Below are 70,091 nucleotides of genomic sequence, written 5' to 3' on the forward strand. Positions count from 1 at the left end.
AGAGCGATTCAGGGGATGTCTCTTGTTCGACCACTGTTGACCACTTCACAACATTGGTGCCCTCTGTGGAACAGCATAACCGGATATATACGCGGATTATATGGTTACAGCATATATATGCGGATTATATACAGAGCGGGCACGCTCATGTGTTGTATAAGAGCTGCGCATTCTCTGTTGAACGCGTCATCGAATGCGTAAAGGCAGCCATGGCACACACTGAACACTTCACGTAGTATTGTGTTATCTTGATCCGTAGCCAGCAGTTTGTGCGGTTTCCGTGGTGCTTTCTTCTGCGCACATTGACGTTTTCAACCACCTTGTATATTTAGACCTTTGAACTTTTCTAATAACACTTTTCAGCTGAGTTCTTTCTACAACAACAACAAGAAGTCGACAACAATTCCAGAATGGCGCTACAAGCAGGTTCAAGAGGAGCGGAAGCTTGACGACGCCTGGAAGGCCAAGTTCTACCCCGTCGTAAAACACTGGCTGGATGAGATTGAATTGCCAGTGTAGTCATGTCTCGTAATAAAAATGAGGCGGAAGACAGTTGAAGTCGACGCAAAAAAAAAGAAGCGATTTATTTACAGAAGGCAGTGTGGTTCGCGAGAAAAAAACAACACAAAAGAACTTTTAAAAAAAATACGAGAATACACGTTTGTGATTTAGCACAGAGCTAAGTGAAATGCCGCAGTATCGCACATTGTAAATACGCTATGGCCGATGGTTCCCTGTGTAAAGTCCATGGAATTCTCTTTTCAGTAGCCTGCGCTTTGACTTAGCAGGTTGGCGTAGAACTCCGTGAAGGATTTGACAACAGTGGCCCTGAAAGAAAAAGAAAAGTAAAACTAAACCAAGATAGTCGCGCACGTTACACCAGCCGATAACGTAGTCACGCAAGATGCCGCGAATTCACGCTTGGCTGCCCAACGCTAACGCGAAAGTGGCGAAACAAATTTTAACGCAACACTGAAAAATGTGGCGTGTTTTATACATGACCTATATGTGCGTTGTGATATAGCGGGGAAGAAGCGGACGGCTCAACACGCACTAGACGGTTGAGAAATCGTGTCTGTTTTTTTTTTTTCTCGTAAAACAAGGGCGTGTTCAAGGAACTTTTTCTTCTTTACTTTATTTTTTGCGGGTACTGCGTTATAGACCAGTGCTGTGCCTCAAGCACAATAACAGTTTAGATAATCGCCCGTTGATATGCTTGATTATATATTTAGGCAGCCAATCGAGGTGCGTCTTTACGCTCTAAGTTTCTCTACGCGAGCTGGTACCTTGTGAATATCGATAAGCCAAGCGGGTTGCTGATACATATGTCATTGCGGACTTAAAACAGGTATTCAAGGCCTCATTCCTGATATCTTGGCTTAATGTGTGCGAAAAAGGTTTCATTAGAATATCCATTGTCGAATATTGATGAAGTCAGCAAGGTGGCCTACGCTGACCCCGTGTTTGCATACCTGCACCTTGTCGTACAAGTAGAAAGGCTGTCTTACTCTTGTGCTGAAGGACTTGTATTAGCATAAGAGCCCACGGAACCAAAAAAAAAAAAAAATCTACTTGGAGTGTACACAGTCGTAAAGCGCATGCATTAACAGGTGCCACGATTTTTCATAGTTTAGATGTCCGAGTCCTTTGAACGGCTTTTTTTTTTTTTTTTTTTTTTTTTACGAGCTGAAGGTATGCAAAGCGTAATCGACAATCTCTTGTTTAGGGAGTCGTCCTACCCGGACAACCTTTGTACAGCGACGTATCTAGGGAGTGAACGTACAATTTACGACGTCCTGGTATGCAGCAGCCATGACCTGCTTTGAAGGAGAGCCATAATGGAGACGCCGAGACATCAAGCGGCCATGTGTACGCACAGCGACATTAGACTTCAAGCTCGGTACTCGTAGGAGCAGAGAAGCGATGGGCTACCGAGTTTTGTCATTGCCTTTTAAGCGAGGTGTGCTTTTGTGCCTCACTAACCAGGGCTCATAAGAGTTAGCATCGAGCTCCACAGTTGCAGAAGTATACTGCCCACCTTGTGACAGCTGCGGGACTTCATCGACCATCGAGTAATAAGACGCACAGAAGTATTTTCGTCCGTTGTTTTAAAAACGCGCTACCGCGGCACGAATCAAACCGACTTTCGTGAATGAAAGTTTTAGTTTGCCTACGGCACCCTAAGACGACGTCATTTAAAGGAAGCCGGCATGCGGCCAACTTCAGCGTCCTGATGATGGCGGCCTAAGGACTACTACTGTCCCTGCGATATGCCTGTGCGGATGAGCGCAGAAATGCAATTGCAAGGGTCAGTAAAGAAAGCTTTAAAGTTCTGTTTGGTTGGGAAGCAAAGTTGTGCGATCCACTCGCCGCGTTTAAATTAAATTGGAGATTATAAGGGCGGTCGGTCCTCGTGTACAGTGAGCTGTCTCGCGGTCTGGTACTTTTCTTCGAAAAACGTGGACAACGGGAGTTTGCTACAACCGACTCATATGCATTACCTAAACATGACAGGTCCGGAGTTTAGCGGTGCTTTCCAGTTGAGCGTGGCCGCCTTCTTGTTCCGGTTGTTTTCATGCGTGATGGCAGAGCACTGCGGAATCACGTGAGTTCCCGGGCCGCCCAAGAATTCGCCGATCACCTCGCGCGTCTGCGGGTTGAAGCCCTGCACGATGAAGCCCTTGAAGGACGGGCCGCTCGTCGTCACTGTCACTGCGTAGGGAAAAAAAATTGAAATCCAAAACCGAAGTTAGTCTCAGATGTCCATGACCAGGTCTCAGGCGTGAGGTGTCACGTAAATGCTTTTCGAAAATGTTGGCCGCGAGCCTTGCTGGGGAGTGTCCCCCGAGATCCGACCAGTGTTCGCGAGCCGTTCTTTGGGATCTCATTAATCATGTGGCAGCAAATAGGTGTAGCCTCGGCGAAGAAGCGAAGCACCGGCGTAGCTTGACGTCAATACAGAATTAGGAGTCTTGTTCACACATTACGTTCATTTTGTCTCTCTCCTAACAAAAACAAAGCTTACGTTTTATATCGGTAAAAGCTTTCCGAACTGCATACTTGCGTTGCTCTCGAGTTGAGCAGAACGGAGCTGCCGTCATTACCCTAACCTGCATCACGCAGAGCTGTATGCATTTATTCGATGCAGTTTGTTAATTTTTTTACTACGTATGCCTTGCAGAAAATCCCCTGATAAAAATGAAAGCAAGTTGTTGCATAATATTTACTTTTCAGTGCACATACGTTCCCATTGAATGCCTTGTAAATTCGTCTGTTTGAGGGAGGAGCTTCGTGCTGCGAAGGCCCATATTGTGCTCGGTCGTAGTTTAGCGTAATTTGGTAACTGCTGTGTTAAAACGACCCTGCAACAGCTGTTGTTGATGGAGATATCTTTTTCCTTGCTTCTTCTTCGCTTTCTTTTCTTTCGTTTCTTCTTTGAAAGCGCGCTGGATTAGGTCCAGACCAGCAACGCGTGTAACAAGGCGATACGGTCACGGAGTCATACGCAACCACGCGGCGCCCTATTTACGCTCTGGTGCACTGGTGCGCCTGCAGTCGGGCTTTGCCCTCCCACTCAAGGGAACGACTTCAGTGATGCAATTAGGCGCTTCCTGTTGCAGATGTACTTACGAAAAGTTTTGAGGGGCGGGAGACGCCTGCCGAAGAGAGAGTCGGAGAATAAAGGATCGCATGCGACATCTAGCTGTAGCTGTGAGGGTAGGATCAGACATGAATATAAATACTGTTTTGGTGCATCAGTGCTTCGGAATGGGCGGGACTGTAGAGCGTCTTATCTCGTTTCGCCAAGTTTCCAGACTTCACAGCCAGTTATGAAACCCTTGTTAGCAGTTATGTAGATAGTGGCCATATACCCGATTGGCCACTCTCTGGAATACCATTTTCAGTCAGCGAAAGTGTATGTGATGAAAGACACACGGCACAAGCATCGTCAGGGTTATTTTTACGCCACATATAGGGCCCTATAACGTAAAACTATTCCAATATGCTTTTATTCCAATCTCCTGACGTCGAATTTGCGTAACCGCCGACGAAAACATCGGGCGGTGACCCGCAGGGTTGTCTGAAGAGACCAATTAAACGCCCTTCTCATTTATAGGAGGCAGCTTTTGTTTGCTTTAAAAACAAATAACGTTGCCTACATTGAGGGGCTTGTCTTATATAATTTGCTGACAAGAGGCGAGGAGTACGCTCAAGTGGAGAGGGATTCGATGGGGCCGAGCCAGTGCGCTGAAAATCGATAAACGGATGAAGAGGGTTGTGCAGGCGTCTGTGATTGGTCCGCTTTCCCTTACTTAGCTTGCGGTGGCTGGTCGAAAATCGCGGCGGCATGCAACGGAAGGTTAAGAATGCTGCTAGAACGGATCCTCAGCAAAGAAGAGTTGTCAGAGCAGAGGTTGTAAACGTGCCGAAAGTGCTAGAAAACGTTGCACGGCCGCGCAAGAAGTTCTATTGTATGCAAATAAACCCATGCTCTGCGGCAAGTGCGAGTAGCCAGTGCCTGAGCGATCGGCGGCATCCATCTTTTATTCCTTTCGGAATGGGGAAGCCTGCAGCTGTTCAGAAAAAAAGAAATCAGTTTTGTTCGGCATATTAATGCATCTTTAACGCGTACACGTCACTCTGAAGCGGTGAGTTTTCGCGGTTTTGTGACGTCGCGTGACAGGCAGGCGAAGTGGGTGCAGCCCTAAAGCTTTTGACCAGTAGCCAAGGTCTAATGGCGAAAAGGTGTCGAATCAGAAATGAGTATTTTTCTTTCGTTCGGTCCAATCATGCATAATCAGTGTGTAACGTCATATCAGATGGGGAGCTACACTCTTAGGCAAAGTTACACCCCTTGGGGTGTATCTATGCCACACAGCAATTATCGTCATCTGCCTTGCTTGCGTTTCCTTTCTTCAAAAGGCCGCGCCCGCTACTTTCCTGTCGGGAATGATATGTCATGCTGATAACGCTCATGCCGTTCGTTACTGGAAAGTACCGGGCTCGCCGCTTAAAAGAAAGGTAATGCGGACAAGACAGATGACGGTTATTGTTGTGTGGCAAAAGGGTGTAATTTCGCTTAAGAGTCTATCGCATGACAGACAGACGACGTGGGTGGTCCAAAAAATGTGTTTGAGCAATCGCGGAGGGCTGATTGCAGAATTGGAATAGAAAAGTTTGGAATAGCTTTACGTTATAGCGCCCATAGTTCTCCCTGTATTGGCAGGATGCGCGTCGCCGAAGTGGGGTGTTGCGCTATACTTTAGATCATGCATAAGTGACATTAAATCTGAAAATGAGTGATCGCAATTACGGCCTTCCCGAGATAATATTGGGAGGAATTTATAAGGTGCTAGCAGCTTGTTTCTTTATATAAAACAGAGGGGCTTCAAGCATATCTTGAAAGATCGCTTAAAAAGATTTTCTGTCCTTTTTTTTTCACAGTTGCGCACACATTTAGTGTGTTGTTTACTGGCGCAAGGTCCAAGTGTGGCCAAAGAACGCCAGAACGGTCGCGTACGCATTCAGTAAAATAAAGTAACACGCCCCTCTAGCGGGCAAGTTTAATAAGTACAGCCCATGTTAAACGTTTGAGGCCACTGCACGTGAGACCGTATGTGTCGTTGGACAACGCCAAGTTCCAGGCCTCTGGCTCCTTTTCATTGCTTCATAACCTCCATGGCTTGAGAGGGAAAGCATTGCTATTAATTCCTGCGAGCTTTCGAGCTCCAGGTACGTCAGAAGATCCTGCTACAGGGCACAACGGAGCGGATTCACAGCGGCTTCGAAGCTTTTGACAAAGGCTGTACGTCTTACAAAATCTTGAAAAGCTCAAGCTACGACGCGAAAAAAGAAACTAAAATCCGCTGAGCCAGTTTCGCGTAAGTTTGCGAGGCTGTGCGCGAGTACACGAGTTTTAATGCATTCCGATCGCTTAACGGAGGCGAGTGGGGCGCGGCGCTTCGTACCAGTGACGATGTCGCCGGGGTTGTAGTGCGCCTTCGACTGCACCACGGCGTACGGGGTGGTGGGATTTGGCAGTGCCGCTGTGGTTCCGTGCCGGGGCATGAAGGAGTCGCAGGCGCCCACCGGTGCCCCGTCGGGGAACGCCCGCGCCACTGCGGCCACCAGGAGCACGACGAGGAGCAGCGCCGCCATCTTCATCTTGCCGCACCCTGTGTGCACGCGCCCGCTCTGCGAGAAAAGCGAGACTCGGTGAGGTCACGAACGGGGCGCAAATCGCTATCTCCGCGCGAGAGCGCACAACCGTTCGCTTTGCCGTCACAAACTAGGCAGCTCAATTATCCTTTAGCCAAGGAGCGTTGTCCATCTGGGCACGTTTGGTTCCCTCGATGACCATATCAACGGTTCACTATCATGAATGTAGTTGCGCGAATACGTACGTACCCTCGCTGCGTGAGCGTTGAGGACCCAGCTAGCGGCTGCCTCAACTTTGCAGATGAGTGCCTCTTCACTTCTGTTTAAATCAAAATACGCATCAAGCCTAAAACAATCACCGTAACACTTAAGCAAGCGAGGTGTTGGGCACACGCAAATGCACCAAATTTCAACGAAATGTACATTGAATTTATTCTTCACTACTTTGAGTTGACTTTCTGATGCACACAGGGTGTGACGTGGCTTTCTTGCTCAACCTTCGACGTCTTTAGGTCACTCAGTACTTTGTGTCAGTTCAGCGACTGAGCGAAGGCAGAGAGCGTACGTTAGAACGTTCCTTATTCGACGTACGTGTAATAAGGAAATTTTCATGGTTTCCCTTCAATCTCCATTCTTGGTTTTCTTGCCTGCTGATATTTCATATGCATGCCTTCTATTGTATATATATATATATATATATATATATATATATATATATATATATATATATATATATAATGCGAAATATACAATGCCATTGCCTCATAAAGTTTGAGAGGTAGATAGTGAAAGCTTTGCAGGGGAAAAGCGGAGAGTTGGACAGTTAACGAGCTTGAGTCCTACACCCACTTTTTATACACATGCGCGCGTTCTTTCTTGGAGTCTTATCTGCCTTTCGGTTTAGCTAACGAGTGCTTTAGATAGGCTGCAATCTCTCTTTTACCGTTAACTTAATGCTTTCTTTGGGAAACACCGTGCCTTTCTGCGCTTGATTTGTTTTCATTAGCTTACCCCTAAGAGTGCCGTCTAGCAACCCCATGAGAAACTAACTAATAACTGGAGGCAATAAAAAAAATACATATCGTGCTGTTTGGGAAGAAAAGGGAAACATTGGGAGGGAAAAAAGCTGTAATAAATGAAGAAATAGTGAGAAGCGCCGATAGGACCAAAAGAAATGATCGTTTGTTTTGATGTCCCCCATCAAGTTGCACCATTGTCTTTTTCGAATACAGACTGGGTGAAATTAGCCTAAATGTACGCAAGTTAGATCTGTGTAAAAGGCTGATGACTCCGCGTTTCCATGACAGCGTTAAACTTGCATAGCACCGGTATTCATCCCTCGTCCTAACAGCATTGATATTCGAGGGGACGAAGTTTACGAGTGCTGCGATGAATTTAGTCGCTCCTGCTGTTACAGCCCACGAGCTTTAAAGTATAAAATTTCTGTAACGCGTACCGAATAGACTCCAAAAGCAATGAGGCAACAATGAAGCCCGGGTGCTCACAAAGAAATAACGGTATCGCATGTTTTGTTCACTTATTTTGAGTCACGAAGCGAACACCAGTTTATCGTACTACGGCTAAAGGCAGTAACACGCTGAACAAAGAAGCTGAAGCAATGAAGACAACGCATTCATAATCGGCCGGCAACAGTATGATGGAAACACACTGACAGCTGACACAGCTGTTAATATGATCCCACGAAACACTCACTGACGTGCCCTTCCTTCCTTTATATATATATATTTATAAAGCCATTACGTTGCTTCTCTGTAAGGAAATTGATAGTTGTTGGCAAAATTCGACGCCGCTTGAGGTATACATTCTCAGAGATGTACAGAACGCAGCAATTGTTTCGGCCTCAACGCGGGCATGCGAGCCTGCTCAAGCGAATGACCCAGACGAGATAAAATTTGTCGCCTCCCGCTGAGAGGATCACGTTCCTTCGAGGAAAAGCATCGCATCGAGGTTCGCGTTTGCACGCGTTATCTGCCATCTGCGGCAGTCTCCCTACCGTCTTGTCGAGGCACGCTCGAGCGCAGAACGTGCGCGACCTGGCCTGGTATTTTCCGAGAACCCTTTCGAAATTACTCTTCCTCGCCAGATTTAGAACGGATTAGAACGACCCGCATGCGGCTCGCGCTCCCATAACTAACTACTCGGTGACGTCATTACGGAAGTATCCCGTTGCACAAGTGCGGAACTCATCGTCAGATATTCCGGGGTGTTTAGCTGCAACTTTGTTCGCAAGCCGTGGGTTTTCGGCTTCCGCAGAGTTCGCTTACAGTTGGTCACCAAGTCGGGCAGCTTCTGCGCGCCTGGTTCAGCTTCACGACGTAAGAAGCTTGCAGCATACTATATTGGACGACTATTAAATTCTCTGAGCTGCAGTTTTAATTCAGACAATGTTGTCGCTTATTGTAACACCGCAATATCATTATGGGTGTGTAAGCCTAAATTTGATCTCTCTTTAAGTTCAAGCCAGTTAAGCCAGTTAATAAGTTCAAGCCAGTTACTGCAGCGATAGCACTGCAGACGAGGCGATGCGTTTGAGAAACCAAGAATGTTTCTCGCCTTAAAGTTATGCGACCATTCTCAGATAATACGTATGCCTCCTCTGAACGTAAGCTCTCTGCTCATACAACTTTGACGTCGACCCATGATTTCTACGAGTATCCTGGCCTGCATCCTTTCTACGAACATGCTGGCCTATATGGCCTACGTCATGTATTCGTTGGTGCTCTTTCCTCACCGTCACTGCTTTAACCCTCTTTCTCTTTTCCTTTCCTGAGCACGGTGCAGCAGGCTATAGGAGTCTACGTCAAAGCAGCATCTGTGTCTTCAATAAATATATCCATGAATCCTGCACTACCCTTTCCTACACGGACCAGTCCTGAATCAACTGCAATATTTCTGCAAAATATCGGATTACTGCAAAACACCGCTAAATATTTCAAATATTATTGGGCCTGTGAGTTGACGAACTTGTTGCCACAGCGGTCTTAATGAGACCTGTTACGCGTAAAAGAGCTCAGAATATGGCCGCTCAGTTGGAAACGTGCAGCTAGATAGAGTTTGTTGAGGAGGTTTGGCTTTAGGTGCGAAAAATGAAAATTCGTCAGGTGCATACCGTATGACTTTGTAGAAGTGGGGAGGTGCCCATATGTATATTACGCAATCGTAGGAATGAGACAATGTATTCTGAAGAGTATAGTCAAACTACACTGACGCACTTCGCTTCGGGCAAGCTGATTCTCGGATAAATCCGGACTCAGTATATAAGTAGGTTAACGGCTCGTTCACGAGTAGTGGCGTTCCGCCATTGATGAAGTGTATGATTAGTTAGCAGCTTATTAATGGCTCAGTTTGCTTTTGAAGGACACCGAAATGGTTCCATTTGTAGTATTCTGCTCCAGCAAGTATGGATGGGGATTTTTCGTCACGTGATGAAACGGTAGTAGAATAAAACATTGCGCAATAATTGGTGCACCGCATCGTCCACGATGTTAGGCACTGCACAATGTGCCCGTTAATCGGCTACCAAAAGAACTCTCGTTGTACGCACAAGAGTGGTGGGCGCACGTCTGCGAGACGTTGTTATGGCACTACTAAGCGTGGCGAGATTGTTTTGTCCAAAGCACAGGCATCGGCGGCGAGTGCTGGATACATTATGCCTAGTCAGAGACTGAGGGAAGAAGTCAATGTAGTGGAAGTGCAGTTAGTCAGAAAGACGAAAGAAGATTCCAGCAGTACGGACGCAGGGTGAAGCTCTGGTTTTTGCTCATGGTTTTCAAATGGTGCTCGTGCTTTTCATCTGTACCCATGCTCATGCTTTTCCAATGCCGTAAACAGCTAATAGTCTCATATTACGCGCCCAGAAGGTCGGGCGTCAAGAGCATGTCGTATTGTTTTACCTGCTCGAGGGTAACCAGGCGCCTGCGATAAGGTGGAAATGTTGCGCTTTTCTCGCCTCTGGTCCTTCTGCAGCACGATGGGAATGCGCGCCCTCACAGACTACATGCGATGGTGGAGAAAGCTGATGCTGTTCGATCTCAGCGTGGTCCGCATCTGTTGTAACGAAATGACTTAGAGAGAAGCGGTTTTCGTTTGTGCATACTTTTTAAGCAACTCTCGGTCATATGAAGATTTGTAATGATAATAGACAAAAAACAGCGATGCACTTATCACATATATATAAGTATGTTCAGCTCCGGCGGCAACAGTGTGCTGTGTTGATATACACGTGTTGTATGAGTGGGAAACTATGTTGAACAGAGATATATAACGTTAACCCTTTCTCAATGAAAATGCAGATAAACTATAGCCGGCCGTTCTCGTTTTTAAATGTGCCCAGTTTTCAATACTTCGAATATATAAGTGCCCACAGAAGCACTAAGGATTTGTCATAGTCACAACTCGATTTTAGCTGGGCTTCTTATTCTTTGCGGGCTATTCCTGGCTCTCTCAGCTGCTTTTTCACTGGGATTGAGAAAGTTGCTAATTATTGACTTCTAAAGCTCGATCAAAACTTTCGAACAGAGAGAACGCAAGTACCACATGCGTGAAAAATCTGCCTATGAATCGTTCGATATTGACACGACTATGATGTTTTCGCTTGGCTGAAACCATACCAAACATGACGTAGCGTAAAGGCTAATATTAAATATTTCCTGATACAGGTACCACTTTCTTGTATTGTTGACCAACATAAAAAATTAGCGAGCGCACTCTTTCTAACTAATAATATTGTGCGTACGAATATGCACTATCAAAACCCAGGCACGAAGTTTCTAAGTCAGTGCTCATAAGGCTCGGGTGTAACTACAACTTAGCAAACGCATTAGACCTATTCGCAAATTTGAAACGGTTCGCTTACTCCCACCATCCGACGCGAGCGCAGATGCGACAATATTTACTGGTTTCGACCGGAACGCCGGCGGAGAAATCACTCACATAAATCTAGGTCATTTATAACCGGACTAGTTCTCTTCAATCCGACCGAAAACAAGATAAACCCCGTCGTGGTTTCGTTCCGTGTCCCGTTAGCAGAAACGCGCAACAAAGTTTCCATCCCCTTGCTGAAAAAATACGCTATGTCCTTTGAGTGAAACCGATCTCCCCATCGTGAAAAGAAACGTTCTCTCAGAATACCTGCCGAGAAAAGAGCGCCGACGCCTCTCAGCGCATCACCCCCCGTATAGCTAGCATACTCACGCGCCGGCAAGTCCGATCCCGCTGGTCTCTCGTTGACGGCGTCCGATGCGCGAATGACCCGCCAGAGCCGAAACGTCCCTCCTCCTTCCAGAGGCACTGTTGTTCCACATGTGCCGGCCGCGAAGGGAAGGGACTGGTCGGGCCACTTCTACTCCATGTGCGTGTGTGCGTATATGTGTGTGTGCGTGCGCCTCCCCCCTTGCGTGCCCGACGGAGTCCGGATAGTGTGTACGCGCGTAAAGTCACACTTTCATCGCTGTACAAATCTTTGTCTTCCTCCTCCTCCTCCTCTTCGCCTTCTCCTCCCTGCTTTCCAAATCCAAGTAGGTTGCAGGCATCGCCTGCTTTCGCGCCCTTGTGAGCGGAGCGGTTATAAGACCGTTATCGGCGTACGGAGAAAACTACCACTCCTGGGGGCGCTGTTGTTCTCGCGTTTGCTGCACCTGTCTGTAAATAGTTATCCGTCGCTAGCAACGTTCGTGCACCCGAAACACTTTCGGTAGGTCAGGAGATGAAAAAGCGAGAAGTTTCTTGCACCCCAAACTTGATGCAAACACGAAGAACAAGGAAACGCCTCCGCACCCGACGTGTACTGTTATCTTCAGGAAGATCCATACTGAGGCATACGCATAGGAATGTGCGGTATGCAAGGCCACAGAAACCTTCACTTGACACTCCAGCTCACTAAACCGTTAACGTTATTATTTATTTATTTATTTATTTATTTATTTATTTATTTATTTATTTATCTTTCTCAATTGTTCTGACGTTTTTTGTTCCTTTTAACTAAAACGCAAAAATTATATCATCCCCGTCTGACTTCAATTGCGGTCCTTACTTTTTCCAATTCTTTATTTCGTTTATTGAGCTTTAAAAGTTGTCTGCGCCACTCGATTCTTCGACAATAGTCTTTAGTGGGTATGCACCATGGTTTGGATCATCATCGTCATCGTCAAGCAATTGGATTGGTCACAAAAAATATCTGCAGCAAATAAGTGTTTGCTGCATTTTGCACGTATGTTCACGCGACATGAGCGTCGGAAGTGAAGATGTATTTGTTTCACCGCAACCACTGTGGTGAAATAGTAACTAGGTAAAACGACGAAATAGGTGAAATAATATGAGGCATGGCAAAAGGAGGGGACGAATAATCACAAAAACAAAAATAAATGGCTTTAAGCGCAGCCATAGGGAAGTATCACAGTGGGACCCCACAGTGAAACACCACATACACAATAGAGCGATACTCTAAATGCAATTCGAACAATTTATCACGAAAATCTCAGAAAAAAATAATGAAATCTAACAAATGTCAAACGGCATTTTCGCCACGTGTTAGGCGCTTAAGAAATGCAGAACAATCCACACACCTGGAAGAGATAATCACTTGCTCGGGCTTTTTTTTTTTTACGTGTTTCTCGCATAAGTGTACACTGAAGGCTTATAACATTAATTAAAGGTATATCCCTGTGCTTAAACATGCTTGCAGTCTAGTGGAGGAGACTTGTGTCACTCATCTGTCACAACAACGGAGCTTTCCTGGCTCTACGCGTTGTTTAATGCACTGCCTGGCTTCTGTGTAGCGCTATAAATGTATTCACGCGTCAGAGTTAGGCGCGTACATTTGCTGCGAGTCAGTGAGCACATTGATTTCAGTGGAGATTTTTTCGTATGACGGAATCCACTGCTGTTTAAGAAAGAACGAGGTATTACGAAAAATGAGGACTCGGGGTGATCAACATTGAACGAAGTGAGGGAAGCTTACTTAGCCTGGGCCATCTAGGTTGTCGCGAACGTTTACAAAGGTGAACATCGGCCTGTTCAGGTCAGCCATGCATAGTTGCTGCGTTGACGTGCAATCTAAAGTGAAACACCCGCTGCTGATGTAATTTCACACTGTAATTTGTAATTTCACTTTAATGTCGTGCAAAGATAAGCGGAAACATTGCCCCCAATTCCAGTTCCACATAAACCAAATAAATCATTCAATCAGTTAAAGCATCCTGCAGATACCGGCAATCGGTATCGATCTGTTACCGGTTCGTAACCACGCGGAATGCATTTCCGACGAATTTTCGACGTTCCGTCCCTCGATGTCGACGTGTCTGCTTCGCCGTATACATGATAGCTGCAATATTATCGTTACCTAAGTACATGCAGGGCGTGTAACCGGCGCTAAGCGTAAGAACTGAGCCGGAGGTCTCCAGCGTTATACCAAGCGATCGGGGCGCTCAGGTCATCGCCACTCGGCCCACAGACGGGGGCGCGTGCCCCGTCTCCGGTTATGGCGGCCCCGACGCGTAGTCACGATTGCGCTTTCAGGGGAGCAGCGCGGGGCCCTCGGGGCACCCATAAAAGCGGCGGTTACTCGACGAGTCCTTCGCTCACGCTCACGTCGTAACTATAGCCCCCGACGCTCGGCAAGGCGCGAGTCGCCGACACTTCCTCGGCGACGCCGTAGCCGGGACGCTGGCGAGGAGCTCGGTTTCCGTATGGGGGATGTCCCCTCGGCAGGCGGCGACGAGGACGTCGCCGAGCGTAGTACGCGCGCACTTTTTTCGCACGCCGCCCGCATCGCCGGCGGCGCGCGAGCGCTGATTGCCCGTGCCCGTTTCTCCGTGATTGCGGAGCGGCCAAATTGGGGTCACTGGGCCGCCGACGCCAGCGAGGGTCCGCGATGCAGCCAGCGGAACTCAGCGCGCCGCTCTCGGCTCGCCAGGCGCGGCCGTCGTCGTGGACGGGCCATCTGATGGTCCGGCCTCCGGTGGTGCAGCTCGTATGTGGCGTCGATCTGGGACGTCGTAGGTGTCTTCAAAGAAGGGTGGGGGGTTTGTGAGGGGAGGGGGTGGGAGGTGTCCCTTCTCCGCTCGTGTTCGTCGCACCGGCCGGGCGATGTCGTGGCCCTTGCAGCCCATTTCGGTGGCCCATCTTAAATATTTTTGTTTCCTTTTGCAGAGGACAAGTAGAGAAGAAGCGAAAAAGAAACAAGAAGGCAGAGAAAGCTTTGCGAATGTAGCGCTGCTCCGCTCCCTGCTTTCGACGCCTGAGAGCGGGGAACTCAGAAACTCGTAAAGAAACGTGTGTAAACATCTGTAGGACGCAACCCTACACGCAATGTGCCGAGAGAGACGCGACGACCTCTTTCGCCAGCATTCTTTTACGGCATCGGAGAAAGGACGCGAGAGTTAATGTGCCTGCTCTTTACTTTGTTGTTCTTTTGCACCCCTGATGTCACCTGTTGCATCACGCGTGTCAAAATGGAATAATTAATTTCCATTTGACCAATTGCTGCAAGCGCAAGGTGACGTTGTGGCCTGGGAAGCAACCTTGTAAGCATAAAAATAAGACTTGATCGCATAGCGTGGCGTCTCTGCAGGAGCGATGCTCGGGTCGGCTTTCTGCTATTTCGCCGATGACGTTGCGTTTATATGCTTGAACGCTTTCTCCGAGGTATGGAAAACAATGCCAACAATCGTTCAATGCAAGATGTGTTGATTAATACCACGTGGTAAGATACGTTATGCCGTCAAACACATCGAAGCGTGCTAGAGCGATCTCATCTGTGGTCATCATATTAAAAACAAGACAGTCTTCCAAGCATGGTAAAAAGTTGAGCCTAACTCGAACAAGAGTAAAAGTTGAACGAATACCCTGAATTTCCCCCCAGCGTTTAACGTGCTTCGTACAGCAGCTTGACTCTGTGGGGTAAAGTGGCGCTTGAATGTCATAGCAATGTCCACGTGTTGGCAGGCCCGCAGCTGCTCTGTATATTTCTATGGCAAATTGGCTGTTTTCGCTATAGCACATCTCGCATACCAGGCTCTCTTCATCAAAAAACATGGTGAAACGATTTTCATAGAGCCTGTACGGCTGCCCGAAAGCGCGGCAGTGAGAAAACATATTTGAAAGGCACACTTTGAAGGCTTGATTGCACTATAAAGCCTCACAGCACTCCCACGGTCATACAGTGGCGCAACGATCGCACGTACACATAATACGGCCCAGAAAGCAAGGATTGTGAAAAACCCGTGTCAAGGGCTTTTCGAGTGGCGAAAGGCTCCTTGAAGAGAAATAATAATGGAATAGGCCGCCCTGAAGACATTCTAATTGGAGAGGAGAATTTCACCGAGTGGAAAACAGCACGCTGTGCGCAATTATACGCCTATAGACAAGTGTCTATTTCGTGGCAGACGTTTCGAAACAACAGCGTTGGGGGCTGCGAGGTCAATGGAAGCCAACCAGGCGAGAAGCAAGAACCTAGGGTCAGGTAGGTATGCAGGAAAGGAAGCATGTCAAATAAAATATTTGCTAGAGAATAAAAGAGACCGTGAATTTACATAATTCGAAGCTACATGTCTTAGTACGTTTCCATCTAATTTGGCAACCCGGGGATGTTATCAGGTTAATAAGGAATAACAATGGTGCAGTTCTCTGTTAGCTGTCAAAGTGTCTACTGGAAACAATCTCAGTTGTCGGCTCATTATACTGCCTCATTTATTTGTACGTCCCAAAAAAACATGCGGACTGTGAGAGACACCGCAGTGCAAGGTTCCGTATTAATGTTGAACACTTGGAGTTCCATAAAGAGAACCTAAATTTGAGAGAGAGCACAGAAGTTGTTGTAAGGCGCCTAACGACATACTGTAATGTGGCCATCGCGAACTGTCAATAGAACTTGCGACCATAGTGGTTCAGACTACTGTTTAGTACCGGCCTTATAGTGACGAACCTGTCATTGCAGCACCCCGCCACCAAGCACTAAACCGTTTGGACAGCTAGGCAACTTGACAAGCTTATTATATGCGTATTCATATACGATAATAACATTCGTTTTGGTACCGGAAAGCGTAAATAGCCCCAAGTACCTTGCTTTAATAATTTACTTGGAAGAGCCGAGTCCCACGTACAAAAATCCAAAGAGAGAGAGCGAGAAAGAAGAGAGAGAAAGGAAGGAAGTTTGATAAACTCTACCAGCAATGCAGCCTTAGTAAGGTATGTGAAACTCCTTTTTCTTTTTGCAGACGGTGTATGAGTTCCAGGGCACAGAACTAGACATAATCAAGTATACAGCATTTATTCACTCATCAGAAAAGTTACATCACTAACTTATATATGTTGCAGCTTGTGGGGGTCTTACGGCCTAATTTTGCGATCGTGCTCGCTCCCTATTCATTGGGGACCCGTTTGTTCTGCAGAGGGTGTCGGGCACTGGTGCATAGAAATGTCCCTGCTACATGGTGGCACCCCGAGAGTGCCCTGCGCTGCTAGAGGCCACCGCACTCGTATAGATGGTTGGGGAACGTGCGATTGCGCTTTCTGTGGAGACGGACGCGGTCCACCGTGGTCAAAAGGGGTTAGATATCCCTCTGTCTTGGTGCTTGAGTGTCTTCCCGCCATTTATGGGCCCTCCGTGTCCAAAGCCAGGGCGCCATAACCGAGCGAACGTGAAATATCTGCAAAAAATTCGCGCACTTGTAGGCTTTATAACTTCTGATGAGCACTGGTTTGAGTATGATGAATTATACCAACTATGCTTGAGTGAGCTCTCTTAACCGCGACTATACTCCTGCTGGGATTGACAAACGTATTGCCTAGCTATGCCTCTGAACGCCGAGTGAAGGGCGAAATTCAGCTCCAATTGCGTTATGCGTGGCGCGACAGCGAGGCCACATATTTATGCGTCACATGCATGGTCGAGTGTCGGCTTCTTTTCTCTACGCAGCGATATTAAAGTAAGATGATTTTGTTGCATGCAGTTTTAGCAAACGACCTCCTGTGATCGCTTTCAGTGACGTTTAACGTCAAAACGTTGCTTGTCAATGAAACGCTCTCACGCAAACAACATTGTGTTTGACTGTAGCGCAAGAAAATGTCGAATGAGTAAATGCGAACATAACAGCGAGAAATAGATATCGTTCTCCCTCTTTCTCTACAATTTATTGACTTATAGCTAAAACATGTGATATGATATTCGTGATATTTTATTATAGCTAAAACATGTGCTGTCGAAAGCGCGTAATAAGGATTTTTCTTAGTGTGCCTATCTAAAGGAAAGTTTTTAAAAAAATGGGCGCTGTATTATTTTCGACGAAGCTGGAGCGCTTCACGCCGCTTCGACTGTCTTCTATGCCGCCACGTGCTTGCGGGTTGCCGTTACGTCTTTTGCACAACATCTCCAGCTGCTGAAGTTGTTTACCGGTCACGCGGTGGCCAAAGATTCCGCCTAAGTAGATCAGCGCACTTATCGGCCGGGCAGAGGTCAGCTGACCAATGCGTAGCGTACACGCAACGCTCCAAAAAGGTCTCCCGCTGGGAGCCGCGGGAAAATGTGCCAAAGGCTTGGCACGGAGCGACGCGGCCCGTCATCGTGGAAGGGAGCGGCATCGAAGGCGCCCTCTCGAGGCGCGTAGCCAGCTCCGATGTGGTGACCTCCCGGGTCGTGAGATCCCACGGCCCAGGCTGCAGCGTGGACTCGCGATTGGTTCCGTCAGGGATAACAGATGGCCCCCCGCAGAGGCTGTCACGTGGCTTCCATGTATGCCGGAAGTGGTGTCACTCGGCTAGCAGGCGACGAACGCGGCGACGCGAGACACGTGTTGTGAGCGTACTGACCACTTAGCGAAAAGAAAAGCGAAACGCGAGTGAGAAAGGTGAATAAAGGAATGTGTAACGGACGTCTTTATTTGTCTTTTTTTTGTGTGTGTGTGTAGGCACGGCGGCTTCAGCGACGAAGAAGACGGAGACAGCGGGCACGCTCGGCGTGTGCCGTTCTTTCGATCGGCATGCTTGGCAGTGACAGTCCACGACTTACGAGTGACTGAAAGCTTTCGTGAACGGACGTTGTACATGTTCTGAATATATCAACTATGTGTTGTGACCGGATGCATCGGTCTATTTCCTACAAGAGGGGATGCGAACGTGATACGAACACGCAACCTATCCAACACGTGACAGATTCTGTATCCAGAAATAGGAGCCCGCGTGAAGTTAATGATGTGAATTACATATTCAAGGATTGACATGAGGGGAAGCGAGGGGGTCAATTTTTAGTAACAACTATAGGAAGCCAGCAGAAAATGAAGCAAAAGAAGACATTATGTAAATTACATTTTTTCTTTAACTGTACAACGAAATAAAGATGCCGTTTTTTTTTCTTTTTGCGATGAAACGTTACGCTGCTGGTAGAGCGAATGGCAAATGAAAGAAATGACAACATCCCCGTTAGGAGCCAAAAACTGAACCGTTTCGCATGACGCATATCTACGCTAGGCTGACTGAGCTACGGTGACCGCTGTCTCTCTGTCTGCTTGCTTGTGTGCTATGTATTTATGGTGTATCACCGGGATCGTTTGTCAGCGCTACTCGTAGCCATGGCGTCGGACGTCGCAGGCGTCTAAAAAAATGATATTCTATGTGCCAAAGCCACGACATGATTATGAGACACACCATAGTATGGGATACTTGGGGTTAATTTGTACCACCTCCGTTTTCTTTTTAACGTGCACCTAATGAACGGCACACGAGCGGTTTTGCATCTCGCCCCCCATCGAAATGCGTCTGCCACGGCCCGGAACCGAACCCGCGACCTCGTGTTCAACAATGCAACGTCATAGCCGCCAATTAAGCCACCGCGGCAGGTCTCCACAGGCGTTGACGCGTGGCTGCAGTTTAATGGCACACTGGCTTATATTGCAAAACGGCACTGCGCCTTAATATAACGTCAGTGAGGTGCGACGCCACTTCTGCCGTAACTATACTTTTCACGCATGACTTTTGCCATCATGATGGTTGGTCCTCACTTACCTCTGCCATGTTGATGTTCCCGTCTGCACGGCGTTGGTATTACGCGTCGGGGCACGGGGTGAGGAAAGACGCTCATGTAGGGAGTTTTGGGAGCATGTTTCAGGATCCCCTGGTTAATAATATTATTCGTAGTAACGTCTCTGTCAACCATATTGTGGGTTTGGGACGTAAGACTTCATAACCATTTTTTTTTTCGTACTGCTCGATGTTTGCCGCACCAACCTCCGGCAATCTTTGTTTCTCTATAATTGTCTGTTTTTGCGAAGATACCACGCTGTTTTGTGATAACTTTCCCGCGCACTTTTGGGTAGCTTGCTGGAGAATACACTGTGAACACATGGATACGAAGACGCCGACTCCCGCATACGATGCGGATGTGTCAGTGCACGAATTAACATTGATACGAGTAGCAATCACTTGAATGAGTGCAAAGAAAGAAATTGTAATGCGCATATCATTCTTTTTTTTTTCTTGAAATAGCGCGAGACTCTAGATTGCTCGAAGAGGAAACGCGCTTTCTTTACTTGCTTAGCGCACCCGCTGGGGCTTGTCATAACACGAGTATGAACAAAGAAATTGTTTGGTGCAATAAGCAACGCTACAAGAGGGCCAGTAATGTCGCTTGTTGGTGCCATACGCAAATAAGTACTGAGCTATTAATTCGAATAATTCTGCTCGTGTAAGCGCATACGAATTGAGCCTGCAGTTTTTCAATATTTCTTTTTTTCTTTTATATCGTAATATTGTCACGAAGCGTTGACTGCGCTTCGACGTCATTCCGAGAAACTTTCATTGTGTCTTGCGTCCAGTACGGTAAGCTTAGCAACAGCTCCGTATATCTCAGTCCGCATTTGAAACCAGTAAAGGAAAGCGAGAAGGGGAAAAATTGAGGACAGGTTTCTGAGAAAAGTCCGCGGGCCGTTGCATTAAAAACTGCGACAAGGATCTAGCGCAAGGTGGTTGAGAAAGCAGTGCTGTCGGTGAGCGCGGCTTAAAAATAGCTGAAACCACGTTGACGATGGATGGCTCTGCACAACCAATTAGAGGAAGTGCATAGCTTCATGCAGAACAGATGACCGTGCAGAAGTAGACAAGGGAAGTGATTTGCTTGCATACGCGGAAGCCAGATGTACGTTTCGAGGAATATAGTAGTCAAGGGGCTGCAGTTAGGTTAGAGCTGTTTTGTTAACAGCCGTAATGCTTATGAGAGGCGTGAAGCCTTATTCGCTTCTCATAATACTAATCTTAATACCGCTGTTACCTGGTGTAAAATTTGGTATATAGAATTGCATGTAGCCAAGCGTAAATAAGTGAGAGTTTCTCACAGCGATACTTATTCCCTTAACGATATTTCACTGAATTCTGTAACTGCCTATGAGTACCTCAGCGTACACATTACTAACAATCTCTCTTCAAATATACATGTTCACTCAATCATATCTAAAGCCAATGACATCCTAAAATCACCACTTAAAACGATATTTCCCCGCACGCTCCTACAGCGCCTAAAAGACAACTACGCATCACTCATTTTCACCTTAACCTGGAATACGCCTTATCAGTCCGGGGTAGCAGTCAAGCTATACCAATCAATAATCTTGAAGCTGTGCAGAACCACTCAGCTCATTTCATTACGTCTAACTATCATCGCACAGTCAGTGTAACCAGCATGATACCCAGTCATAACCTTCCTTTGCTCGTTACTTGAGCAAAACTGTCGCGCCTCTGTCTCCTTCATAAAATGTATCACAATTATCACGTATTCAACGCGCATTGGATCAGATCAGATACTCGTCATAGGCAACGACCTCAAAGTTATCATTCTGCATCATAACACTGTCACGTATTCCCTGTACTTCTTTCTTAAAACGTGTCCTGACTGGAACTACTTTCCTGCCTTGTTAGTCGGCATTAAAGACACAGATCATTTCTGCTTATCGCTCGCCAACATAATCTTAAAACCACCGTTTTCTTTTTGTGTGTGTGCTCATATATGTTCAGTGTTACGTATTCTTTAGCTTTGTTTCTGCGGTGTGATGCCCTGTTCCAATTGCACGAGGAATATTTATTTGTCGGCATTGTTGTTTATTTGCTTGTTGTCGTCGCCTGCATTAGCTTGTATTCTGTATTTTTTTTTCTTTTTGCTAATATGTGCGATTATAGTCCCTCCCCATTCTTACGCATTCTGTGCTGATGTTACAATAAACTAAATAAATAAACTACCACCTTCCCACCAAGAACGGAAGCTACATATATACCTGATCGAGAAAAGCAAGGAAATCTGAGGAGCTATAGGCTTTTATTTCTGTCACAGCAATATGGAGAAACAGATAATGAAGCCAGAGAAAGCGCATGGGTAATTCATTGTTATGCTTACTAGAAATATAGGAACAATAAGGTAAATGGAAACGAAACAGCGCGAAAAGATAGCTTGCTCCAGGTTGAAACCATAGCCACGTCTTCCGCGTTACCAGTCAAGATACCAGTCAAGTTAAGCTACTGCGGCGGCCATATTTCCGCCCACTTTCTTGTGCACTGTCTATGAGAACAAGATTAGCCCTTGGAGGTGCTACAACGTCAATCAACGCAATCAACGCAAACAGCGCAGAAAGCGAAGAAGCTTTCTGCGCTGTTTGCGTTGATCGACGATATTTTGCGGTGGTGTTTGCGGTGAATGTTTAAATTCATCATCGTTGAGTGCAATCCTGGAGTGGTGAGTTGATGGTAAACGTCACTTGCGTGCACCACTTGTGTTTGTCCACGTAGTGCACAGAACACACAGCTAGACGTGCTTGCTCGAGGCGTTGTACCGCGTCATTGTTCGTTTGGGAGGCGGCTGCTGCGACAAGGAACTGAGCCCGCAACCTGCTGCTTAGCACCCGAACGCCGCAGCTGCGAAACCATCCACGGTATCTACCCGGAGTGTACCTTATAGCAATACTTCCATTGAACGCCCGCCTTCACGCATGGACGACCTCGCGCCACGGCGCGCTCTGTTTCGGTCGTGACGCGCGCGCGAGATGCGGGGGCGAGCTAGCGAACGTTGTTCCTATTAGGATCTCAAGATTGCAGTGCGCGGTTCTCGCGTGCGAGGCAGTGCGATGCTCACGGCGCGTTTGACCCCTTTCCCATCTGGACCTTGACTGGGCTCCTTTTCGAGCCGGGGATAATCGGCTAACGTGCGGGGAGAAAACCGGGTAACCTTCTCCGTCCTTCTCTCGTCTTCGACCTCCTCACCCGCAGCACAGCGCGTGCACGAAAAGCGGGACCACAGCACCATGCGTTGCTGGGCTGGCTAGCTCGCCTCTTGTAATCGCGACATGGTGGTCAGAGAATACACGCGGCGGCGGCGACGGAGCGTTTTGTTCCAGCCCCCGTCAAGCGCACGGAGAAGGGCCCGAACGGGAAAGGCGACGTCTCATTAGGCCGGAGCTTTGCCATGCCTCTCAGTTTAAAGGTCTCCTCGTGCGCTACTGCTGGACGCGGATCTGTGAACTTAAACACTCCCACAGTCGCGTCGCACAGCGAGAAAATAGCACCGAATGCGCCTGTAAGGAGTGGGGGTTAACGACCCAAAGACCGGAGGCTTTATGACGAATTGTACAAATGGCGGAGTGACTAGATGTTGTCTTGGCGATGGAGCGTGTCCAGGCGTCTGTGTCACACAGCCCGCCCCATCTCCTCTTCTTGCCTTCATTTGAGACCTCACAAAATGTTTTTTTTTTTCTAGATGCCTTCTGTTGAATTCATGTAGCCTCGAAGAATATTTGTTCTTGTTTAAAAAATTTCATAAAGCGTGGCGTAAAATTTTATAAGACAAAGCGGTGCGCGAATTTCACACTCGTTGAGGAGGCTTCTTTAGTGATCACTGAGAGCGGACAGCAACAGAAAGGGTAGCTTTATGGGTCGAGAAATTGAGCAAACCAGTGAAATGAGTGCAGTCGAATGGTAGATGTTTTATGTCACCGGAGTTACTGGCGTTAAAATTAAGCTATGCGGTTTTACGCCCCAAAACCACGATATGATTATGAGGCACGTTGTAGGGAGGGTTTCAGGATTAATTTGGCCACCTGGGGTTCTTTAACGTGCATCCCAATGCGTTACTGTTGTAAGAAAAGTTATGGGGTAACCCAACCAGGTATCACAAATGTTTTAAATAGAGTAGGTAACCTGTTGAAGAACGAACCTACGTATGTTGAAGTGCTCGAAAGCTTTGTTTTCATGGAGAAGGTTCCCGTTCTCGGGAAGGGATTCTTGTTGATGCAGCTCAAGTGTAAACCAACACCGCCTCAAACCTATTGCGGAAACCTTGCTTTCAATAAAAACGAATACTCGCGGACTAAAGTGTTCGGCCTGTCACAAATGTCCTTCTTTTTTGCAGTACGAACAAAGCGGGTTCTCTATGTGCTATAATGTCCTTGATGCTCACACACGCAGCATGAGAACGACAGTGTGACTATGCATTGAGCAACATACGGCAATGTGCACTTTCTAGGTAATAAAGCTAAGAAAAGGCTGTTCATCAGACTCTAATGTGTACACTGGCTTGTAGTTCTGTAAAATCTGTACGTTTCTTTCATGCTTTGTGCCATGCTCATGAAAACGAAGTGAGGTTTGAAGTTTGATGCACTGTGAGATTCGATGCATGATTAAAGAAAAAAGAAGGCTGGGGTGAGTGGTGGAAATACACCAAGTGGGTAAAGTGAAGCTAAGAGAAAGTGAAATAAATATAGGGAAAATCAGTACCTCGGTGAACTGGAAGGTATCAACACAGTGGACACAGTTCCTCAACTGATTTACAGCAACTTTCTTTTTTTTTTTCGTTTGAATCTCGAATAACGTGCGAGAACGAAAACTTCAAAACAGGCGCCTGTGGAGGACTGGAAAATCGTAGGTGGCTAATTTGGTCGTCCTTACCCCCTCCCTAAGATAAACAGACACGACAACTGGGTGTCTCCACGATGTAATCTCTGCCCACGAGAGAGAGGGATAGAAAGAGAGAGAGAGAGAAAAATTTATTAGACGAAAGGCAGACAGATCGGCCCTCTGAACACGAAATGGTCGCCAAAGTCAATAATGCGAACAGAAGAAAAGCAACGCCCGAGATATCTCATTTTGCGTGTAGCCAGGTCGGAGGCTTTTAATCGAGCGCGCCCGGCTTTCGGAGAAAGCGGGCAGCAATGTTACGAAGATGACAGATTTGGCGAGCGTCGAGGACGCCCGCAAAGTCCACTTCACCCGCTGCTCGCAAAAAAGCCTGGGAATGTGAGCATTTCGCTTTTATTATTATTATTATTTTTTTGCCTCGTTTGCCGGAGTCCTTTCAAGATTCTCGAGGGAATGACACCCACCGAAAGCGCCGCCCCACGCGTCGCGTGCGACGCAAGTTGCCAGAAGCGGGCGCCGGCGCGATGAAAGTTTCGAAAATCTGAGCAAATATTTTCTCTGAAACTCTGCAAGGAGTGGCGCGAAAGTCATCTGGTGGTCCGTGATGATGGCCGAGCTCCTCTACGTTATTACTTTGCTGCGTCGCCTTCTGCACACTTATTGTGTGCGCGTGTGTCGAGGGTGTTGGTGTAAGAGTAAGAGGAATCCTAGTGAACACTGATGCGCATGCGCGGGGAGCTCGGATCTGTTCCAGGAGCTCTAGCTCCGGCCTCTGCCAATGCTCCTCGGGATAGTTAGCCAGGAGCGACGGGACTACGTGGAGCTGGAGTGGCGGGGTGGAAAGTCTGAGGTTGGACACGGTCATTATTTCTCTCCTTTTATGTAGGATAATTAGCTTTTTTGCAGTTAGACGTGGAAGTACAATTCAGGAAAATACCTTTGTGTGGCAGTACTTTCACATCTTTCTGGTTTCTATCCCTGTTGCTAATTCTTACGTTGTGGGCTCAGGCCAAAGAGTAGCCCAAAAAGAATCCGACTTGACTATTTAGCAAACTGGCACAATAGCGCAGCGCGGAAGAAAACAACAAACCTTCTTAAGCAATCTCTTTTCGAATATAACAGGCACTGACATTTATTTATCACTTTATTGAGGGAATAGCAGAAAGGGGAATGTAACCTTTTTACAGAGCAGCGCTACCGAGTGATCGTAGCTAATGACTTCAGATGCGAACCCGCCGCTGCTTTTGCATATAAATGACATTAAAAAAAGCAAACTGCGTTTATTGTACCGTTATAGCTAGCGGAAACTCCACTGCATCAGCACACTCGCTCTTAAACCTACGAATGGTACGAGGAATGCCCCATTCACGAATATACGCAAGCTGGCCTTCAAAACGCGCACGCCGCATTGCTAGCTGAAGAGATGAATGGCGTGCGTATATAGCGCTGAATGCAGCTAAGCGCATAAGCGCAACCTGTATGCCGAACAAGAGTCGACGCACGTGTTATGGCGTAGAAGCTTACGAGCGATGTACACCGTCAGTTTTGTTTGCGTTCCGAGCTCGCCTCCTCTGCTTATATCCCAGCAGGACTGGCGTTTTCGAGTCACGACAAGATTGTCTCGCCTTGTCAGCAAGTTCCTCGCCCGCGTGTGCTTTGTACAGGTACATTCCCGCCTATGTGCTGGAGACGAAACGTATAGCTTCCTACAGGGCGCGTCCGTTTGTGCCATTTGCTCCATTACTTTCTACTTCACGCCGCTTTTAATGCTTCATTCGAAGCCGCGCTGCTCGCTGGTGCTTGTAAACTGTCATGGTTCTTCGCGGAAACTGTAGTCTCGGCGACAGCGCGCCTCTTGTCTGCATGCTGTGCCTTGCAAGCCACTGGAGAGTCGCTGTCAGTGTCATCGATGTCGTTTAGCAACGGGAAACCCCTACTGAACTTGCTAAACGTTTCATTTTGTGTTTGTTTCATATGGTTCAGAACTCACACCTTAGTGGGAAGACGACCAATAGAGTTCCGCCTGTTTGCTATCATTGGAAAAGTGGGTTGAACTTGCACCACTGGCCTAAGCTGCAGCATTTTCAAAGCTTACAAAAAGTTAAGTGTGGAGAAAGAGAGAGAGAGCACGAAAGGTGTTCAAGAAGGCCAGTCGTGATGCGCCATTTGAACTAAAATTTTCACAATCGAAGCTTGCTCTTGACCCGCCAGAAAGGCTTTAACCTTGATTTGATGCTCTTTGCAGAACGGTACTGTAGGCCTGCTGTTGGGGAAATGTTGTTTCTCGTCCTATCGATTATGCTCTGGCTAATGAGAGGAGGATCATCCTGGAGAGCAGGTAAGGAGCCATCTGTGTTTTGGCAATCCCGCATAAGACCTGGATAAGAGCCGCGAAAAGGGAATTTCTCCGTAATTTCCGATTAGACTGTCTTTTGTAGTGAACGTTAAAATACGACAACAGACGAATAGTAATACGGATAAAGCAAACTGCTATGTCAACTCTCATTTTATTATGCGTAGTAAACCTCTTGCACGTAGTACAAGAACCTACGCCAACCTATGCATGTAGCAAACCTCGATTACAGAAGCACAACATATCCGATTCTTCGTGCAGGACCCACATGTCCAGCGGAAGAGAAACTGGCAACCTTCGAGGATGAGTACAGACTGATGACAAACCAGCTCCAGAAGGTAGAATGGAATTTCGCTACAAATATGACGTCGGAAACAAGAACACAGCGCAGCAACTTCCAGCCCCTTTACAATGTTTGGATGTCGTCTTGGAAGAAATGGGCCAGGGCTTTCAGGGGTTACGCGGGAACGTGTCCTGCGCCCTCCATGGAGCTCATCAGCATGATGAGGTCTGGCGTCGTTGTGCAGGACCCCCAGAATGCAAAGTATGATAATTGTGCTTTTAGTTTGTTACCTGTAGACAATCAAAATGAAGCATGGGAAGGAAGCGACTAAAGCAGGCTACGGACATTCTTTATTTTGTCCAGATGTTCAACCTGAGCTAAACCACCGGTGACTTTGTTAATTCTTTCCCTCACTTTGGGCTCTTCTGCATGGTGTTTTCGAAGCAGCGGTCTTACGTGCTTCTGTTTCTCTATATCTATGTCTTTCCGCTCCTCTCACTTCAAAACTATGTTTGAAAATGACCCTAGCACAATGTTTATAGGTTAGTTTCCGCAGGTTAGCTGCTGCTTCCTGCTACCTCGTACACAATGCTCGTCGCGCTTGCAATCCGCACGCTTGTGTACTGCCTTTCCCGCCTGCAGTAACTTTACTGCGCAGCACTAACTGGTTCGAGTTTTAACCCTTCTTCAGTTCTTCCTGAAGTCACTGTGAAGAGAGTTTTTTTCAGCAATTAAGCTAACTGCGTCACCCGCGGAAGGTGTAGAAAAGTCTTAATACCTTTCTGGCTGTGCACTGAGCACACAAAAATCTCTTAATGAACAAAGTACTGTTTAATGAATGCTCCGACAGACTTTCTTTTTTCTAAAAGCAGTTTCTCACATTTAATGGCGCCATGAGTGATGAAATTCAAATTCTTTGATCCAGTTGTTCCGCCTTTATATCTGTGATGCATGATGGCACGTTTGGGAAGGCATGGCTTTGATCTTTCGACGAGGATCGAGGTGTAAGTTTTGGATACAATATTTAGGCTGTCCTGGGCAAGCGCAATGCCCATTATTTAATTCCTTGGAAAATATGAATATTTGACTTTAATGCAAGAGCGGCGATGAGCAAACTACCTTCCAATTGCAGGAAAGTCTCCGAACTGCGCACAGCGATGATATCTTATTCTGCCAAAGAGAACTATAATGATTTGGAGCGCCATATGGCTGGCACAACCGATCCAAGTCTGTTGAAGTCCCAATGGCTTCAGTGGGCAAAGTGGCAGAATGCTTCCCAGATATACTTCGCTGCTTTGGTGTCCATGTTGAATGCTGCAGCTGCTAGCAACGGTAAGTGCAGTTCACAGATTACGCAACTAAGGTTGTTTGGCATAACGCGAGGGACAATATTTGGCACGCAGCAACGAATGCTTGGCAGTAACATCGTGTTCATGTTTTCGCATAACAGAACTGCAAATCACAACACCCCCTTTCAGCATTGTTTTTACAGTCCTTTCACTAACACAGTATCGCGTCGTAGCAACACGTACTCGAGTGTGTGCGCGCCATCAAGCACACGTAAGGATGAGGATCCGTATTCGAATACAAAGCAGGAATTACTTTAAATGGGCTCTCAAAAACAAGTGTAGGCCAGCTGTAATAAAGAACATAATAGAAACGAAGGCGGCCGGACTGCCGGTAACTAACTGTGCTTAATAACAGAATCCACTGTTTGGGCGCCACCGCAAAGCATTATCCTGCTGGTGTCGAAGATGGCCGTCTTAAATAGGCACCGACAAGTAATACTTCTCTTATTTGCATTCGGTTGGAGAACGTGACAGGGCCGGCGGACTTCAACTCAATATCGTATTTACCTTCGTCAATCTCTGTGAGCCTAATATAAAGCTTAGCTTCTCTTGTTAAAACCTCTTATTGCGACCTGTATCCGCACCACTATCGTCTCTTTTTCAATGGCACTTAGGGCCCTCACACCGGATGGCATCCAAGACGATACCGCAGTCAGGTGTTCTGCGTAATCCCCAAACAGTGATATTACTGCACTGTTCAGAAGAAAAAAAACGTGTACGGAATAAAATACATGAGAGCCTATGCAGTCGTTCTGCCTCGAGTTCGACATACGCCATTAAGCTCACATGTAACAGCGCAACGAATGGCGCAATGACTATACAACGCAACTCTTATTTCGTTGCCCCCCCTCCCCTCCCCCGCCCCTTACTTCACGAACAAGGCGGTTCGCCTCTCTGCGTCTACCTGAAATGTAAAGATACTACAGGCAGTGATTGCATAGGGTGCCCGGACAATGTGCGATACTCCTTGTGGGTGAGATGTTAAGATGCGATGTTTAATGCCATATAGGGCACGCTGTCATGCCATCAACGTCGAGACTTCTGTCAACTTCGTGTTTCGAGAAAGCGAAGTGGGTTGCTTTGAAAGAACTGTCGCGCAGGCTACCGCCACTACGCCGAGAGTTGGAACGAAGGCCTGGACGTGGAGCAAGAGAGCGCCCGCCTCTGGGAACGAGTGCAGCCGCTCTACTCGGAGCTGCACGCTTACGTGCGCGGCGCGCTACTACGACACTACGGGAAGGAGCTTCGACCAAACGAGCCAATCCCTGTACACCTCCTGGGTAAACGCAGTTTCTTCGCCGTATTAACTGACGTTCAACGTAACACTAAGAGCGCAGTCGCAAACCAAAAACAGTTGGTCAGCGTTTCTAGCAAATAACCCGCTGCCAGAGGTGCTTTCGCATCGAAGAAAAGCAAAAGTGCTCTTCATCCTTCACCTTTCCCTTCCCCTTCTTTCCTAGTTTATTGAGAAAGTGCTGATACTCGCTACGGTGACTCATTGGCTATGGCACTGTGCTGCTGAGCACAGGGTAGCGGGTTCGAATGGCGAACGTGGCGACCGGATTCCGGTGGGGGTTGGAATGCGGAAACGCTCGCGTACCTCACTTTGGGTGCGCGTTGAAGAAAACCCAGTTGGTCAAAATTATTTCGTAACCCTCGAATAAGGCGTCCCTTGTGACCATCCCTGCAGTTCCGGGACGTTAAACGCCCGTAATGTAATTTTAACAAGCGCCGATGCCGACAGCTAGCGCGCCGAATGTCAAGATGTTGTAAAACTGACCTGATCTTGTCGGCTCACGTTTCCGTGGTATTTTTGACAACAAATGAGCTGTTACCCCTATCCTGAACGGGACGATGGTAAAGCCTCACGGGGACGCACTGTCTTCTCTAAGGGCCGCATCCTACGAAGCCGTTTTCATACCAAGCTGAAACTTGGTGTGAAAACCATCATACCAATCGCTGGAACTTGATCATTACCTATGTTAACTTTCCGTCACTCTGCAGGAAAGGTCGCGTAGAGCACTGGAAGAATAACTGGCCATTTCAAGTGCTCGGTACTGTTTCGCATATGAGAACTGCATGGGAACGTGCACGTCATTCTGAAATTTGATAAATTATAATAACATCAATAATTGCATTTACGCACACAGTGTACGCATAAATGCATCGCAACTGAATTTTGGCATTTACACAGAACAGCTGTAGTCACATAAGACTATATTCTTATGTAACTAAGTGACTGCGTAAGCAGTGTTGCGTCCTGAGCTCATTTCCGATGTCCTGTTCTCGTGCTCTTTGTGGTCGCGATTAGTTAGTTAAATCACTTCTCTGCTTCAAACAAAACGTATTTATCTCTGCGAGTTCTTTCTCTGCCAGCTGCTGAGCTTGAGGAAGTGGTTGCACTGACGTAAATTGACTGAGATTTATTTCACCGCGGCTATTTTTTGGGACTGTAGCAGTCTTCTACGGAGCCGATGATACAGATGAAATGCAAAGGTGCAGCTTTTGAGTTATCGCACGGCCGCACCAATACTTCGCCACACACCTCCTATACGCATTCAAGGAAGGACGCCTCAATCACACGAAAAGTACTAACACGCACAGTGCTGACATCCCACTACACATATTCTATTAGCGGGGATCCAGGCTCCCCAACGTGTAAAGACTGCGGAGCCTGTCCCTTCAATAAACACACCTTGCGGGAGTGCCCCGCCACCTCCGCTTTCAAAACATAATACTTCAATGTTACTTCCAAACAAGCGTCCCGGCAATTGGCAAGAGTGGAACACTCGTCCACGAAAGTTCGAAAAGGTATGGTGACCGCTTTCGGTGTAGCACATCAATATTGTGCAGGACCGAGATGCCTGAGCCGATCAAAGAGGCCAGGGCTGGGGTCTTACTTCCTTTGATGCCGGTAAACGTAATTTGATATTTCTCCCCCTCAAGACAGCCGGTGAAAGCAAGGATGGGTGTGATCGCCAGCTGCTACCTGACAGGCCGTGATGGGAGGTGACCCGCTTTTCCTTCCAGGCAATCCTTTCGGCGAGAACTGGAGAAACTTGGCTGACTTGGTAGTGCCGGCCGACCTTCGGAGGAGCCCCACTGAGCAGGCCCAACGAGAGAGGCGTGTCTTACCGTCCGATTGCGTGAGAAGGGCCGAGGCCCACTACGAGAAGCTTGGTTTCCCACCGATGCCGCCTCTGTTCTGGAAGAACTCCATTTTCGAACGTCCTGGCAACAGCACCGCCATGGACTGCCACGCGACGGCGTACGATTTTGGCGATGGCAGTGACTTCCGGTGTGAGATTTTTTCATTCGTGTAATCTTTCTGGACGTGCGTGTTTCTGCTTGCTTGAATGGCTGCTGGCATGCCGTTGGAACGTGTTTATTTTTCTGTTTGTTGTTTGAGAGCTGCGTGTAGGCTGCTCATTTACCACTGGCTTCATTCAACGAAACAAACATAAAAGCGTCGTTTCGCAGACTATACGACGGGTGACATAGGCCTATATACTGTTTGCATCATTAAACTGTAGTTGCCTCTGTTCCTTAAGCTTTGTATTCTGCTGAAAAGCGCAGTCAGATTAAGAAATTTACTAGTAGTAAACACGTCTTTATTTTGGAGGGATGGCCTCAAGGCCTTTAGGAAGACGGGGAAAATATCACCACGCTCATCTACTCAGAGAAGGGAATTTAAACCGGCCTTCCAATTATAATAGAGAAGCGTGTAAAAACGATTTTTTTTTTTTTGCACGCTGCTCCACGCAGGCCATCCTTGAAGCGACCTATCAAGGTATCACTGCGTAAGCAAGGACGCAGCAAAGGATATCAGAGATGCATGCAGGGGGGGGGGAGGGGGGGGGGCACGCAAGGTGGAAAGCAGTGTGCCATCAGCACGAATTCTTACACGAGCAGAAAAATTATTCGTAGGGCAGTTTTCACAACAGCTGCTACCGGCTTCTAATAGTTTTTGAATCTAAGGGGTCCGTTAACTCAATCTGCGAGTCTAAATAATGCCGGTGTCTTGTCAAACGCAGTGCATAGAAATACGAAGGCACGTCCAATTCACTTTCGACTTGCTCAGAAGTCTTTACATACTACATTGACGCGACTCAGCACGTTTCTTGGCCTCGTTCACTTTCCGTCGAGGTCACAACCTAGCTCCTCTCGTTGTGCCCTATCTTCCTATTGTCTTTTTTCCCCCTTTCTTTTCTTTTCCTCACGCTGCTTTTTACCTGGCAAACGAAGGATCAAGGCTTGCCTGGTTGGCTCGAAGGCAGACGAAGAGATCGCCTTCCACGAAATGGGTCACGTGCAGTATTTCCTGGCGTACCGACACCAGCGGTCATTGTTCAGAACGGCGCCGTTAGCGGCCCTCCACGAAGCCATCGGGGAAGCCTTTGGCCACGCTGCTGCGGCCTGCGGAGGTGCCGGCTCGGCGCGCGGTGGTAAGTTTGGCGTGTTACTGTCGCTGCAGCAAAAAGGCTGGCGCCTTGAAAGCGAAGCGTTCTTTTTCTGGCCGCGTGTAAACGCAGCACTGTCTAGTCGCAGTCGATTCCCCCCCCCCTTTCCCCCCTTCCCCCCCCCGGCTCCACTTCCTCGTTTTACTTCTGTTAGCCACGCATCCTTTCCCTTAGCGCATACATGTCTGCCCTACGACGTCTATTCCGGTCAACCTCGCTACCGTCTCATAATTTAATTGCTTGCTCCTAGCGCTCTAGTTTAATTACCCAACTTTTTTTTGTTCGTAAGAGTTAAGCATCAAGTAGGCTGCCTAAGCAGCACGTTCCGTTAAACGCTTACTACCCATGGGACATATATACTGCCACGATAGAAAATTTTGTTTGTTCTGATTATTTTGCTGAAATTTGCTTGTTTTTTACACTTTGTTTCACTCTTATTTTCTTTTACGCTGTTTGATATTTATTTATTTATTTATTTATTTATTTATTTATTTATTTATTTATTTATTTTGCGAGATACTATATTTCGGCTTCTCCTGGCTCTCTTTCCTCAGCTTGCATTAGATTAGTCCTTGAATAGATCAGCAACAAGTGAGGTTATTGTGACAAAAAAAAATTCTAAGCCAAACAAAAGAAACAACTCAAAGATCGGCCGGAAGCGCCAAAGCGGCAATGCTTTCAGAGTGAAAAAGACGTTACAACGATTACCAGTGCTAACAAACGAAGGTAACATAATTAAATGATCAACATTTGTGCACCTTGCTGTGAACTAAAGGTAGTGCTAAACATGATGATAATGATGATCAAAAGAACGGACTGATGGCGCTAGTTGGTACTGCGTTACGTGAGCTATGACGCAAACGGGGCACGCAAGACGACAGACTTCGTGTCTTCACCTTCTCTGTCGTTTTACGTGCCGCTTTTGCGCTATACCTCAGGTAGTGGTGACGATGATGACAATGATGATTACAAATGAACATATAGTGTTATTAAAATGCGGATCGCTGTAAACTGGTCACATGCCCCCGACGCGTTCGTGGGGCATTCCCATAGCACTACCATATCTCTCCTGGGGCACTCCCATAGCAGGTGTCTGATAGTTAACACAAGGGTAGCTTCGAGCAAGTGGTTTCTCTTTGCAGGAAAACGTTGCTGTTGCGAAGATGTCGTAAGCCACACATGTTGTGAAGGCCCTAAATGCGTGCACCATCAGCATTACCGCTAAATCTAGCTCCACCTGGCTATTTTCTGTTCCATATTCAAAGGACGCATTGATAAATAGAGACAATTTAAAAAAAATTTTGAAGGGATTGCTACCGAAACATCATTTCAGAAACCAGCGTTCACAATTACTTTTTCATGGTCTAAAGACTTCGAGGAAACGACGTCATAAGTCCGTCAAGCTAATTTTGCAGTGGGCACGTCGAATGACTTAAGAGCTCCAAGGGCCTCGATTATTTCATCGGATGGGCAATATGTAGTTGATATTAAGAAATGAAATCGGCCAGGTCGTGTGATACATGGTACAGATAACCGTGGTCGTGTAAAACAAAAGAATGGGTGTCTGTAAGGAAGGGAAACACTGCTCATGGCCGCAGGAAATTAGGCTGTTTAAGGTTAGGAAGTTTGCAGGCGGAGGCCGCCATTGGCCGACGCAAGGGAGTAGTGATTTGTGATCATTGGGGGCGGCCTTCGTCTTGCAGTGGACAAAATGTTTTGGTCACATGGGCAAATTTAGCGACACATTGAGCGAGAGCTCTACTACGCAAGAAAAGTGTCACTTCGAATTGATGGCAGTGGCGATGAGTACGCGAGAGCAGTGGACGGAAAATGTCGTCACGTGGTATCAGGAGAGTGTCGAGGCACCACGGAGCTTGGTATAAAGAGCTGGGGCGGACGCATATCGAAAGCGATATGGCATGCGCCATCATTTTACCCACTCTGCGCTCAAAGGGTTCAGCCCAGCGCGGGCAGCGAGCATGGGGATAGAGCGCGCTCTGTGCGACAGTAACGCTGACAGCGCGCTTGTCTCGGCCGTGTACCGGGGCGATAGAAGAAAAATTTGTACTCGAGGCCGTGGACCTGAATACCACAGACCGCCCTTTCTCTTAGTACCTCCGTGCCTCCGTGGTCGAGCCTGCGCGGATTCTGTGCAACAACAAGCCACCGCCGTCGCGATTATCTGCTCGAAATCTGCATATATCCACCGAAGTCTGTGTCCCGTTGCACAATGCGGTCCTTGGCCATCGTGAAAGCGAGCTCGCATCTGCAGCAGAGACAAGACTGCGCTCGAGACGGTAATCCATGCGTACTGTGCGACAATTCGATTGGCTAAGACATTTACAGGGCGCTACGTGAGCAGATAACATTGTTCTAGGGGCCCTCACAAATTTCATACGACGCCTTGTCTGACTGCAAGAACGTGTCCTTTTTTTTCTTTCGTCTTCTCGATCTTTCATCACCAACTTTCGAAAGAAGGGAGCTCTTTAAAGCCTCAAGTAAGGATGGTGTCGAGACTTTATTTTAATTCTTTTTAGGCTTAGCATCGACGCTGACGCTTTCTCCTCGTTGGTTTGAACTGGAAGTGCTTTTCAAACTGCGCACTTTGCAGAGCCGCACACCGATGGGTCCGAGAGACACCTGCACTCCCGTCGTGACACTGTGGGCAGTTTACTGCGGGAGGCTCTATTCAAGCTCGTACCTTTGCCCTGGATTCTCTCCGTAGAGAGATGGCGCTACGCGGTCTTTCAAGGCCACATCCCTGCCGAGAGCCTCGCCTCTTCGCTATGGGATTACCGGTATGCGCTTTTGCATACGGCATGGCCATGTTATCAGTATATCATTGCTTCGCGACGAAGCGATGCGGGAAACTGGCATACGGACAACCACAACTCTGTATAATGATGCCGCGTTAGCTAATGATTAGAAGATAAAAATAAAGCTTGAAGAATGAAGTGGATGTAATTAATTGTCTCACAAGAGCAGTTCGCTGAAGCTTTGAACGAGCTGAACGTCGCCTAGACAGTCGACAAGATATACGTATATACTCGCGGAAAACGACCTTGCGTTGATTTATCGTAACAGATAAAAGAAATGTGGTTCGTGCGATGTATCGCGGATCCACGGAGGACAGCTGCAGGAGCTCGCCTCTGACTTGCGTTCTCAATTCATATCGCGGTGGTATTTGGTCGCCGTTACATATATATATATATATATATATATATATATATATATATATATATATATATATATATATATATATATACTTTTTCTCTCCAAACAGAGAAAAGTTGCAAGGTGTGAAGCCGCCTACACCGGAGGCGAGGGGGTACTTCGACGTTGGAGGAAAGCACCACGTGTCCCACTTCATACCTTACTTCAGGTCAGAAGTCTTTCCTGTTCGCCATGAGTTTTATTGAAAGCGGGCCACAAAAATAAGGAGAGACGCTTCTTTGTATTTGCAACGTAGCCTCCTTTGCGCTTCGTTTTAATTTCAGATAAATAGCAAGCGCGCGTTGAAAAGAACCATTATGTTCGTTTCACTGATTTGACTTCCTGTCTATGCATAAAATGAATAAATTATGTTTTAACCACTTCCATTCAGTTCCGCATGCATCCGGCTTTATAACCGACATGAATATTTTCCTCATTATTTCAATGCCTTGTTTCTTTTCCAGGTTCACCTGCATTTGTAACAGCATATATCTTAATTCAACCTCCAAAACATGCGCTTTGGGCCACTTTATGCTGAGAAATTGGCTACAGAGCGAGTATATGTCAATTTTATACGTAATTACGCATAGCAGGTGTTCAGGTCAGTTATTTATTGTTCGTGTTTAAATTTATACTTATAATAGGAGTCGCACGAAGATACATAGACATCGCCGTGCGGCCGCGTTGCGGTAACAGGCAGTGGACTGACCCGAGATCGCGAAGGCGTCTGTCATGAATGAATTCCAATAAATGAATATATACGAGAAATCGAGTAGCCATCCAAACAAGAGAGAAGTTCACAAGAACACGGAGGCTTGAAGTGATCATCAGTGGCCGAATGGGGGAAGGGTCGCAGATACACGCGTACTTAAAAAGACGCTGCTAAGGAGAACAGCTGCCACCATGACGAAGACAAGTTTCCTTGTCTAAACGCTGACTACATCGACATTCCCTGTTCGACCATTCTTAATCAACCCGATAGCGAGCGTTTTGTCGTGGGTATATATACTTATGCGATAGATAATGCATAGGCAGGAGAAAAGTGCGAATCTTCTGCCTTAGGCGACGGTGTTTTCACGAGTGTCCTTGCGTATGGTGTCGCTCCCACACGTACTCAGTGCTTCCTCTCTCCCTTTCTTCCTCTTTCTATTCCCCTTTCCCCCACCCCCAGTGTAGGGTAGCAAACCGGATGCTGTTCTGGTTGACCTCCCTGCCTTTCCTACCCTTGTTTCTCTCTCTCTCTCTCTCTCTTCACGAGGGTTCTCGCCGGTCTCGCAGCTGCTTCGAGAGCACGAACCCTCGCGACTGCAGCACTTCGCAAGCATCATAGATCAGGCACGGGGATGATCCTCTATCGCGTGCGCAGGAAGTGCGCGTGCGAAGCTCGCTCAACGAGGCGAACGCTGGTCTCACCATGTCGGTATCGAGCCTGCGGAAAGTCGCTGTTCAAGCTTAAAATGGTGCAGAACGAGCGCACGTGGTGCATGCTAGAAGTGAGTGAAAGATGGGGCACGCACGCACGCATGCGCACGCACTGTCAGAGAGAGAAAGAGAGAGCTCGTGTCTGTGCTTTCCAATCGCCTCTCCAGTCTTTTGCGCCGTCCCGTACAGTACCCTTCAATGACGTTGCTTTGCCAACTAGCTCGGATCTAGATCTAAGTGGGGTACGCGGTGGAGGTTGCAGTACGCCGTGTAACATTGTTTTCTTGATTCCATATGTACCGAGCACATGAATGCTTGACCCCGATGAACAGCATTACATCACGCGATTTCTACCCGTGATGAAAAAAAAAAGCTTTATTCCCGTTGAAGACTACAATATTTCAGGCTTTTCAGAAAAATAAAAGTAAGCGCAATAAAGAAGGTCAGCCGCCAGTGGGGATTGAACTCACGATCACTGGTTAACAAGATCAGCGCTGTGCCACTGAGCAATCGCAACTCTTCTTTTTCTTTGTTGCATTCTTAGCAACAATACGTACACAGGCACAAAGAGTTTGTGCTAAACAGTGTTATTACATACGTTGGATAGACTACTAATTTAAAACGCCTTCAAAGATGCTTTAACAGACACTAAACCATCAAGCTCCTGAAACCACTCTGGTGCTTCCATTATGTGCTTTAGGGCATCGCGCGTGCACGTGAGACTTACAATTAGGTGTTGCCTCGACGACCTTGCATCTACGCGGACGTTCCTTACATCCCTACGCGTTTTCCACACTCATACAAAAGCGTTGTCATGTCAGCCGGCACTCCCTCTGCGTCTGCGTATGGAAAGAAATGAATACCAGAAGGGCTTATCGACAGTTATTCTTTTCAGAGTTCGTTTGAGAATATCCCACACGAACACGGAGTCGTGGCAATCCAAGAAGATGTACTCAATAGTTTCAGGTTTGTTACATATGATGCAGTAACAGACCGCGGAACAGAGGAACCCTTGCTTTGTAGCCATGGCTTCATAGGTAAAGTGCCAGAATGCACTTGAAGAAAAAAGGTTTTCGGTGAAGATCTAACAGGTGCTTTCTTTTTCACGCGTTTCAGCACGTTGTGTTCCGGTCCTAAGTTGTGCATCGTACAATAGTCAGGTAACGGCTAGAAAACACCAACAAGATCGTGATATATTTTCTTTCGCCTCACGGAAGACGAAAATTCATTCGAAAAATGTGCTTTCAGCCAAGAAAAGGGCGTAACAACTTCCCTAAAAAAAAATCAGTTGGTTTTTATGTTTCTTCATCTCTTGATGAGGCCACCCACTCAATTGCGGCACTCGCGCTTTTCTCTGCCTTCAGTGAAACATCGGCAGCTTTAGCCAACAGCAGTGGCACACAGGGGCGCAACAGCATTTGTGACATGTGTGTTAACTTGAAGCTGGGATTTTCCTTCACCGGCTCTATAATAAATGGGTGGACACACTTGCCAAATGGATGTTCATTGACAAGGGGACAGGCGCCCCTGCTTCCTAAACCTCAATCCGATTTTGTATTTGTTACTTATTCCTAGTTTTAATTAAAACTATAGTGAAGCGTACACTGGGTCTGGATCTAGGTTCGTGCGGAGATCGCAGTTAGCGCTAAGTCTTCAATACATCTAGCGCTGTGGAATGTGGACCCATGTGCTGACCACGAAGTAACGTGAGTTCCTGTGAGTCAGAGCAGCATCCAACAGTACGGAAATGTTATTCCGTAGCTAACGCAGGTTATATTTTTACCGTTTAGCTGGTAGTGGTTAGCCGGTAATGCAGATTGCCTTAGCACCATGGCGGAGCTGGTGGTAACCAAAATGTGGTGTCCAGAAAAAACAACAGTTTCGAGCTCTACGCAACGCTGGTGTACAGACCAGCGCGGAGCGACTACTGAGCGAACCGTGTATAATCAACTTATGCATCTGCTGCCTTACAGGTATTTCTTTGCGCGCTTCCTTGACTACCAACTGCTGAGGGCAATGTGTTCAGAAAGACGTCAACAAGCGCCCATGGTCTTTTGTTGCGTGGAAAGTGATACTCCAGCCGTTCGTAACATAAGGTGAGTAGGACTCATCTGCAGATTTTTAAGTTCTGCAGCTTAGAGAATCGTAAATTTTTGAACCATTGGCGTGCAGTATGTGATCACAATAGCGATCTCTCTATAAAATTACTTATGGGGAATTACACTTTAAGACTATAATTTATGGCTGTGAAAGACACCGTAGCAAAGGGCTGAGCAATTAATTTTGGTGAAGTGTTACTCCCTAACGTGAATCGATACCACCTCCACCACTGGGTCAGCGTTTGTAGCAACCTAGAAAGTTCCGAATAAAAACGTTCCGGAGCGGTCTTTCTAGAAGACATTGTAATAACGAGGATTCGCTATGTAAATTATACGAGAACACGTCCACTCACGAATTTACGCATTTTGTCACGCCCCACGTGACAAGCTATGCATATACATTCAGAATGCGTTTTCTTTATTCATTTCGCATTTGTACAGTAGGCGGTTTCGGAGTTTTGAAAAACTATCATGGGTACCTCGTGTGAGTAATTAAGAATGTAGTAATTAATGCATTATAGCAACAAAGCATTTCGAACATAGTAAGAAAATTAGAACATATAAAGCAACTCGGAACATCTAATGCCTAAAATATATGATAAGCAAGGGGAATGCTGAGTAATACATATGTGCAACGCAAATAGAAGTTGTACAATTTCTAAACAGTAAAAAAAGCAACTCGGGTAGGAAAGGTAATCGGAGCGTAACATAAAAAACAAATGTCTAAACACACACATAAATAGTTAACATATAAATATGCTTACGACATAGCTTCGAAGTATTTGATCTAAAGCTAGTTGTGTTGTTAGCAGGTGTTCCTGAGCTTTATTCTTAAACATTCATGTTGTCCGGCTAGCTTTAATATAATATGGCAGTCCGTTTCATTACGCCATAACTAGTGCTTGTTAGAGGAAGTAATAAGAAATTGTGAGATAAATATCGTCTATTGTTTCAGTTATGTGTAGAAATATTAATTGTGCCTAAATATACTTCACGGTTGAGTATGCGCTATATCAGCATAGTCATGTTGGGCTGAAGCAGGTAGCTTAACATTGGTAGTACGCTAAAAATTCTTACTGCAGTGTCACATAACTACAGAAATTTATAGCACTCACGGCTTGATTTCTTTAGACGTCGCAGATGTAATGTGTGCATAGAATATGCGTTTGCCTAAACTGAGATTCACTATTGTATACAATACACTACAATACACTGACAATGGAAGATAACGTGATAAGGGAAAGTTCTTTCGCGCTGCGGGAAATAGGAGTGCCTTACAATTAGTCCCGTCAATCCACAATCATTCTTTTTTTGCACAGAATTAATTTCACCATGTAAGCTCAATTTCTGCTCCTTTTCTTCCACAGCGTGAGTTCTTCGAAGTATGACGTTATGGGCGAAAAATTGCTCACAAAGTGAGAAAGAATTTTCTGCACAGCTGATATTTGGCCGGTTTTCACTTAGTTATATACCTCCTACGGTGGATTTAAAAAGAAGAAAAACAGCCGCAGTAGCTCAGTGGATATGGCGTTCTGCTGCTGAGCAGCACGGGGTCCCGGGTTTGATTCCCGACTGCGACAAATGCGAAAAGTTCTCGCGTAATTGGATTTAGGTGCTCGCCAAGGAACACCCGGGTCGTCGAAATTAATCCGGAGTCCTTCACTGCGGCTTCTCATAGCCCCCTGGTTTTGTTTGGGGCGCTTAAACCTACTAACCAATCAATCGCAAGATCAACAAAAATTAACTTTTTCACTGCGTTTTCTCTTCCTTTTTCTTCAGGCACATGATGTCATTCGGTGCGTCGATCGACTGGCGAGAGGCGTTGCAGATGGCAACAGGCTCTCCGGAAATATCAGCGGAACCGTTGCTGAACTACTACGAGCCGCTCTTTACTTGGCTTCGGCGAGAGAACGTTAAGTTGAACAACTCGGTCGGATGGTGAAAAAGCTTTCCAGCACGCACGCCACCACTGGAAGGGACCCGTATGTTTCCGTACAGCTTAACTCACGTTGACAATGGCGACGCCTCATCATGTCCGAAAACCGCGCGGAAGCATTGTGCCCGGTGCGTTATGGAAATTGAAAAAAAAACATCTGTTGACACTTTATAGAGGCGAAAGAAGAAATAAATTTTAGATCCTGCAACATAGGTATTCTTTTCGTTTCTGCCCTTTCGGTTCTGCAGAGGTGCCTGTACATTAGCGACAGAGAAGCCCAAGCCACTCGGATCGGATCTTCCCGAAACTTATACTAATACTAATACTAACTTATTATACTAATACCGCATGATCCCAGGGAAATTTCCTTTACCTCAATCGGTGATGACCGAATGTACGGTCTACCTACGATGATTAGGGAGTTTCGGCGCGAAAGACTGGTCATGCACTTTAAAGCTAGGCTGGCGTGTAATCACGATAACCAATTGCTATGCATACACTGTTATCACACAGCCTTCATTTTAAATAACTCATTCGTTATCGCATGTTAGAGATGACACAATAGTGAAACTTGCCACGATTGCTCAGTGGCTATGGCGTTTCACAGCCGAGTACGAGGTTGCGGGTTCGATCCGGTTCGCGGCGGCCGCATCGGGATGGGGGCGTAATACAAGAACACTCGTATACTGTGCATTGGGTACACGCTAAAGAACCACCAGGTGGTCAAAGAACCACCAGGTGGTCTGGAGTTGCCCGCTACGGCGCGCCTCATTTGTAGATCGGAGTTCTGGCACGTGACACCCCAGAATTATTATTTTTTTTTGTTTAGAACACTGCAAGCATTGTGTACCAAATTAAGCTGTCAGCGTGCGCTTGAACTCATGCTTGTGGCCCTTTTACGTGGGAATGACGCTCAAATTTACGTCACAACTAACTCGTTTACGCGCTGTCTAATGAATCCAGGCTAAGATAAGCGTTTTCGTTTCACAGATATCAGTGCAAATATGTTACAAGTTGACGATTGGCTGTCGATAAACGTAGTTGTGTGACGTCTGTGACGTGGGCTTAATTCGCAAGCTCTGACCTATTTACATCTGTACTTCACATTCGCTTCACCTGCAGTTTCTCTTTTTTTTCTTTTTGGCCTTTGTGTCACCTTTGTTTCAGAAAACATAGATCATGGATCAAGAACATATAGGTGAGACAAAGCTGATTAATGGTCTATAATTATGATCTATGTAGTTCATGGTATCTGAAGGCGTTTTATTACTTCAGTTTTTCCTTTATCATATTTTGATCTTTCTAGTAATGTTGAAGAGCCCTGCATTGGGACGTATCTTTTGTACCAAACTTCAGAAGGCTGCTTACTCTTTTAGTAGGCCTTTGATTTTGTAACCCCCCTTACACAATGCCCCCATAGGGCCTTAAGGTATTTCAAATAAATAACTAAATAAATAAATAACAGGGTCTCATTTCCTTGCCTCTTTTTTTACCGCCTTCCTCCTCAAGCTTCCTTCTAGCGTTTTTCCGTCGACGACTGCTTTCCCTATGCAAAGTAGCATGTCGGCTGCTACGCATACGTGAGCATAACTTACTGCATTTGGCCAATTCCCCATAGTGGGTGGGCGACACATGTTTGATAGGAAACAACAACAACAACGTCCCATTAACGAGCTTTATCTCCCTTTCTCTTTCATGAGGGACAAAATGCAAACACACAAGTCCGTCGCGGTGACCTGTAGTGGTCGTGGCATTGTACTGCGGCGCACAAGTTCGCGGGGTTAATAGCTTGCCGTGACGGCCGCGTACCGCCAGGGCGGGACGGACAGACAGCAAAGGCGCTCTTAAATTTGGGTGACCTTTGAAAGAGACATGGGGGTGGGAATCATTATGTGAGAGTCCACCAAGCGGGCCGTCCATTTCAGTGCGCGCTGATTGTATACGGCTCGATAGCCGCTGGACCGGCGTCAATCGCCACCGCAGGCTATCAAGCCCTCTTCAATCAGCGCGCGCTGAGATTGGCAGTCCATATAGTGAGTTGGTTGTTAAACAACAAACTTCCTGGGGGCTAAAAAGATTGTCCAGTTAGCCCAGCTGTTGCTTGGGACGTTAAACCTTGTTGGGCAATTAACAAAGCATGTAAAATAAAGCTTAAGTTATCTGCTTAAGTTATTTCATTCAGGGGTTGCTGCTGCTTATTTTCGTGTGACGAAAAAAAGTTAAATAAGAAAATCAAAAATAAACCTTTTTTTGGCGACGTCAGCAGTCGTTAAGAGTCGCCACAGTGAAAACACAATATTTTTTTTACCTTTTCAACAACCGATTAAAACGCGCCTTCCGAATCTCAGCGACAGTCGGCGCTGTAGCAAAGGTGCGCTGGTAGGGTTTTGTGGGACACCTTACGGTAGGAGAGTAAAATCAAAACAGAAATCAAGAAAAGAAGTGAGCTCGGAGGAGTAGGGTATCGCTCAATATTCAAGGATCACCCGGTTTTCGCGGTCTTTAAGGAATTCCTTCAGTTCTCGGCTTTCACTAGTCCTAGCAAAGTAGCGCCACGTGGTGCTCAGGTCACTCGCTAGAAAGGGAGGAAATGCGAACGGCTTCGCTTACGGTTCGGTAGATGGCATCGTTGTGTGCGCGGATGCGGGAGGGATTTTTCAGTGGGAAGGAAAACGAAGCGCCGGAGCAGCGGCGGCACTTATGAATTAATGGCACTGTTTTAAGCGCACGCTCCTTGGCGATGATCCGATTCTTCAATCACTGGGCGGTTGGTTTGTCTCTCACAGCAAGCGCTATAAGGTAGGAGATGCGCTACACGTATAACGAATGGTGTTGTTTAGCCATCTGTACTAACCCTACCGATTTGCCGGCGACTGCTTCCTACGAAATTTCGCAAAGGAACAGCAAGCAATACATAAATATCATCTGAAATATTACTAAAATGAACATACGCTTTCTTTTCTCCCCGCTCATTGCCCGCCCTACAAAGTATGGTTAACACTTATTTGCTGAAGCTTCGTGATTGGTCACACCCAAATAAGCTTAGTTTAAACGTAAATAAAACATATTCTTTTCAAGCCGATCAAAACCACGGAACGTTATTCTATACAGATACATTATGATCATACAAAGGTCAGTCAGGTTTCTTCTCAAAAAATTCTTGAAGTGTGGTTTAATGAAAATCTTTCTTGGTCTGTACATGTCTCAAAACTTGCTTCTGAACTAAGAAAAACTGTTGGCATGTTTTTTAGGATTTCTGCACTCTTGCCTGTTTGGTTAAAGGTGTCAATGTATAACGCACTGTTTTTCTCAAATATGTCATATTGTAATCTTGCATGGGGTACAATTACGTCTTCAAATTACCATAAACTACTACTGCTACAAAAAATAGCCTTGGGTGCTATTGAGGGCTATTACGGTGCACCACAAGAATTACGTACACAACCCTTGTTTGTTGGGCATCGCATACTACATGCTGACCAAGTGTATTATCTACGGCTGTTGCAATACATTCATCGAAACCGTTTGCACTCTGTTACTGACAGTACAATAAGTTACAACCTTCATGAGGTAAAACTACGAGTTCCGCGAACGCGCACGCATTATGGTAGACAAAAGCTGAATTTTCAAGTACCCAACACCCTCAACAAATTTCCCTTTATTGATGATTTCTTTTTATCTGAAAATGTGGTCAAGAAAAACACGAAACGACGTTTGATTGAAGGCGAAATCCAAATATAAAATAATGTAATCTACCGTTTGTTTATACACATGTTTCTCTCTATCTTTGTTGCGGACAAGTACCGTAGTCGCATTTTTCATGTCGTAATTCACCAGTCATGTATGGATTGTATTTGTACGTGTACGACTTTGCGTGCTTGCACATGTTTGTCTTTTTCCCTAATAAGGTTTCACTGTGCGCATTGTAGCGTTGTTTTCACACATTTGTCGCACCTTCTATGTACGTTTTCTTGCCTTTATATTATTACTGCCAACTGCATGGGTACCGGGGCCTCGTCAGGCCTTACCGCCTTTTGTCCCGGTCCCTTCTTTTCCTTGAAAAGAAGAATAAACTTCATTTCACTTCACTCGCATAATTACTTTTCGTTCCTTGAGGGGCTCGAGTGTATACGTTTCGCAGCTTTCAGCTGAGTGTTCCTCAACGCTTCCTTTCATGTATTTTAAAGACTTTGGCAAGGCGCTGTCCGTAAACATTTTCAGTCCCCTTAACGTAGCTCCCTTTCTTGTTTACTATGTGCATGAATGCAAGCCTCTAAGCTTAACACCGCTGCTGCTGTTGGAGTGAAACGCCACGTCAGTGACCTCTGTTGGTTATAGTTTCAGGCTCTAGACGGCAAACCAAACACCGAAGGCAGTCGAACATGACTTGAACAGCTACTGAAGAAATAAATCATACGAAGCAAACCGGAAGAATCGTTTATGCCTTCTTATAAAGTGTGCGTTTTTTTTTCCTTCGCAATAAAATCGGCGAAGTTGAGGTGGGCTCCACAACACTTACGACGTGAACGGTCAGCAAATTATTGCTCTGCAGTTTATGAAATGCCCTCTCTCACCACGGTGGTACTTCCTGAAAGATTCACGTAAAGCAGCAACCATCTTCCGGATTCAGTATAATAGCTATTTTGCGGATTTAACAATGCAGAAGAGCGTCGTGTCAGCGTCCATGCGCACATGGAAGCGAGACCCGCGTTTGTAACGAACGGCACACATGGTCTTCGGTATTGCATTCAAAGCGTCCCACGAAGAGCCTTGTAAACTTGCTTGCAGACTTATTTGATGCTGCCATGAAAATCCGGCTCCTGGATAAGCAGACGGAGAGATATAAGAAAATGGTACAGCCAATGCTACAGTAAAAATTGCATCGAGAGCTTCATGAGCACGACTTATTAACGATTTGTTTGTTTACTGTTTACGTCTATCTTTTACAGCAGGAACTGCTGTTCTCTTAAATTTTGACAATTCCATCCACATGCTGTGTAAAAAGAAATTTTTTGGAGGAAGCTATTGGCGTACGTCACAAAATGATTTCATCACCGTCTACTTCCTCCAAATGCCCAGACACAACAGATACGGGGTTGAAGCACAAATCATCGGAAAAACCTGTGAAGTTCCGCTTAAACAAGACATTTGCGCTGGAGCCTTGCAACTTTTAAGCATGAGTTTCGGCATTTTGTTGCTGTTTGGGCTTGTTAGTGATCCATAAAGCAGCAAATATTCCACGTTGAAGAGTAACATACACAAAAAAGAAACGTGGGCAGACTGGGCGATAAGGGTGTCCAGTTCCTTATTTGTTGACCTTTTCTTTCCGCGTGCTATTTTTACTGCTCTTCAGTGCTGATTGTTGCGGGCTCTGCTAGAGTATTCTTCAAAGGTGTAACCGGTTTACTTTCGTTAGCATATTCTCAAATAATATGAAGGTGAAGATCGCGATGAAGTGAGTAACTTTCGCGACGAATGGATGTATCCGTCACTTTCGAAAGTGACGAACAGCTTTCCTCACTTTAGCGATGAAACCGGACAAACAGGTTTATTCTGGCATGATGTCAGGTTGACCAATGAATAATCTGCTATGCTTGTGATAGTTGGCTAATATTGCCAAAAGACATGCCAAAAACATGCCAAAGCAGACGAGGATGTGTGTTTGTAGTGTGTGTACTTTTCTTAGTCCTGCTCCGACGTCTAATATGCGCTGCAATGACAGTGAAGAATAGACTGAAGTGATTTATCTGTTCTTTTTCCTCGCCAAAATGAGCTGTGTGGTGACACATCATTCCAGCTAAATCGAGCGGACAGTGAAACCCCTCAATTTGGTCCCAAACGCGCAACGAGAAGAGTAGGTCACTCACGTCCCCCATTAACGTCGCCCTAAAATCCGTCGCATGTCTCCTTAGGCACCATGGGCGAGTCGTCTGGGCAGCCAAAGGATTCCGCGAATGCCGGAACGTGCTTAGCTGCCGCATTGCAAATCCAGCGCCCCGGCATCCGGCCAGATCCGTTCCTGCGAGACGTGTAGAAGGGTCCCGCTTTACAGGGTTTGTGCACTAAGTAATGCTAGTGATTTTATTGTGAAGCGACTACACGCCGCAGTGTGCTAGGAGCGATTGGGATACGTGGAGGGGGAGGTCAGCTTACGCACGCGCGGTCGCTCTGTCGTCTGCTACCATCTGGAGAGTAAGACCAGGATTTTTCACGAAACCCGTTTCCATTTCCCGTGCAAGCCGTGGTGCGCAGCTCGTTGGAACAAAGGATTGCTATCAAGCTTTGTGTGAAATTCGGCAAGTCAGCAGTGGAAACTTTTCCTATGATAAAGACGGCCTTTAGTGATAATTTTTTGTCGGAATGTCACGTCTATCGGTGGCATAAAGCCTCTTTACAAGATATGGAAGAGGTCAGCGACGAAGCCCGCGCTGGACGGCCGTCAACGACCACCACCAATGAAAATGTGACACGTGTGAAAGATCTTTTGAACTCAGACCGTCGTTTGAGTGTCCGTTTAGTGGCACAGACATTAAACATTCCAAGAACTACCGTTCACGAGATCTTGAATAATTTGCAGATTCGAAAAGTGGGCACTAAGAATGTGCCCAAAGTCTTAATTTACGACCAGAAATCGCGCCGAGTTGAAACGTGCCAAGAAATGTGGGACTTGTGTGTGACCCCCACTATTTAGACAATGTCATCACAGGTGACGAGTCTTGGTTGTTGAATACGACCCCGAAACAAAGAGGCAAATACCGAGTGGCGCTCCTCAGCATCTCCTCGCCTCAAGAAGCCGGTATGAGCGTGTAAAGGTCAAGACCATGTTCATTGTGTTCTTTGACATCAGGGGACACCACGAGTTTGTACCACATGGTACAACCGTCGAAGCCAAATTCTACGTGGCAGTGCTCAAGAGACTCGAACGAAGGGTCCATCGGGTCCGTCCTGAAATCGCGGGCGATTGGGAACTTCACCATGAAAACGCGCCAGCCCACACCGCCGTCCTCGTGACCCGCTTCCTGGTCGATTCAAATGTGCCAACGGTCTTCCAGCTGCCCTACAGTCCTGGCGTCGCTACCCCAAATTTGCTTTTGTTTCTGCGGTTGAAAACTCCCATGAATGGACATCATTACGGCACAGTTGACAAAGTTCAAGAGGCTTGGACCAGGGCTATAGAGGACATTCCGGAGGAAGCCTATAGCGTGCCACCTTCGATACCTGGAAATCTCGCTGGAAGCGATGTGTCGAAGCAGAGGAGTCTATTTTGAAACCATTTCATGCGTTGTACTGATCTGATCAATAAAGTTGTCTTAATCGACTCATTGAGGTTACTTTTTGGACATACCCTGTATATTATACATAGCATGTACCACGTCAAAAAAAAAAAAAAAAAAGGAAAGGAGGGGCTGCAATTTTGTGGAGCCATTTAAATACAGGATATGGCGTCTCTCCTCCGGATGAAAGCAGTGTTATGATAAGAAAAGCCTACGTTAATTTGACTGGTACTCTGAGAGAGTTACCTGTTATTTCACGCGATATGTTTGACCACGCAGCAAACTTATTGCTGAAAAGGGAGCGCACAGTAATGCGTCCAGCTGGCGTCATTCAATCAGGAGTGCTGTAATTCGCGTGCCTCTCTCTATCGTCATATGCCCTCCTAGCGAAAGCATCACTGTGTCTAGCGCATGGTTTCGAGTGGCGCTCTCAAACGCCAGGACATAAAGGGGCTGTATCAGGGTGCAGGAAGCCTTCGTACATTAAGGCTCGGGCGCGCCTCGTAGCGCCCCATCTTGGGCTAAGTTATGCTGAAATGAGTGGCAGTTTTAGCCACGGGTTCTATCTTTTCTCTGAGCGTGAAGAACGCGCTTGGCGAGGAATAACATACAGTACGAACTTGGAGGCTGATATGATTAGAACTGGCTCATTAGTCTTTCTTTTCACTCGACGACAGGATACGCATTTCGCTGGCTAGCGCGAAGCGTTTAAATGTCAGCATTTAAACATGCAGGATCGCGTCCTCGCTTACACGTAAAGCTCGCAGAATCCCCGGCAGAACCGTACAAAGAAGCGCTGCCGCATCGATAGCGGGCCCTGCTGCGACATCACAGACGGTGCATCGTGGCGTCCCGGCCCGCTGGAGTCGGCTGTCGAAGGGCGGTTGAATGTCGCAAGCTCGAACGCCGTCTGCAGGCCGAGTATGGCGCTTCCTAGCTGGTCCCACACGTCTGCGTCCGAGAACTCCAGGCCACCGGCGCTGCCGGACAGGTACACCTGCAGACGTCCACCGCGCCGTTCGGCCAGAGCTTTCACACAGGGGAGTCTCGTAGAAGGATAGCGAACAAGGTCGTCAACCAAATCTGAGGCTCGTTAAACGCAGCGTTCTAAGACTGTACCCTGCGTCTTTCTTGGGGATTAGACGATTTACGATGGATGTCTAGCAGCGCAACTAGCTTTAAATTAAAACCTTAAAGAAAGGAGAGAGAGGGTGTCGTACATTGACCTCAGCCTTTCTCCTGGCACCTTTCGGTTCAACATGGCGAGGCTTCCTGGCACGTGCACTCTTATCACGGTAACGCTTAATAAAGGAGCATATTCTCACAATTCTGTGCGCCTATAAATGGAAGTTACATAGCAATTTTTACTCAAGTAAACTTTATTAATGGGGCATATTCTCAGAAATTTGTGCACCTATAAATTAGCAATGAAATTGTAACCTTTACTCAAGTAACGTTTAAGAAAAAGGCCTTTCTCAGAATTTTGTGCACCCATAAATTAAAAGGTATATAGTAACCTTTATTATAAATGTAGATACGCGTAGTTTCTTTACATTGTAGCCTTTCGTATAGACATATAGTTTTGCAAGTCTTCACCGGCGCGTCCATCTGCGCATGCCCATGAATTTTGGACATTTACTCTTCAGCCATCCGTCAAACTTCACTGCAATGCATGACGTAGCTAACTGGGCCGCACTTTATTAAAATTGGTTTCATAGGATCGGCCGAATTTCAACAACATTCATTTACCAACGTCAGCAGGTACCGTTTTCTGAAAAGTATGGGCATTTACAGCACTTATTCGTAACTTCTCTGATGCGTTATAGCAGCGCTATGGTCAAGGTTAAAACACTGCGATAACTCAGCCGGGAAGTTACGCCTAAGTGCCGTAAAAGCCTATGTTATCAGAAAAAGGGTATGCTTTTCACATATGTAACGGAAAGTTGGCAAACTTCGGCTGATCTTCTGAAACATCATTTTTTGAAAGCGCTTCTCAATGAGTTACATTAGTGCCCTGCAGGAAAGTTCAACGGATGGCAGAAGGAACGATGCACTAAATTCATGGGCATACACCCAGACAAACGCGCGGGTGAAGACGTGCAAGGCTGTATGCGTGTACGAAAAATTACAAAAAAGAAAGAAAAGAGAAAGTTTATAGAAATGGCCGGTGGGGCTATACCCGAAATTCTTGGACATGGCACTCTGTCTAACATTAATTAATATTCAGGTCTTAAGATAAAAGTACATTTTATTGCTGTGAAAGCTTCATAGCAGCAACAGACGTCACGAATCTCGCGGTAGCCTATACAATTATTTAGATATAAAATATTGCTAATTAGCGTTTTTTTTATTTCTTTAGGGGACATGTCATTGTATATAGCCGGTTCCTGGTATTCCGGTAGCCGTTTGCGCCAATTCGTCCGCGCCGATAGATAAGCGGAATAGTGCCGCTTATAGCAGTCAATGTTATGCGCCTTATGGTTAAACCGAATGTGGAATATATGGTCGAGAGCTCTGCTGCTCATGTCTACGAATTTCGGTATTGCGGTAGATTCGTCTACGAAGGTGTGTCTGTGGCACATAATCAGAATGTCTGGCGCTTGACTGGGACTCACGAAAGTAATGTAATCGGAAATAGTCGCACTTCGTGTGTATTGCGTCTATTTCATGCATTTACTTTGGGACCTCGCCAAAATACATCAAGATATAGCGGTATGGGGCAAAAAAGAATGACAATAGAATCGGGCAGGTCTGATATAAAGCAACAACAAAGCACTGATTCACCATTGGCAGTGGTGACTGATCGAATATATTTAGTACTGCATCGTGCTTTCTAAGTTAGAACATACTGAGAGAAAGCATAGTGAATGCATTGTGATATGAATCCTAAATTGCGAATTAATTGTCCCATTTAAAAAGAATAGCGCAGTGCCAGCGTGCGCAATGTTTCGCATATTTCGGTATAACTCCAAGAAGAGCCGTTACTGGCCAAAGCTTATTCCATATTGCACGAGGGTATAGTCCGTGCGTATCTGGTATAGCTTTTGCACAGCTTTACGCTACTTTCGAGATAAGGTACATTGATGCATTGGAAATTAAACATATGACAATGTCATTTTTTCTTCGGTGAGTTATCTACCTGCCGGAGGCACAGCACGTACTGCCACATCTGTTGACGTGTCTTGGGAGTCCACCACTCACGCGCTGTGCCTGTCTCGTCCACGTGGCTGCCACGCTCCCCTACCGCCTGCGTCAATACCATGTTTTGACGTTATAATTACTATATTTACAGTGCACCAAAAGACGAGAGACGGTAGAAGCAGCAAGACAGTTGTTGCCACTGTTGCTTCTGTCGTCCCTAGACTTTTGCTGCGCCACTATTCTGGTAATTAATCATGCACTAACTAGTCCATCAACGTGTTTTATTGAGCTAACATTGTAAGTTCGGGCAGACATATTCTACAGTGTCAAAATATTGAGCTGTCTTCAGAATTGCGTTTGAATTTGAATGAGTAGAAACTGTTACTAACGTCGACATTTGCATAGCGAGAAGACCCACACGTATGCTCTCGTACATATCTTTTGGACAACTTCTTTGTCGTCATTTCTGGCCATTTTCAACTCAGTTAAAAGGAGATACTGCACTAAAGGCCTTACTATTAACATACATCACAACAAAGAAAAGAGAAGCAAGAGCAAAAGAGCCTGCTCGTACTGTGCACAGTGCCCCTGAAAGACATGACACCCAGTAGGTGCGGTAAGAGACGGAACAAGGTCGAATATGTCATGTATACCTGAAGCATTTGCTGCGCCGCCATGGTGCCCAACGTGGCAAGGTCCAAGAAAGGGAAACCCGACGCGAACGGCTCCCTGAGCTGGGCGGCCGGCACGCACAGCTCGTTGTCGCGGCTGAGCCTCACGTGCGGGCTCTGCTGGCGCGTCAGCAGCCAGCCGCGTTCTGGGGAACGGCGCGTGCGCTGGAGGAACGCCAGCGCGGTCATCGTGTGCGCCAGGAATCCACCCCAGGAACTATGGCTCGGGGCAGGGAGGTCGCGGGGTCGATAACCACCGACGCCCTGCTGTGTGGCGTCGCAAGGTTGGTAATGATCCAGATGCAAGCTTGGGCTTGTTCGTTCGAAATTAGGTTCAGTACACGTCTTCTGTTCGTCCAACTCGTCCGCGCCGGTTACCATTTGAAATGGCTCAAATGGTTTGAAAGAGTTGTGCCGCCGTCATGAATCGACCATGGCTCGTTATTAGGAGGTGATGCTGCGACCCGCGAGACTACGCTGGGGCATCAGCGGCATCAACGTATAGCACCATGCTCATTTGGTGTCCTTATGAAGTTTTGAAAATGAACAAGTGCTTATTCGTGACCAGTTAATGCAATCAGAGCAATAAAGTAGTGGAGGGAGGCTATACTTGCTAAAGGAAGTGAATCACTCTGCACTTACTTCCACTTGAACGTACACTGTTATGCTGTATACTGTATGATCAAGGTATGCCACGCTTCATTCACTAAGCAAGTAGAATCGCTCTGACCACGTCTTATTCTGAGGACTTCGCAGCTTAGAAATACCACGCTGTGAATAACTACACCGTGCTTAGAAAGGGGAAATGTATTGCCACTAAAATAATTATGTATACAGTTATGTTAGTACCATATCCTCAGTAGCACAAAAAATATTTCGCTGCGTCCTCCGTATTACGAGAGCTACAGTAAGCGCTCACAAACCAAATAGAGTAGGGCATTACATACGCAATCCTCCTTCATACTTTACAATGCAGGCCGCAGAACTTCGGCTATAGGATATCGGGCCGCATCTTATACTCGTGCATTTTACTATATTCTACATCCTATCAAAACAAATATAAAAATACTTACCTATCGAACATACATAAGAAACAAGACGATACAGCTACACAGACGAATGACATATTTTTACTGATAAAATAAGCTGCAGGTGAATGTTCTTGGGGCCCTTAAGCAATTAAACTTTCATTAGTTGTCGGCTAAATAAGTACTGTAAGCTTCTAAACGGGGCTGAGACGTTCAAGCGAGGGAGAGCTGGATTGTACATCATGTGAAGTCTTTGGCAACACATTAGAGAGCCGCCTACTACCGTTTAGAAAAGAAACGGAGAAAGCTGCCGTTAAGAGCGAAAACTTGATGGAAACGGCAATAATGCGTCCGTTGAGGCGAAAACATTCTGAGGGTAGCCTCGCCACCATATGTGGAGCTCTAAAGACTTCCGTGCATCATGGAATGTCGCGCTTTATGCAGCTCAAAGGATACACAAGAAATGGTAAGATGAGGATACGTGCGGGTGGCTTGGGAAAAACGGCTCTGACGGCGGCCAGCTTGCTCTCCGCCGTGACGCGGCTCTCCCCGTCGAGCACGTGAGAGGCGTGCACCCGCTCGCGCAGCTTCAGCCTCAGCTCGTGCACCAGCGTCTGGGCGCGCGGAACGAACCGTTGGTCAGCGATGGCCTCCGAGTAGAGCACGTTCCAGACGGGCAACAACACGCGCCGGCTCAGCCGAAGGCAACGCTCATCGTCACTGCCACCGCTCCCTTTCTTGCCGCCCAGCACTGCCACGAGCGAGAGAGAGAGAGAGAGAGAGAGAGAGAGAGAGAGAGACAGAAAACTTTATTGTCGCTCAATGGATTACCGAGCAGGTGGCCTCAGTCCAGGCCGAGACAACGGCTGACGCGCGTGGCGCTTTTCTTGCGCTGGAATGGCGCGCGTCGGCGGCGGTCAGGGAAAGATTTTAACGCCGGTCCGTGTCTTTCCACAACGTTTGTATTTAAAAATTTTTTGGGTTCTACGCGTGAAAAACACGATCTGATTACAAGGCACGGCGTAGTGGGGTGCTCCCGATTGCACTTTTGACCACCTGGTGTTCTTTAAGGTGTACATCAATGTAAGTAAACGAATGTTTTTTTTTCCTTGTTTTTTTTTTCTTCTTTTTTTTACATTTCGCCCCGATTTAAACACGGCCGTGCCGTGGTCGTGATCAAACCGGCGACCTCGAGGTCATCAGCGCAGCGCCATAGCCACTGAGCTACCGTGGTGTGTGGCTTATATTCTGGCCAAGAAAGTCTAACTCGTAATGCTCTTTGTATAGTAATACTGCTTGTGTAGTGCTCTACAGATAGTGCTCATTCTCCATGCTTCGACGCATAGTTTCGCCTAAATACTTCAGTTCTACTGTCTGCAGTTACGCCACAACGTCGTTCTTTAGGTGGAGATGGCGGAAATACTGCTTAATAACAGTGCGCTATGGCGACCGCGAAGTGATCAGTATATATAATTCGCAGTGTACGACAAACTGCGAATTTTCTTCGCACTGTCATGAGGAGTACTGGTTCCTTAAGTTTTCGCGTGGTGAATGCAGCGCGCCATTAGCACACATATCAGAGAGAGATGCCGCTTTACCTCGTGCGATGTGCAGCCCAAGAACCGTGGCGAACGATTGGACGAGCAGCAAGGGCGTCACCATTTCGCGGTAGTGCGCCTTCAGCAGCACGCTAAGAACGGAGCGTACGGTGGACACCGCTCGGATCAGCACTCCGGGAGGCGCGGAGGAAAGGCCGGAAGCCGCGTACTGCGTGTCACACATACCACGTGCACCATGAATGTACTCGCAGATACGTCAAAAACGAGAAAAAAGGGGGTTAACCAAGGGGCGCGATTTTCATTAGTCGTATCATAAGAAACAAACAAACAAAGACACCATGGACAACACATGGGAAATTACTTGTACTTTCTAATAGAATTAAAGAAATGATAAATTAATGGAAATGAAAGTGGATGAAAAAACAACTTGCCGCAGGTGGGGAACGGATCCACAATCTTCGCATTTCGCTTGCGATGCTCTACCAACTGAGCTACCGCGGCACCGTTTGCCCATCCACTTTCTTGGGTATTTGTTTCCTAGTAGAACCCTGGGAGTGTTAGCTAGAGCCACCACTCACAGACCTTGGCGGCGGATGTGGAACGTCCTTTCTGCCGCAGGCGTCACGAGAACGTGATCTTTTCTTTTGGGGTGAAGGTAACTGGTCAATAAACCACACATGCTACCTGAAGGCATCCATGTTACCGGATTCGAGACGCTCGTTATGTAATAAACGAGAATAATGCGAAGGTTGTGGATCATTCCCCACCTGCGGCAAGTTGTTTTTCCATCCACTTTTATTTCCATTAATTTATCGTTTGCTTATTTCATTTATTAAGCACAAGCAATTTACCTTATGTTGTCCTCGTTGTCAGTGTTTGTTGGCTTCTTATGATATAGCAGATACGTTGGAATATATGTAGTTGAGGCGCGCGGTAACCGATGCATTGTGGTAGAAGACTGCATGCCGAAACGGGTGACTCTGGAGACATCCCTGGTTCAATAACTGTTGCTCACTTCAATTTTTCTATCTTCCTGTTGGAAAACTGAATATCAGAAGTATGCGCTATATGAAATACACCAATGTTGGCATACACTATGCTGGCCTGGTCGCATGTTTCGTAGCTCACGCCTTGTGGCCCCTAGTAGCAAAAATCTGAGTTTGGAAGATTCTCACACTACAATGCTAACATAGTGACGAATGGCTATTATCGTAATGGGGTTAGGCAACGCATGAATACAGAATACGAACTCCGCGGGCCACATTTATCTGCTTCCTTCACAACTGGGCGAAGTTGGTGAACACTTCGCATTTTCTAACTTGTCTTTAGAAATCCTCGAAATCATGGAGGACTTGTACGCGATTTTACGAATACGGGCGAGGTATGTCCTGAAATTTAAACTGAAAAGCAACTGCTTTGTGTACGTTTTATCAAGAGCATCTGGCTAAAGTTTATGTGTTAACTACGTCAAAATGTGCGATTTAGTATTGTAAAAGGCTTCTTTTGCAACGGAGATTGTACTCCCGCCAATTGTAAGCTAAAGTGCTGAAAGAAACTTTAATGAATAAAAACGTTCACAGGTGAAGCGTAGGCCTTCTCCTTGACGAGTGTACGTTGTCACAGCATCAGACACTATCTCACGTAACTGTTGTCATCTGATATTTTAATGAAGATAACAAAATCGTTGTCAAAACGGTGAACCATAAATATGGACACGTTACTGAGACAACTTTAAACGTGCTGGTTAGAACGGAATAAGATGCATCTTGATTATTTGTCAGCGGGTGCCCATCCTGTCGCACATATTCTTTGGCCGCATCTGTTCTGCACCGTTGAGTTCATGAGGCTAATTGAGAATGTGACTACAGATTACTTGTAGAAGTTGGTTCTTGTAACAGTGCGTAATGGTGCCTGTATACCTCCAAAGTGTTTATTACGAGCATAGGGAAGTACTTGATTCGCTCGGAAGCAACTTCTCTCCCTATTTTGGACTGAAACCAGACAGAATGTAACTTGAGAACCAATATGTGACCGTCGAAAATGACATTGCATTACGCAACCTTCCAACATCATGTGCCGATAAGTTAACATATTAATTAATTAGTTAATTAATAACTTAGGTGATTTACTTATTTGTTTGTTTATTTGATTGGTTGGTTGACACTACATGGTTGCCATGATGTTAAAAATGAAAGACGACATCAATGGTCATGTGACCAGGCTGTTTAGCAACCCAAAATACATTCACCACACAATGGTATTGAGCAGAAAGGAAATACATTATCCATAAAGGTTAACGAACATTTTGTTCATGACCACTTGAGCAGGATTCCACCTTCTGTAGTATAAGTCTAGAATCCCTCAGCGTACCACACGAAGCAGCCATCAGCTTTAGCTATTTGCCAAATGGAAGGGCGCATCGTACGCCTCCTCTCAGCTATTATTAAGTACAAACCGTGGATGCGGCCTCGATCCAGACGTGAGCGGGAACCGACGGGGCCAAGTGCGCGAGGACCTCCGGCGAGCGCATCGCTCCTCTCGGTGACGCTGCGCGCGACGACAACGACAGCATGTCGCGCAGCACGTCCGCCATCTCGGCCATGTCGTCGTCGGCTAGCCGGGTGCGTAGATACAACGCGCACCACGACAGCACACGGGCGGCGGTTCCGCGCGGCAGCCGGTCCGCGGGAAGGGGCGCTTTAGACGGCTCGACCTGAAAGGCAGTTGAAGCGCGAAAGGCACGCACTTTGAGCAAGTGGCAACGTTGCAATGAGGACCCCTCAAAAATCTGCGGCGTCCTATGAATCGGAGATGTCAGCGCTTGTGGCCGCTTTGTCAAACCGGCGGAATAAGGAAGGCCTTATTCGGCGTTCGCTGACAATAAGTTTGCTGAATGGGACAAAGAACGAGGTACACCGGATGGATGTGGAGCTTAAAGCGTGCACTGTTGATTTAGAGGTCGCTGTTTCAGTTTCCTGTCGAGGCAGCGGCATCGCCATAACATCAGAATGCGAAGGCGGTCATGTTCATAGGTCGAAGTGGACCTTCAATAACATAATGCATTCAAGATTGTTCCTGTGGCGTTCCTCGTGGTACAGTCGCAGCTGTAGGATGTAAGTGATCATCAATTATTATTAATATATCGTTAAATTGTATTTGAACGGCTCTCATCGATACGCCGGCCTCATTGCAGCGCAGAAGGACATGTTGTCGGGCTAGTTGTGGCTCGCCTAATGACTTAGTGTAGCTCAAGGGCCCAACCACAAAGAATACGAACAGCGCATGTTACGTGCTCTGTGCGTCTTCTTTGTGGTTGTGCCCTCGCGCTACATTATGCGATTGCAATGCCTTTACTTCTCTCATCGCAGTCGTGTTGCATAGGTGCTGCAGCGCATGCAATCTCTGTGGTATCTGGAAAGTCATAAGCAATTATTCAGTGTCTTTTCTTTCTATTTGGTTGTCGCTAAAATGCCATTCTGCCGCTATGGAAAAGCTGGAACGATCTGCAACAACACTGACACAATTTATCGTGTATAGAAGACTGAAGACAGTACAGCGGAGTCATGCGCTCTAAAAAAAAAAAAAAGAAAAAAAAGAAGGAAGTCAGGTCGCCATTGTGCAACATTTGACTCTGCATGATGATAAGCGTCAGTCAGAACAAAAGCGCCTTCTATTGCTGCAATTTGAGCCACTGACAGTCACCGTTTTGCAAACCGCGTTTGAGAGCAACGGGATTCTAGGATTGCGGCAAAGGTTTTTCAAACTACGATGCACCTTTTCCCGACACATGCGTTGTGTGGCGCAGTATGGTGCCAACCGAGTCGCGGTGGCTGTGACCTTGCTGCTGGTTGCGCTGGCTTTGCAAGGGTGCGCGACAGAAAAGCGTACCAGCAGCTGCGTCCTGTTGGTGCCCACCAGCCTGAAGCGCACACGCAGCACGGGTGTGAGGCCGAAGCGGAGGGACAGCAGCAGCAATAGGCGCACCACGTCCTCGTCCGGTGGGTCCGGCTTCAAAATACCCCACGACGAGTTCAGCGCCACCAGCAGGTGTACCGCTTCCGTGCGAAGATCCTGCACCCCAACGCGAACACTGAGCTATAGCACTTAAAGCCCTACTGCCACGAATGCTCACTTTGGCTAAACTAATTATAGAAGACTGGTATATACTATCGAAGCAACCTTGGCAAAGCTGCAGGGCTAATAACTATTTAATTTTCTCATTTATAGCCTGTAAATTGCACCTAAAAAACGGCGTGTGCATCTGGCGGTTAGCCGGTGCCACGTATACGCCCCAGTATGTCGCCTTCGAAATATTAAGCGTGCCGCGGGTGCCGCTTGGTTTCAGAGGCATGCCGAGGAGCCTCGCTGGCTCTGAATGTTTTGGGTCGTGCGTCACTTCCGGCGAGCGGTAATGACTGAGTTTTTTCTTTTTTTTTCAATTTTAGAATCAAAAACGTGTATTTTTGCGAGCGTTTTGTGTCACATTTACTCGTCTTTCAAATGCAGTGTCACGTCTAAGCTAAATGAAACTAGGATTCCTACGCCGTCCAAGATTCCGTTGCAGCTGGTTTTTAAGAAATAAGGTTGTTGGCCATGTCAGCACGTGGTCAACGTTCAGGAACTCATTGTGGTTTCTTGCTAGGGGAGGGGATTGGGAGAGGGAGACAATGAATGAAACACAGGATTGTAAACATGCAAACATGCAAAAGGCGACAATGATGTTGGAGTAGCTGGGAGCGTGGTAGAACCAAATTTGGGTTGACTACAGACATTTGAAACGCTCTCAATACATCGGACTCAGCCACAGATTTATTTACACTGATGCCTCATTTTGGTTCAGTTCATCTGATAACAGCCTTGTGTTCGATTCGTTGTGCTGTTTCCTCTAAGGTAAGTACGATAAGCTGCTACTTGTGAACGAACCCAATTATTTCACTAACATCTCATTCGACAGGACGTACAGTTCTTGCTACACGCGTTTCTGTGCTTTGATTTTTTTTTTTTCAGTTTGCATGGCTGAACTGACTTTGAACGTCTCAAAAATAAAGAGGCGTTGGGAGTGAATTTGCGAGCAAACGGGGCACCCCCATTCGGTCGTTTAGTTTAATAAATCACATTTGTCTATTTACGGGCCGCTTTCATTAAAGTGTTTCCTCGATGAAGCAGAAACATCTCACACAGTGGCAACATATGAAGTAGGAGCTACCGCTCGAACACAGAAGAAAAAGGTAAAGTAGTTCCCTAACAGTACCTGCCCCTTATTTTAACTGCGTGCTACGATGGGTTTAGCATGTTAAGAAATAATGGGGAGGGGGGTGGAGCTAGGGGGTATCTATATAGTTTAGAGAAATTCCGACAAAGTATTCTGAAAAAAGAACTGAGTGCGTTAACAATTGTTCGAACTGCGTCATTTATCAGTATTTTTCGCTTCTGACCGCTCCCACGAAAAGAAAATGCCTTGAAGTGGTTAGTTTTAAGGTCGATGAAAAATAGATATAAATTGAGCTAATTAAAACATTGCGCTTTTTTAAACCATAACTGTTCACGCTGTAATATGTAGAATGTGGTGTGCTATATATATATATATATATATATATATATATATATATAGATATATATATATATTATCTGATCATTACCAGCAAGTCATGTCACTTTTGAGGGTTTCTAGCATGGTGCATACCTTCTGTTTCCACTTATGAACACTGCCCACACGTCCTTTTTTTTTTTTTTGGTTTTAGGGACACAACTCACCGAGCTGCTCACCTTGCTACAGTTCAGAACGATTGCGTGTAACGTTTTCGACATACGGGAGATGTAAAAGCGGCTGTAACGTAAGTTTTACATAACATAACATAACAGAACGAACGAACGAACGAACGAACGAACGAACGAACGAACGAACGAACGAACGAACGAACGAACGAACGAACCAACGAATGAACGAACGAACCAACGAACGAACGAACGAACGAACGAACGAACGAACGAACGAACGAACGAACGAACGGACGGACGGACGGACGGACGGACGAACGAACGAACGAACGAACGAACGAACGAACGAACGAACGAACGAACGAACGAACGAACGAACGAACGGACGGACGGACGGACGGACGGACGGACGGACGGACGGATGGACGAACGAACGAACGAACGAACGGACGGACGGACGGACGGACGGACGAACGAACGAACGAACGAACGAACGAACGAACGAACGAACGAACGAACGAACGAACGAACGAATCAACGAATCAACAAAAACAAACGATCCAACCAACCAACCAACAAACAAACAAAAAAAATATACGTAAACGTAAACGCAACCTTAAGCATAAAAAATCTTGATTACGAAATTGCATCATTAATATTGCTTTACTTCATAACATAATTTGTCATTCACAGAAGCGTAAGATTGCTGCGAACGCCGGAGTGTGCATGCCCTACAGCGTGAGTGATGCGCTATGCTTTTTAATACCTGACAACAGGGGATGAATGGCGTCTTGGGACCATGTGCGAGGAAAGCCTCTGTACGAAGACTTCATTAAGCCTGCCCGACAGCGTTTGAAAGCTTTTCACTCTGAGAACTTCGTCAGGTGAAAGTTAGGAAACACATATTAAGGATATACTACACGAAGGGCAATGAACCTTATCGTTCGCGTCCTTTTTTTTTTTTTCTGTGGCAGTAGAGATGCTATGGAGTCATCATTTACTGGACTCAGTCGTGGTGCCTAAATATAGCATCGACTCAAGTGACAGCCATGGTCTCTTCCGTGGACTTCAGGCCCGCTCTGTCTCAGAGAGGGCCTGGCATTAGTTATGTTTGACTTACAAGGTGTCTAGGACCTCTCTTATTGGCTCAAAAAGTCAACATGGCGGCATTCGACAATGCGCAGAACATCACTCCATCTGGGCGTTCAAAGCGCGTGCCCTCTGCGATTCTGGCCGTCCCGCACCATCACGGAGACACCAGTACCCACAGCGGCCCTCGGAGAGGTGTGCCACTGATACGAAAACATAGCGCGCGCGAAACTCGCCTTCTCCTCTCTGGCGAACAGACTGACGCAGCTGTTGTGGTAGTGCCGGACGGCTTCGACCGCGTACTCGGGCCCCAGAACGGCAGTGGCGGGCCGGTTGGGACGAGATGCGAGCGCCGCCTGCTGCACGAGCCGCTCCCAGGAGCGGGCCACGTCCTCGGCGAAGGTGCGCGCACCGTGCGGCGAGCTCCAGTTGTGGCACACGTACTCGTACAGGTCCCGGCACGGGTCCAGCTGGCTGCCCGGCGATGCGCGGCCTTCCATGACGCCGTCGTGAGGACCCGTGACCAACAGGGGACCGCGCGAGGGACCGAGCTTCAGAGAGAAGACAGGCACCGTATAAAATATGTAGGCAACAGTAAGTAAACGTCTTTTCAGATTCTTTCTTCCTTTCTTTTATGTCGTTTGTAGCTAGAAATGATGTGGCAAATTCTGTGGCCAGCATTTACGAATTGCGATAATGATTCATTAAACGGCTAGTTTGTCTGCATGTCGTACGTTGTGTACAAAGCATTTAATTGCACCGATTTATACCTGAGGAAGGCAAGCGCACAAGAGGCGCCAGAAGTGAAGGCCAGGAACCGTCAACGCCCATGACGACCACTCCCTCAAAACGGGTACGGTTTCTATGTGAGAGCCCAGTTTTTCGCTAGTAAGTAATCACAGACTATAATTTTAAAATGGCCGGAGGTAATAGACTCTCAGCGCCTAGCTCATCCTATCGTGTACCTGAGCTGCGCCGCTTCCCAGGCCGAAAAACCGTTCCAAACTGTGCCCGAAGTTTGAGGAATGGGAGTGCGTGAACAAGAAACAAATTTGGAGACCTTTGTGCGCAGACAAATGCGCACAAATGGTAATTGCGCACAAATGGTAATTTTCCAGGAGTTCTGCAAATTTCGAAACGTTCGCTGTCAGCTAACTAAAACAACGTGGGGCCAAATAATCAAAAGCATGTTCCAAAATAACACAGTCGCAAATTTAAGCGCTAAAGCATAAGCATAAGCTTGCTCGTAACAAGCTCGTTCGAGTTATGGACGAGAGGGGAACGTTGGTTCGATTTCGGAGCGTGACGTGTAGTTACTTCGCGACACCTTGGCTAAATTTACTATTCGTCACAAGCTAGGCACGTACCCAGGGAGGAGGCCCTGGGGGGGGGGGGGGGGTGGCGTCGCCCCCCCTCCGAAATTAATTTGCATATCCCTCCACTCCCCGCCCACGCCACCACTCCTGACATACATACCTAAAGCGCCGCCAAATCGATCTTCAGACTTGACAGCTATGCAGCGATCAACATTCTGCTGTTTTTTCTTTCGCTCCTTTTGGATGGCGGTAGTTATCGGCTTCTCCTGGGGCGCGAAGGCCAGTTTTCTCATTGATTTGGTGCCCTCGCTGTTAACTCGACATGCGTTAAGTTGTCGTCATGTATTCGACGGTCTTGCGCATCGCTGTTGTTTCATTAGTTCAACTTTTTTTTTTTTTTTTAGATTGACCCAGGGACCAGGAAGGGGATTCGGTTCGTAATCAGCTGGTCTGTATGCTCGTGCGATGAGCTGCGACCGGAGAAAACGCCAGTTGCGTTTAACTTTTCATTTTGCTTCATTATTTCCCCTAGTGACGGCTCGCCCCGACACTGGCAGATCCTCGGAACCATACACCCGCGATATGGGTTGGTTAAGGTGGAAAACAAAAGAATGCGAAACAGCGTCCATCATCAAACCTTGCAATAACTGTTAAACCCATAAACAACATGTATGTCATCCGTTACCTTGTCTGGTTTTTCCCTAATTGTGCAGCACTTTTCGTGCAAAAGTGGCAGTTGAAAACAAGAGTCGCAAGGAGTTGAGAAATTAAGCGATCTACTAAAGGAGAGAGCGGAGGCAACAGCCAAACAGGAATGGAAAGCGAAAATTCACGAATTTAGCCGTTGTTTGTGAAAATATTTATGAATCAACATCTTTTTATTTAAAAAGAAAGTAGAGAAAATAGCGCCGGAAGTGGAGAATAATTCCGTGTAATATGAATTACGCTCCCACACTTATCAGTCAAGCCACCTGACGTTAGCACTTCTCTTCTGTGCTTATGTGGGTCTTTTTCTAACCTCCCGCGGTGGGCGCAGTATACGTCTAGAACCGCAGCGTCCTGCGCTCTACGTGGTTGTATGCGACTGGTGGCCACGCATCGTTACGCAACTTCCCAAATAACAATACGAGTTGGTTTCGGCACTCAAGTTTGTAGAGCAGTAAACGAGGGATCCAAAAGAACTGTGATTGTTCCGCGAATATATATTTCCCTATAATTCTTCCAGAGCTAATTCAAAGAGCGCTACTAGAAATCTCTATTTTACACATTCGCTTGTTAACCTGTTCTTGGCAGTGTTCTTCCTGCGCTTTCTTTCCAGCGCTAGTCCATTTGATTTGGTTCCTTGTTCGCCAAGTAAAGGAGAGGTGTATCTCACAGGCGTACCTGTGAGATACACATTATTTCATTTCTCTGTTGCAGGTTTACGCGTCTTTATGGCGAATGGCGGGCATTATTCGCATTTGTTCTAGTAAAGCCACCACGGAAACAATCCGCGGATAGACATAAGGCATTGGCCAAAGCTGAAGCGGCAGCTTAAGTATGCCTTTCATTTATTTGTTCTGTCGACACTGCAATCTTGACAGTGTCCAAGCTTAACGGCTGAAGGCGACAAAGGTAGCAGTCTGGTGTTTGATTTCACCCTTCGTATACTTGTCTTTACGGCGGTTGACTTGTATGGATTGTATGGCCGTGCGCCTGTTGTTAACTGTATGTGCGACAACTTCTTTCGGGATGTAAGCGTTTGCACATGCAGAAAACGCCTGTTTGCGACCTGCTCCGACCACTGTGGTTGGTTCCCACCACACATTTCTTGCCACCTGCGCTGATCAGATAACTTGGGAGTGGTTTTCGAATTACTTATAGTGCCGATTAAATGTATTCGCGTACGCGTGGACAAAAATAATGCAAGCGGCCGAGTGATAACTCGCCTGCTGCTTGATTACCGGTGCTGAAAGAAAAATTGTGGCGCCCGCCTATTATTCCGCGTATAACTTCGCCGTTATGGAAAGTGAAGTTGCTCGAGCGTATCAGTCCCACTTGCGTGGGAACGACGTAGCGATGATTTTTACGCTTATCGAAGTTAATAATCGGGGATATTTGTACCAGTTGTTGCGTGTGGTAACGCTGTGTTCTTGCTGCAGGTGGTGTTAGCCTGCAAGTCGTCATTGCCAGCAATCGTTTGCCTGTCATTGCCGGCAACTGGCTATCCAGCGCTGGCGATAGAGCTTGTTAATTGGGCTCGCCTCGCCGGAAATGTGTGCATGAGGAGCTGTCATGACACGGGCACACCTTGTGCCGCTGAGGCCTAATGAAGCTCACACACAGTCTTATCTCACTTATTCAAGTCTCTGTCACAGTTTCTTGCAAGTTCACGACAGAGGAAGTCTTCCCACCGCTTTTCCACATCATAAATAAATAGTGCTAAGTGATTCCCGGTCTCTCTGTGGCACGTTGATGGAACTGCGGGCGGCGGCTGTTGCCTGCTTTTAATTTAATTACGGGGTTTTACGTGCCAAAACCACTTTCTTATCATGAGGCACGCCGTAGTGAGACACTCTGGAAATTTAGACCACCCGGGGTTCTTTAACGTGCACCTAAATCTAAGTACACTGGTGTTTTCGCATTTCGCCCCCATCGAAATGCCGCCGCCGTGGCCGGGATTTGATCCCGCGACCTCGTGCTTAGCAGCCCAACACCATAGCCACTAAGCAACCGCGGCGGGCATTGCCTGCTTGCACTCGCTTCACAAGGCCTTCAATGGCGGCGGGTCCGTGGCGGTCCCTGATGTGCGGTGCGGCTGTGCGACCCTCGTGCTAAACAGTAGAACGCCATAGCAACTGCGACTCCACCGCATGGTATAGACGCAGAGCAAAGTTGGGAAGTAGATGTGCAGGCGTGCCTTGTGAGCACTTACCGGGTATCCACTGCGTAGCGAACACCAGAAGAGAAAGGCGCCGAGCAGGAGGAACACAGCGGTGAAGCCCAACCAGAAGCGCCTGGGAGAAATGATACGTAAAGTGGAGCGCTGGCTTTCGTCGGCCGCTGGACGCCCACTCAGAAGAACGGCCCACATTACAGGCGTTAGCCGTCTTCGCTACCTTCTTCTTCGAAATGGCATCACAGCTCGTGCTGCTTTTGGCGATGGGGTTCCCGAGCAGCGCTACTTTGCTTACCCACAACAAACGATTCGGCAAATAGCGGGCGATACACGAAATGAAGAAAGCAGAAACGCTTTCAAATGGTGAAGCAAAATAAATATTGAAAACATAATAACAAAATGAAGAGCAGTTTAGTATAAAATTCGCACCCATAAGGAAAGGCCGCAGATGAGGCTACATTTGCGCATTCTTTTGCGAACCTAGTGACAGCGCTAATATTTATTGACCAAGCTTGGCGTATAACCATGAAAAATGATTCTGTGAGGAACCGGTTAAAGCCAAAAATTTTGCTTCGTGCAGTTGTTTAAATGGGGTGAATATCTCCGCCCGTTCGCAAGAGTTTTGAACTGTTCTCAAAGGCCATAAATATTTCATGCATATCGAACGCACACCTTAGAATCTGTGTGAAGCAAAGTTTTTTTGTAGAGCGGTAAATTAAATGCTGTAAATATGCCCATGTCATTCCTGCGTCTATGGCGTAAAGGTAACTGCCACGCGCGTGCATGGGCTCTCGCGCACCCGTGCTACGCAATGTGACACAAGCCGCGGGACACAGACGGTCATCAGGAGTGTTCTTGGGCTACCAAGGCACATGAATGGTGCCGCAACGCTGCCTGCAAGCACCTGGAAGGACTGCTGCTGGTGTTCATAGGTGGTTCGGTCCTTGCGAGTTGGTAGGCGGCAGCGCCCTGCATAGTTACAGCCTTATAGGCCGTCACAGGCAGTGTCGCCTTTCCTTTAGCGCAAGGGACTGCATCTGGTTACCAACTTCATTGTTCAATGTTTTGTCTTTTTTCTAAGTGTTAGCTATTTGGCAGAACAGCAACAGCACTTAGCAGCCATGGTCACGAAAATCCGGGAGGGTTCGCGTAGGAACATTCGCTTTGAAAGTGCGCTCAGTTGCTGGGCTTCGAACAAGCACTCGTAATCTTCGAGCCGAGCGCTCTAGCCACTACTTCACTTAGACGGAAGGAAATTTGCTGAATACGTCTGTTCTCGACAGAGCAGAATGCACGAGCTGCGCAGAACCGTGCGCAAAGGGAAAGAAAGCGCTTCGGCATGGTGGGTGTGATAAATAAATAAGTAAATAAATAAATAAATAAATAAATAAATAAATAAATAAATAAATATGTGGGTCAACGAAAAAGAAGCACCACGCCAGCCATTCTCCGAACAGCTAGGTCACGTACGTGAGCCGTGCCTTTCTTTCACAGTGGAAGCCACGGATAGTGAACAGGCCGTCCGCGCTGGGTGAAGTCAAGAACTTTAGGGCAACGTAGCGTCACGTAGATAAAAGAAATTCGCCCGCGGGTGCATACTTCAGGAAGTTCGTACTTCACCAATAACGCGTTTTGGGTCATGTGCGGTGTGTTTCATCGATCGCGGCTGCAGAACAGCGTCGGACCGCCTAAGGTGAGTTAAGATCACGAGGCGATCTCTAAACATATTGAGAAATTGCGGGGCACTAATAACTGCTGTTTGCAGTAGGATTGAGTTATTGAACTGTAGAGACACCAGAGTCTGCCAGTGTTCTCATTCGCGACACCAGCGATATCTTGCCGGAGCCAGCGGATCCCCAATCGTATAGTGATCACACGTGGGAGAGGACGCACCTGGTTCCGGCATCTCGCCCAGCATGCTTTCACGACTTTCACCGAGTCTGAATCCCTCTAGCAAATTCGTGGCACTGATTATGCGTAAAAGAGGGGGAGATAAGCGAGCAGTTATTTCTCGGTCACAAAGTGCGCTGCTCGTGACATGGGAAAGCCTGAATTGCCTGCGGCTTGTCGGCGCGTCATTTCCGTTTCCCGCGGTCTGTGTAGGTGGCAGCACTTTTTTTTTACTTTGCCGTGAGTTATGAGTTCCTTACAGGCCTATGTTTTGTTGCCCCGTAACCTTTGTCATTTTGAAGCATGATGGCGGTCGCATACGACCGCTATCTTTTACCTTTGCGCTGTTGACTTTTACTCTTCTTATTTTCTAAAGCTTGAACTTCAGTTCGGTGCATTTATATTTAGTATACGGCCCACTGCAGTAGCGTAAAGACACTTTTTTTCGTTAGGTATTTTTATGTTTCTTATATGTCCCTAGGTATCAGAGAAGCAAGAAAACAAAAATCGCACTGTATATTCACACCTTAGGACTGAGCCCGAAATGTTTGCTCTTGAAAGTATGGGCGAAAACTCGGAGAAAGGAAAACCGCTAGAAGAACAGAAAGCTTTGGCGGCAGCTTGAAGTTAAACTGGAGGTCCCACGTGAGCACAAGAGAATGCAAAGAGACTTATATAGGTGGCATGTTAAACCTGTGAAAAATGTCGTTGTGCACACGAACCTGAACGACGTGCCTCGAAGGAACAGCAAAGGTTACGAATAGTATGCAAAATTCTGACGTGACTCTGTAATAACAGAGCTCGCGGTGATTTGCCGTGAGCAAGACCTCAAATTTACTGAGATACGTATGCATGAATATATCTCGCCTTGTGGAATAGAGGGTATACTTCACAGACTTTGTGTCACCACGTAACCGTTTCTGTTAAATCAGTAGTCGGAACATGTTCGCAAACAATGAAGTAGACACGTTTACCATGCTTGTGTAAACGTGTTTGTAGTAGGAAAGGAAAACGCTTTCATTCATCTAATATACGCGATGAAAAATGAACTACGATAGTGATGTTACCTTATGCACAGAGTTGCTTTTACACATAGGTCGAGGGCATTTTAGCCTGACAGAAAACGCATCAATACCACATGAATATTAGTGAAGGCAAAATATTGACAGTATGCAGTTCCCCTAATTCCTCAGACGTTTCTTCTGCAAAGACCGCTATACTAGAACGCATGTATGTCGGGCAAATGGAATAAGTCCGTATAACCACTTTAAATCTCCTCTCTACTTTAGTGAACTTAGGATTAAATATTATGATTAGTCTACGAACTAAGAAAGGCAACGTATTCAGCTTACTCAAAAGATACTAACATGGCATTGCCAAAACTTGCGTTAAACCACGTGACTGGCCGCTCAAGGCACTTTGCATGTATTCACGGGCTGCTTTGATGCTCGGAAAAACATTCGGAAAAACTGTATCGGGAGTTTTTCAAGTTGCTGTAGAATTTTCTCGTGGTCACTTTTAATGTAACTTTAATATTTGAGAAATGGATTAATTAATTAAGACTAATTATCTAATTAGGCGATAATAAATGAACATAATCTGAGTATCTCCAAGGGACGCGAAAAGCATTACCTTGGTTCTGTCTAGCTACGTGGCATTTGCATATTTTTAAATATTGGTGCATGATAGTTGGGCGACCCTGTATACACATGTGCAAAAATTGCGGAATGTTCACAATGAGTTAACTCGTCAGTGGCACCAGAGGACGCTCGGTGTGATGAGTAATTAGCTTGTGATCTTCACTTAAGGTACTAACAAGTAATGAGTGTTATTTTAAGGAAATAAGTCAAACGTTGAAACACTCGTGGGTTCTTCCGTGGGTTGAAAACTACATCTCGTTAATATCCATTGGCATAGAGAACTTAACCTTTCGTTATAAACAAACTCACTCCTACTTAGTTGGTACGAAGCGCGTAGTTTATGCTTGCTCTTGAGGGATGTGATTACAGAATAATGGAGATGGGTTCGTTAAATGTGGAAAGCGCGCCGCGGTCCACTACTGTGCATTGAGTGCACGTTAAACATCCCCGGGTGGTCAACATTTATTCTAAGCCCCCTCCTCCCTACGGCGTACCTCATAATCACACCGTGGTTTTGGCAACTAAAACTCTATAATTTAATTAATCTTTGTGGATTACTCCTTGAATACCAGGTGTCTTCTTTTTATTAGCTGCACCAATATCCTTTCAAAAAATTGCCTGTGGCTTCTATAGCACAACTCTAAACCTAGAACTAAATGACACGTTAATTACGCGATGACGTGAACATTTCTTTTACGAGAAATCAAAA

At 46.6% G+C, this 70,091-nt stretch overlaps 6 protein-coding genes across 6 annotated transcripts in view; 2 read left to right on the plus strand and 4 right to left on the minus strand.

Annotated features, from left to right (window-relative positions):
• Positions 1-845, plus strand: part of LOC126532140 (aminopeptidase N-like) — a 35,074-nt gene extending 34,229 nt beyond the window's left edge. Inside the window, exon 20 of the mRNA XM_050179821.3 lies at positions 364-845. Coding sequence (XP_050035778.1) covers positions 364-519 — 156 coding nt within the window. The 3' untranslated portion in view covers positions 520-845. The remainder of the gene's footprint in view (positions 1-363) is intronic.
• On the minus strand, positions 560-11,553 carry LOC126531412 (putative ferric-chelate reductase 1 homolog). The gene is made up of 4 exons (XM_050178924.2): positions 11,374-11,553; positions 5,970-6,195; positions 2,502-2,712; positions 560-828 (listed from the first exon to the last, which is right to left on the minus strand). Exons 2-4 carry the CDS (start codon positions 6,163-6,165, stop codon positions 762-764), a joined length of 474 nt encoding a protein of 157 aa, XP_050034881.1. The 5' UTR covers positions 6,166-6,195; positions 11,374-11,553; the 3' UTR covers positions 560-761.
• Positions 11,554-26,312: 14,759 nt separating this feature from the next.
• On the plus strand, positions 26,313-42,664 carry LOC126532141 (angiotensin-converting enzyme-like). Its single transcript, XM_050179822.3, has 10 exons — positions 26,313-26,401; positions 26,678-26,960; positions 27,832-28,031; positions 29,149-29,328; positions 31,079-31,346; positions 32,294-32,493; positions 35,120-35,306; positions 35,792-35,890; positions 39,117-39,239; positions 41,022-42,664. The coding sequence occupies exons 1-10, from the start codon at positions 26,338-26,340 to the stop codon at positions 41,182-41,184; spliced, it is 1,767 nt and encodes a 588-aa protein (XP_050035779.2). The 5' UTR covers positions 26,313-26,337; the 3' UTR covers positions 41,185-42,664.
• A 1,770-nt stretch (positions 42,665-44,434) lies between these two features.
• On the minus strand, positions 44,435-52,825 carry LOC129384807 (endothelin-converting enzyme 2-like). Its single transcript, XM_055070391.2, has 5 exons — positions 52,247-52,825; positions 51,592-51,699; positions 49,205-49,449; positions 47,046-47,197; positions 44,435-45,998 (listed from the first exon to the last, which is right to left on the minus strand). Exons 1-4 carry the CDS (start codon positions 52,643-52,645, stop codon positions 47,065-47,067), a joined length of 885 nt encoding a protein of 294 aa, XP_054926366.1. The 5' UTR covers positions 52,646-52,825; the 3' UTR covers positions 44,435-45,998; positions 47,046-47,064.
• An 886-nt stretch (positions 52,826-53,711) lies between these two features.
• Positions 53,712-60,659, minus strand: LOC126532142 (uncharacterized). The gene is made up of 5 exons (XM_055070542.2): positions 60,606-60,659; positions 58,740-58,922; positions 57,307-57,564; positions 54,891-55,059; positions 53,712-54,043 (listed from the first exon to the last, which is right to left on the minus strand). The coding sequence occupies exons 1-5, from the start codon at positions 60,657-60,659 to the stop codon at positions 53,712-53,714; spliced, it is 996 nt and encodes a 331-aa protein (XP_054926517.1).
• Positions 60,660-61,289: 630 nt separating this feature from the next.
• Positions 61,290-65,996, minus strand: LOC129384808 (uncharacterized). The gene is made up of 2 exons (XM_055070392.2): positions 65,889-65,996; positions 61,290-62,209 (listed from the first exon to the last, which is right to left on the minus strand). Exon 2 carries the CDS (start codon positions 62,156-62,158, stop codon positions 61,775-61,777), a length of 384 nt encoding a protein of 127 aa, XP_054926367.2. The 5' UTR covers positions 62,159-62,209; positions 65,889-65,996; the 3' UTR covers positions 61,290-61,774.
• Between the last annotated feature and the right edge of the window lie 4,095 nt (positions 65,997-70,091).

The sequence above is a fragment of the Dermacentor andersoni genome, chromosome 5, assembly GCF_023375885.2.
Source record: "Dermacentor andersoni chromosome 5, qqDerAnde1_hic_scaffold, whole genome shotgun sequence".
Lineage (NCBI taxonomy): Eukaryota > Metazoa > Arthropoda > Arachnida > Ixodida > Ixodidae > Dermacentor > Dermacentor andersoni.

What these genes read in the sequence shown, in the direction of transcription:
- LOC126531412 (XM_050178924.2), bottom strand. Translation starts at nt 6,165, where the DNA reads ATGAAGATGGCGGCGCTGCTCCTCGTCGTGCTCCTGGTGGCCGCAGTG. An exon ending in CCCCGGCGACATCGTCACTG is followed by an intron (nt 2,713 to 5,969) that starts GTACGAAGCGCC and finishes TTCCCTACGCAG; the next exon opens with TGACAGTGACGACGAGCGGC. An exon ending in TCCGGACCTGTCATGTTTAG is followed by an intron (nt 829 to 2,501) that starts GTAATGCATATG and finishes TTTTTCTTTCAG; the next exon opens with GGCCACTGTTGTCAAATCCT.
- LOC126532141 (XM_050179822.3), top strand. Translation starts at nt 26,338, where the DNA reads ATGTTGTTTCTCGTCCTATCGATTATGCTCTGGCTAATGAGAGGAGGA. An exon ending in AGGATCATCCTGGAGAGCAG is followed by an intron (nt 26,402 to 26,677) that starts GTAAGGAGCCAT and finishes TTCTTCGTGCAG; the next exon opens with GACCCACATGTCCAGCGGAA. An exon ending in CACTTCATACCTTACTTCAG is followed by an intron (nt 35,891 to 39,116) that starts GTCAGAAGTCTT and finishes GCTGCCTTACAG; the next exon opens with GTATTTCTTTGCGCGCTTCC.
- LOC129384807 (XM_055070391.2), bottom strand. Translation starts at nt 52,645, where the DNA reads ATGGTAACCGGCGCGGACGAGTTGGACGAACAGAAGACGTGTACTGAA. An exon ending in CGGCGCAGCAAATGCTTCAG is followed by an intron (nt 51,700 to 52,246) that starts GTATACATGACA and finishes GTATTGACGCAG; the next exon opens with GCGGTAGGGGAGCGTGGCAG. An exon ending in GGATTCTGCGAGCTTTACGT is followed by an intron (nt 47,198 to 49,204) that starts GTAAGCGAGGAC and finishes CACGTCTCGCAG; the next exon opens with GAACGGATCTGGCCGGATGC.
- LOC126532142 (XM_055070542.2), bottom strand. Translation starts at nt 60,659, where the DNA reads ATGTCGAAAACGTTACACGCAATCGTTCTGAACTGTAGCAAGGTGAGC. An exon ending in GTAGCAAGGTGAGCAGCTCG is followed by an intron (nt 58,923 to 60,605) that starts GTGAGTTGTGTC and finishes GTTGGGGTGCAG; the next exon opens with GATCTTCGCACGGAAGCGGT. An exon ending in TGGGCTGCACATCGCACGAG is followed by an intron (nt 54,044 to 54,890) that starts GTAAAGCGGCAT and finishes CGCTCGTGGCAG; the next exon opens with TGCTGGGCGGCAAGAAAGGG.
- LOC129384808 (XM_055070392.2), bottom strand. Translation starts at nt 62,158, where the DNA reads ATGGAAGGCCGCGCATCGCCGGGCAGCCAGCTGGACCCGTGCCGGGAC.